We start from the raw sequence: 72,089 nt of genomic DNA on the forward strand, positions 1-72,089 counted from the left end.
AATCTTGTGGACCAGACCCATTGCAAGATGCTGTACTCTGTCGTCGACCCTAAGCCATCCCAGCCTGTGGGCAGGGGTGAGGTGGGTTCGGGGGGTGAGGCCAAGTAGGAGCTTGACCAGTTTGTTTTGGGAGGTCTGGAGTCTTGTTTTAAGGGCCTTTGAGGTGCTGTGGTACCAAGAGGTGCATGCATAGGCGAAGAAACCTTGTACGAGGGCTCCTCACGCTACAGTACATATGGGTTACACTGTGTAAAATGTACAACTGATTATTTTGCCATTCATTGATATTAACAGTGTGTATGTGTACATTACAATACCTTGCTGTACTGTTAAAACGATAATGTTTGCGGTTCCCATCAACGGAGACCGCAAGCATTGCTGGTGTGCATGCAGGACAGCAAAATGGCTCCTCCTTGCAGAGGGAATCAATCTCATGCCGAATATGAGCCCATTCAAAAAAAACTTTTTGAAAGCTGTCGGGTGAAATTTTCCCATCCTAGAAAAACAGCAAAAACAACGGTTTAACTTTAAACCATTAAGACCTGAGGATGCATCTGTGTCACCTTAGCTTTGAACCAATTTAACCATCATTTTATACCTTACCTGTTGAAAAATAGCAGATGTACAAGCTCATAGCACGGCACCAAGTGCCGCTCTATGTCTGAGCTATGTCTGATTTCTTTTTTTTGTTAAAATGTGTGCAAATCTTTGAATATATATTCTTTCACAGCAAACGTTTTTCCCTCCTTTATAAACAGGTTTGTCTAGAAAAACATTAAAAACGCCATTGACAATGGTCAGAGTTTAATGTTTGTTTTGTCACTAACGCAAACATTAAATGCCATTAACAATGAACAGAGTTTAATGTGTGGTCTATCACTGAGCAAATCGGCATATCATGTTATGTTATCGCGATGATGTAAGATGATAAGGGTTGGTAAAGCGCCCCCCCCCCCCCCCCCCCCCCCCCCCCCCCCCCCCCCACATATTTTCAGATGGGGGTCGGCGGCCGAATAAAGACATTTTTGGGGGTCCTTGACAAGAAATAGTTGGAGATGTTTTCAGAAAACTGGATTTAGAAGACATTTTGTAGAATCTGAAATCAGGTCTTAATGGTTTAACAGAAATGTTCATATCCAAACACTAATCATTTTACAATGCTTGAAGAAATTAGTATACTTACACGGCCAAAGCGAAGAGTCCTTCTGTCAAGCCCCCGTAGAAAAGCTTGAAGTGACAGCCCTCGTGATGCCATCTTCATCTCCTCAAAGGTGTAAAACAAGTCTGTTTCATAGACTGTTGAGAAGTTGACGGTGGCTGGCCAGTAGCCATTTTGCACAAGGTCATTCACTCCTGCATCCCACGTAGTCTGGCATCCCTCGCAGGTCAGATGTGGCATGCTGAGATCATACCGACCTACAAATAACATACATTCACTGTAATGTTCCCACTGCCATAGAAATCACAGGGCTGACTTGGTAGGAACTTAGGAAGTCTAGGATGGGCAATGAATAAGTCAAGAGACGGATAAATAAGTGTTACCCCCCCCCCCCCCCCCCCCCCCCCCCCTCCCTATTTCTTGACAGAGCTATACAATAGGGAAACATCTTTTTCAAACAGAGCAGAGGAAATCCTATATGTAATTACCATTAATTGTGACCAAAGCAACGTCCTTCCCTTTGCTGACCTTCAGCATCTCCGGTGGACAACCACAGGCTTGGACAGGCATCTCAATGGGCAAGAAACGCACTAAAAGAGAGTTATGTTAATTAATCATTAGTAAAATCACATAAAGCAGTCTAACGTTCCTTCACCAAGTTATGTCAATTAACTAAACTTTTTAAAGTCACTCATTAACGGGCTGCTCTTCAAACTGCAACATTATTGGGACCGCAGGTCACATTTAGTATGAAATTGAGCGTTTCCCGTCAGTCAGTCAGTATTCGGATTGTGTACTTGGCTAATGGCCGGAAGAAACCATCAGTCATGCCACCCCGGTTGTGGAGAACGAGCGCCTTGTTGTGCCTGCTGATGTCGCATTCAGCACAGAGGAACGGGCACGGGAGGCAGTCTCTGCACCGGACAGCTGCCATGTTGTTCCGACACTGGCTGCAGATGCGTGTTGCGGCTGTTGCCACATTCTCCTGTGCCAAGATGCTGTTAATCAGGGATGGTCTCAATGCTCTCCACCTTTCGAAGAAAAGTGCGTTGCGGGTGCTCCAATCCTCCGAAGCCAGTGGAGCTCTTTGGGGTACATCTTCTGGCTCATCATCAGAGCTACAATGGTACTGAAGCAGATCTTGCAGAAGACATTCTATAGGAATTGCAAAACAAAGACATGGACTAGTACCGGTACTACATATTAGGCCAAATTATTTTGCCTACCATTTGAATTTTTTCATACAAAATAACATTTTTGTTTTTAGATAATTATATTGCAAAAGTGTTAGATAACATTGTGAATGATGCTTGGCAATCGGCCATCCCACAGGTAAAAACACAAGACTAGGGGGCCATTTTGCAGATACAATAAACTGCATTATACACATTGAATGACCTACCATCAGGGACTGTCTCTGAAGCAGTCTCTGGATCAAAGCGTGCCTCTGTACTAGGGTGAGCAGACCTGGAATGGCATGGCTTATCTGTAATGAAGAAAAGACAGATATGTGAACACTATTTTTTACTTTATAACCACATTTGTTTTGAAAATTGCTGTACACAATTTACATTTGTAGATGTTCGGGATCAGACATACAAAAAGTTGAATAATGCTTTTATATAGAACAGTTTTTATTATTTTCCCATTTGTCTTTTTTGGGACCTATGCAGATCCACAAGCTCACAAAATCACACTGAGGTTTTAGTCAAGACCTTATTTTCAAGTGATACCTGAAACCCCTTATTAACCCTAATTCCTCCTCCAATGTAAGCAATCCTACACTTATTAAAAAAAAAAAAAAAAAACAACAACCAAGTCAAACTAATCAATTTAATATTATTTGGATTTAGTAAATTCATAGTGATGCACATATTGGCTGCCAACTTAATACTAACCCTGTCCAGATTGTCCCCGGCTAACTGCTGGCCTCTTGGCTAGAACATGTCCATCATCATCTCTCGTTGTCCACCTCACTTTCAGTGGCCGTGCAGGACGGGGCTTTGTTGTTGCTGGTGGAGGATCTTGCTCTGTCAGAAGCTGGTCCGCATCACCTAGGATGGCCAAATCATCGGCAATCAAACTAAAAACAAACAGGTTGGAAAAATACAGGGTTAATTAGCTTGCTGATTAGCCTCTTGACTATAATGTTCATTCTCGTCTCTCTCTACCGACCTCACTGTCGATGGTTGTGCAGGTAGAGGTGCTTCCTCTGCAATAAGCTCATCCACCTCATTGAGGATCGCCAAATCGTCGGCATCCATACTAGAAACAAACAGATTAGAAAAATATATGTAGAATTAAATTTCTTGCGAAAATGTAAACATACTAGGCTATTTTGAGGATTAAAGGGTTAGTTTGTTAGTTAGTTTTTGGACCTAAAGCTGTAGGATGCTTGCCATTAATATAGTTGTTGCAATGGTGGTATTAATTCATTCCCTGAGTCCCATAGTATAGTGGGACTGGTTTTGGTGAATACCAAGTAGTTCCGAACATTTGCTGGGGGTCATGCATTAAACATAAATGAATCCACAAAACTAGCATAATTTGTATTGTTGACCTATTTCAACTATAGCGCAACTATTGTTCAACTTTGACCTGTAGGCTACTGAAATTGTTTCATTTAGTACCCCATTTCTGTTCAACTGTACATTGCTCTAACTAGGTATGGTTTACACTGAAGGCAAAGGCCTGTCTAGTGTCTAATCAGTAATCAACCATTTTGCACATCAATGGCTTTTGTTCTGACCAAGGTGTCGGTGAGACTGTGGATGTTCCTGCCTCTCAGCTGGATGGCAACACAAACCCAGCAGCCAGAGTGTCTGTATTGTATTCTTTGTTATGGTCATTACCCAACACTGAACCCACTCAACTATTTAGAATAGGCTACCGTTTGTTGTAATGGTGTATGTTGCCTTTTAACCACTTTGTTGAGACTGTCTCTGTACTGTCTAAATAGACTCTATACTAGTGACTTTTCTGTTTTCACTCTACATTAAACCTATTCACTGAAAATCGACACGCTCACAATGTGTTGCATTGAAGACATTCTATAGGACAAGCTCACAATGCGTTGCATTGAAGACATTCTATAGGACAAGCTCACAATGTGTTGCATTGAAGACATTCTATAGGACAAGCTCACAATGCTTGTCGAAGGAGGTGCACAGTGATGGGCAAGCTACTTGGAAAATGTAGTAAGCTACACTACCAGTTACTCTCTATTAAATATAGCTCAACTACATGGAAGCTATATCCCCAGAGAATTGTAGCAAGGTACACTATAAGCTACATCGCAAAAGTAGCTAGCTACATGGACACTACTTTTTTTTATTCATGTTTTTATCAACTTCATGATCAAGTTTCCACCGAACAAAAATGCTGAGTTTGATTGTTTATTAAAAAAACAAAGAAAATCATGCAGGGAGGTAGTTTAGAGACCAGGATTACTGCATGTTTTTTGTGAGGGTACCAATACCTGCCTCGGGAAACACGCTGCCAGCACCGACAGCGTCCCGAGCGGGAATCGAACCCAGGACCTTCTAGCTCACTAGCTGTGAGGCGACAGCAACTGTCCCACCGTGCCCCCGAAACCACAGTAGCAAAATGACAATAACCTTGCCAAAAAAAAAGTGCAAGAAACATTTGTCTCATAAAACAGACATTAACGAAATCCATCTTTACATGAACGGACATCAATAGAACAGAACAAACACATTTTTGTGCCAGGACTTGAATCCTATGTAACATTTATACCTTTTTAAGTACACTCGTGAATGCATCGAGGCAGTTAAGGTGAGAATGGCAGAACGCTATAGTGTTAAAACTGTAATCCACAATTTATTTTAATGAATGAAATGTTATTTTAATGATCTGTATGGCAGAGTATATGTTAACCCATTTTGGGCGGGAACCCCTTTTGGTGTTAGCATCATGTTATGCTTTAGCTATTGAAAAATAGCAGATCTACAAGCTCATAGCGCGCCAAGCTTGTAGGTCTGCTATTTTTGAAAAATCTAATTACGACTGACATAGAAACATAGCTTTTTCAGAAAACTGTCAGGATGTAGAAGACATTTTTAGAATCTGATCTCAGGTCAAAAATACAATATAACAAGTAACAACAAGTACATCTGCAGTGGTTGGATGTGGTGTGTCCCTACTCTTCCATTGAGATTCTGATGATGGGAAGGACACCTACTGATTGACAACTTGACAAGTAATACTGCCTGCCTGAAGTTCATCATATTTGCAATCTCCCCAATTTTCAGCACAGGATAAACTACAGTTTCAACTCAAACCACAGTAGCAAAATGACAATAACCTTGCCAAAGAAAAAGTGCAAGAAACATTTGTCTCATAAAACAGACATTAAAGAAATCCATATTTACATGAACGGACATCAATAGAACAGAACAAACACATTTTTGTGCCAGGACTTGAATCCTATGTAACATTTATACCTTTTTAAGTATGGAAATAAGCAGCATGGGGTAAACGACAATGAAACTTTCACATCGCCTCCCTCCTTCCTGAGTAGTTTGCTCACACAGCTGTGCACTGTCAGGTTAGCCAGAACAAAACATAACTTCTATAAAACCTTCAAAATAATAATTTAAATAAAAGTAAATGGCCTATTGATGCACCCTGGAAGAAACAAAGCTATTTCAACAAAAAAAGCAGCAAACCGTGTATCAAAATACTAAGATTATGGAGTGAAAAACTCAGAATTCTGTCTGAGTTTACGCTCCTTCAGTAAATACTATAAACTTGTCTTATCTCATCCCAGGAGAAACCCTCCCCTCATGTAGTTTCTGCCACGGCAAAGCAAAGTTTCCTCCTCACTAGAGAAGGACCCTTATCTTACACAAGAGAAGCTTTTAAAAGTTTGCATCTGAAAGACGGTTTCTTTTTGGTCGGAAAATGTCTTTTCCTACACTAAAGAGTCGTTCACAAGCTGCACTAGCTGGGAATCCTGTGTTGAACTTGAGGAAGACCTCCTTCATCATCGGCAGGTTTTGGAACACACTGACAAGGTTGGTTTCGGTAGATTTTAAGTAGGTGTCCACTTCATCCACAACTCTTGTTGGTCTCAGTGATGGGAAGTATCCAGTCACTTCATCATCTTCAGTTGGTTCCTCGCCATCTGTCATGCCATCATCTGGGTTTTGAGTTTGACGCTGTTTTACCTCTGCCTTCAGGTTTGACACGACATCAGTCTTCTTTCTGGTGGGGATGTAGGCCAATCTGAACATAGGATGAGCTGCAGAGGCCATGAGCAACCTTGCATCTTCGAAAATGTATCCAAACCTCCGCTGGACCCCATTGATGATGGCATCTACCAGTGGGTTACAGTGAATTAGGGTGCTATGATTCTTCAACTGCTCCATTTTCACGAGTAGAATTGTGATTGTTGGCACCAACACTCCGGAGTAGGCCATTCGATCAGACTGTAGTACATCAAGAGCCTTGGCCAGGGGGGCCATAACCTGAAAAAAAGAAGAAGAAAAGAATGAATACTCAAACATAATAATAATAATAGTAGTGCTGCTGTAGTAGTAGTTTAACCGTCAGTTATTAACCTGGGAGGAAAAAAATAACTACACTAGTAAGCTCACTGAGAGGTATTAAGTCAGACAAATAAATGGATTACAGCACCTGAACACAAGTTAACTTAACTTAACCCATTTAGGCCTGACGTCAAAATAAAAATAACAAAAATCTGAAAAACCTCATGTTTCTATATCAGTGCAGTGGTTCTCAATATTTCAAAATATGTTGTTCCAGGGACACCCCAGAAAGATTTGAGTTAAAAACTGAAACTCTGAAAGATGCATATTCAAAGATTTCAGGCACATTCTCACGATTAAAAAAATAGCAGACCTACAAGCTCGTAGCGTGCCACTCGGTGGCACGCTATGAGCTTGTAGATCTGCTATTTTTCAATAACTAAATTATAACAATGTTTAAAACACCAAAAGGGGTTCCCGCCCAAAATGGATTAAGGTCGGAACACCCCACAGATTTTCAACCAGCTTTGTATAATCAGTTTTAGTCATGCATTTAGTTTGATAGTTATTGAGAGTTTATTTGAGTTAAGGTGTGGGCCAGTGATACCATTGAGAGTTGTTGATTTGAGTTCAGTTGTGGACCAGTGATGTCATGCACAGCACTAATGACATCACTGGTCCACAACAAATCACCTCTCAATAACTGTCATACTAAATGAATGACTTCAAAAGTGTTTACAGTTTTATGATGTACTACTGATGTAATGATACAACACTGGTTGAAAAGCAGTACGTAGTGTTCATTTAAGCACAAAATAAAGGTATTTATACTATTTAATTACCTTTACATACTCCCGTATGAAGGAGAATTATGTCGCTTTGAAGCGTGGCACCTGCAGTTTCTCACAGGTTTCCTGGAGCTCTTGTTCTTTCGCCAGGATACAGGTATGCAGTCGCTCCATGGCATGGTAAGTTGAGTTCCACCTGGTTGCAACAGGAACTACCAGCTGGCATCCTAGCTTGTCTTTGACGATATCTGAACATTGTGTGCTCCTCTGATGCTTATTCCATAGCGCCTGGCATTTGCCAATTGTTGATCTTTAAATCTTTTTAAATGGCTGTGACTCTGTCAAAGCATCTTCGATGTCTCGTGTGGCAACCAGGTTGAGGGTGTGACATGCGCATCGTTGATGAGGTGGGAGACTGTATTCTGCTTCCGTTTGATCCAAAAGTTCTGTGACATCTATGAAGACAGGGGCTTCATCCTCCTCTTCCTCCTCTTCTCTGTCTTGGTCTATGTCTCTCTGAACTTCTGCAAAGACACTGAACGCCTTCACAAAATTCGAACCAGTATCTGTGGTTGTAATGGTCACCTTGTCTTTCAAGTTGAATTCTCTGTGAATGTCTATCAACATCTCAGCCAACACATCATGTGTGTGGCGCCCCACAAGCCTGCGACAAGCTAATGCTCCAGAGCAGATGCTTAAACTGTCTTGGTTAATCCAGTGGACGGTCACCCCGAGGAAGCTTCGGTTATTTGCTGACCATGCATCTGCTGTGGTACACACATGGTTCTGTTTGGACAAAGTCTCAGACAGTGTGCTTTTCATGGATATGTGCACATCATCAAGCATTCTTCCCAATGATCTCCTTGACATCAAATGCCTGGTGGGCAAAATCTGACTGAATAACTCCTTGTACTCTGGTCTCTCCACAGTATGAAGTGGATGCAAACCTTGAATGATGAAGTTAAGGATTAACTTGTCAAATCGAGCTTGGGTCATCATGGGGGTATCATTCCTCTTGAAGTACTGTGCTACACCGACTTGTTTTACAGGAACAGCATCTTCTCTCTCATTCTGAGGAGCACTCCTCTTCCTCACCTGCTCACGTTCATTATCCAGGAGGGGAAGTTTATCTTTGTGCAGCCTCTACAAAATAAATAATACATACATTAAACTCGGTATATAACTTATGAATAATTAAATCAGTATGACAAGTGATAATATTTTTGGCTAACCACCATACCACTTTACTTTGGTTTTGTAGACACTGCTAGTCAATGTTAAAAACGAAAAGTAATACTTTAGATGTCTTTCCTCTGTTCTGGGGCTGGATGATATGGTTTAAATTAATATCATGAGTTCTCTCTATCGACAATATGGTACATGTATGCAAATACATTTAAATAATCAAATTCATGAATTAATGTTCATATGATCATTTAACCAATATAATGGTAATGTTAGGTGTGTGATGTAAAAAAAAAAAAAATATATATATATATATCATGAATTATCAACCCTACTCTAGATCAGTGGTTCTCAACTTTTTCAGGCTGTGACCCTCCAAAATAATCATATTTGAACTGGGGACCCCCCCCCCCCCCCCCACCCTGACAAACACTTGGAATGTAGGAGTTAAGGCATTATTTAGTTTCAGTCGGTTCGACAGAAAACAATTGTGAAAATAGCAGATTTACAATCTCACAGCGCCTGGCAATGAGAGGCGTTGTGAGCTTGTAGATCTGCTATTTTCACAATTTCCCCCCCTTTCTTATATTATATTATTTTATTTTAGTTTGACTTTTCTTTTCCCCACCCCAAAAATATTGTTCATTTTGCCTGCAGTGAAATAGCATGTTAGTTAGCTGTTGACAAAAAAGTGTACTGACTTAATATGTAATGTTTGGGAACAGTTACTTGACAGTCACAATCGTTATGTAAAGCTTTTTATCAGCTCACCTTAATGTGTGTTTTCAAATTTGTGTTTGACGTGTGGGACGTTGAGAGGAGCTTGTTTTTTGGCTGACACAGCAAACATTTGAACACGTAGGATTTCGTGGTTTTTCCTGTCAACAACATGAATTTGTCCATATACGGCCATGGAGACTGATCGTTGTTATTAATGTCTTCCTGGACGTCATCTTCATCCGAAGAAACTCCTTCTGGGAATGCCTCTGCCATTTCTGAATGATGAAATCAAATGTTCCCCCGAGTCCTCAGCCGATTGCTTCATGTGCGCTGTGTTGTGATTTATTTTACTTCCTCGTTTGAAGAGCCTTGGAGTGATGACCCGCCCTTCCCTGCCTCTGATTGGCCTAACTTACCCAATCGTGAGTCGTCAGACTCTTCTTATCTAAACCAACCAATCATCATGGATGTCTTCCGGGGATTTTTTTTCCCACAAATCTTTATTTAACAGTCATGACAATTTGTAACGGTAGCTTTTGTTGGACGCTACGTCACTACTTGGGTCTAAAAATAGCTACACTACAGAAAATGCTACTTGGTTCAAAAGGAGCGAAGCTACCGTCAAGCTACTGATAAATGTAGTTAAGCTATGTAGCTTCGCTACTTGTAGCTAGCTACTGCCCAACTCTGGAGGTGCATGGGGTACAAAGTTTGGGAGTTGTTAACACTTTATGGTAATCAGATCAGTGTAGATGTGGATATTGCAGGGGTGCCCAAAAGGTAGATCACAAAGGCTCTGCAGGTAGACATGCTCCGAAAAATATATAATTTAAAATACAAATGGAATTTGGAAGCGTCTCAGGTCCCCAGCTTCTCTAAAATGCACTATTTTAATCATTAAATAAATGACTGCCCGGTAAATTCAGGGTACATTGCGTTATTAAATTTGCACAAAGTGCATTTTAGAGAGGAGCTGGGGACAATGAGATGCTTCCCAGCTCCGAGAATAGACTTTTACCTTAAGGTCTAGCAGGCTTTGTGTCGGTGAGTAGTTACGTCGTTTTGTTTATTTGTGAATAAGTCAAGAGATACTAGGACATTTTGAGTTTGCTTTAGCTGAAAATGCTTACAATCACTTACCTTAAAAGATGTAGCGATGTTAAAATCCAGTTCAGTGCCGTTGTCCCAGTTTAAGTTGTCAATGTCCACGCTGTTGTTGTTGTGTTGTTGTTGTTTAGTCAAGCCGCAAGCGTCGCCAAACAAAGTGTAAGTGTTGCGTTGTGAGCGATTCCATTTCCGCCATGAAACCCGCCCTCCGTCGCAGCCGCGCTCTGATTGGTCTGTGGAAAGCCGTAATGACATCACGGCTTGTAATACACGCAGAGAGACGGAGCAGCGTGATGCGTGTGTGAGCGTGTGTGTGTGCGCGCGTGTGTGTGTGTGCGTGTGTGTGTGTGTGTGTGTGCGCGCGCTCGCGCGCGCGTGTGTGTGTGTGTGTGAGAGAGATAGGGGAATAAATTACTGTACTGTCTAACAGGCTATAGAATATAATTATAATATTCACGATGCTTTATAGAAATAAAACAATCATATTCTTAAAGCATTTCTAATTACTTATGGTTAAGTGGACTATTCTACTGTATAAGTCTATAGGCCTACTACACTAATGTTAGAATGCTGCTCCAGTTATTTGTTTTCCCTCAAACCCATCCTCAATGTGTTGGGTGAGGTTGAGCTCTGTCCAGCACAGGAGCGGCCGTGACGGAAACCAGCTTGGTCTTTAGTCAGCTTGGTATCTATGAGTGGCAACGAGGCGTTGGAGTAGCAGCCTCTCATAGAGCTTGTAGGTGATGCAGAGGAGGGAAATGGGTCGGTAGCTCTTTGGGGATGATGGGTCTTTGCCAGGTTTGGAGATTGCAACCACTTTGGCCTTTTTCCAGACAGAAGGGATGGTTTTCTGTGCCATGCATGTGTTCAGCATCCCCACAAGCCAGGTCTTTGTGTTAGGTCCCAGGTGCTGTATCATTTCTGCCAGTATGTCATCAATCCCTGCTGCTTTTCCGGGTTCCAACTTTCCCATTGAGTTCTTCTAGGTCGAAGGGTTTGGTTTGAGGGCTGGCAGATTGTGGTGATACCACTGTGCGATGATATTCTCCTGTGGGTCGGCGGCGGTGTTGGTTACGACTGTTGGCCACTAGTTGTGATGCAACAGAGTTTGCTGTGACCGTTTTGATTATGGGTGGCTCCCTGAGGTCCCTGATCCCCATAGGGTCCAACAGTGGTCATTGAAGCGTGCACACACACGCACGCACACATGCACCTACACACGCACAGGCTCACATGCGCATGCACACGCTAACCAAATGTAACTCTGAGAGTGTAACACATGTAACCAAATGGACCCTTACAGGTCTGTCATTCTGAGAGTATAACACATGTAACCAAAATGGACCATCCATTACATGTCTGTAACTCTGAGAGTGTAACACACATGTAACCAAATGGACCATTACAGGTCTGAGAGTATATATGGTGGCCGACGGGCACGTACAGGTCTAGTGTAACCAAATGGACCATTTGGTCCATGTCTGTAAGTCTGAGAGTGTAACACAGTCCAACACTGGTTATCGAAGCGTGCACACACACACACACACACACACACACACACACACACACACACACACACACACACACACACACACGCACGCACGTGTAACCAAATGGATCCTTACAGATCCAACACTGTTTTTTGTTAATCATCGAATGAAATGTGGGAGGTCGGCAAGAGAAAGTTTAAAAAATCAAAGCAAATACCAGTAATTTGAAAATGCGCGATTCTTCAGCATTGTTGAGGATTAAAAAAAAGGTGAAAATCGCAGAAAAGCGAAAGGCCATGGCCACGGACCGCATACTGGTCAAGGTCATTTATACTGCTCAAAGGTCATTTATACTGGTGAAGGTCATTTATACTGGTGAAGGTCATTTATACTGGTCAAGGTAATTTATACTTGTCAAGGTCATTAGCCCATGGTGTCGGAGGGCATACTATAGTATGTCGTTTTTCAGGATTTCGGAGGATTTGAAAAAAAGGTGAAAATGCTAGCTTTCTTCAAATCAGGCCTAAAAATCTCTCAGGGGGCCAAAGGAGGAGCTAAACACAATACATACTTTGTATGTATTGTTGTTCCCTCACTGTATATGTATCTGTATCTTTTCCCGTTTTGCTTCCTTTATGATGAATTCCTGTTCTGTTCTTTTACTATATAGAAGTGTCTATTTGTATGTCTCTAAATGTTTTGATGAATTGAACAATGTGGACCCTGTTGTAAACAAGTGTAATGCTTAATTGGGTCGTCCACTCACAGTTAACAGTCTTTGTATTGAGTTTGTGCTTGAAATGTACTGTAATTTAACTGTTAATAAATATTTCAATCAATCAATCAAAAGTATATTTGTTGATGATATTGTATTTTGTGCTATGTTAATGCATTTAATATAGGACCACAATGGAAACAAGTCCCCAGGACTTTTTGTGTTATCCTTTTAGCTCAAATGTCATGACTGTACCTTGTTCTGTTACATTTATATCTAATAAATAAAGTGTTAAATCAATTAAAAACCAACGAGGAAATCCTGCCCAAAATCTTGTTCTTTGGTTGACTAGCTTTCCTGATTACCTTTGTTGCCATTTTTTCACTAGAAGGATAATCCTCTAAAATACAATCCAGGTAGCTAATGCAATGTCATGTCAATATCAACCAGTATCAAATACAGTAGCAATAGCAATATCACAAGACAGGCCTGATGAGCATTCTGAGTCATCAAGCATCGCATGCATATTTTCACGTCAACTTGGTGCGACAGGTGCACCTGCATGTCAATTGCAATTCCAAATGTTTGTGTAAAACAAAAGGCAGACATGAAAACACATGAAAACCTACAACTGCCAGTGAAATATGAGTCATATCATCCAGCTGCCACTTAACAAAAGTGGGCCGGGCTCGAGGGGAGGAATACTAGATGTGACTGAGTAGAAGGAAGCAACAGGGAAGTCTTGTTTTAACTGAAGATCCTTAGAGGAGGCTGTATCACTCTGCCAGCGGCTGTCACAGAGGCAGAGTAAGGAGAGATTCTCAGGGAGAATAATTGTGTGTGTCGGAGAGAGAGAACCTAACAGGAGAGAGAGTAGAGCAGAAATGATCAGTATGGGTTATTCTGCACTTGTTCTTCTCATTATGCTTTTCCAGATGGAAACTGGACAAGCCACTGCAGGAGCTACAGCTCCTGGTGATGTCATCGTTGGTGGACTCTTTCCCATCCATGCAGCTGTGGAGAAAGTCGGCAGCAATATGTATGAACCTGCTGTTCGGAGATGTGTCAGGTGCGTTCACTGTAGCCAGTATGATTGATAACCCACCCCCCTCACCCCTTCCCTTCCTATACCACCCCCCTCCCTCCCTCACTCTCTCTCCAATTTTTTTTATGCCCATGGTCATTTTATGCACGTTTCCTAATCTTGTGTCATTGTGTGCATTGTTGACATATGATACTGACAGCAGTACTTTGGCCCAACTCAAGCAGGTTCAACGACAACAAGGGACGGCTCACTAAGGCTCTGGCAATGATCAACGCAATAGAGACGATCAACAGATCCCCCAAGCTAACTGACATTGGTATCACTCTGGGATATCGAATACACGACTCCTGCCTTGATGTCAGCACAGCACTGAGGACCGTGGATGACTTCTCGCATCAGGGAGGACAAAACATGTCCTTTGGCGGCGTTGCAGCTGTTGTCGGGGCATCCTCTTCTGAATTGTCCATCTCCATTGCCAGGCAACTAACCCTCCACATGATCCCCCAAGTAGGTTTTATTTATATTATTCTTATTTATTTATTTATTTATTTATTCATTTATGTATTTTATTTTATTTATTTATTTTTAATTTAGGGGGGGGGGGGTACAATCCCGTACCATATCATTGTCAAATAACAACATAAGGCAATATGACGTCATATATTTTTTCATAACTGAATATCTTTTTTTTAAAGATTTATTTATTAATAACACACAATAAGATAACTGAATATCTGACTGTGGTGGTGGTGGGGTGTGGTTTGAAGTGGTGGAAAGTAACTCGTAACTATACAATTAATATTAATAATATACAATTTTAAGATACAGTAGTTATAACCACCACTGGAGGTTTGTTGTTGTCTGTATGGGGAAAGCTAACAGGTGGCATAATGAATGTGTAAATGTGTCTCAGATGTGCCTTTTCAAGGCTCTGTTCACACAGCTGATCGAGACACATTCCATATAGCCAGTCAACCAAAACATACTTTTTATTTGTGTTTTTAATATTCATCATTAATACAGGACCTGTCATTCTGTGGACCTTATTGACCAAGTGAATAGAAAAAACACAAATAACATCACAGGTTATTCTCTATTCCTTGAGTCTATTCCTTGAGGGGCCTGTGGCTCCCCAGCTAATACAAGGCTTGCTGCACCAGACTCCGAACCTTGCCTGTCCTCATCAACAAACCACACCTTGGCCCCAGCCCTCCTCAACACTGATATGCTGCAAAAGTGTTACATGCCCCAGGAGTGATACAGATTACACAGATTACTCTGTTTTTAGTGCTGTTCTCTTTCTTCCTTCCTTCCATCTATTATTAAGACTAATACAGGTGGATTTTGTTCATAAAAGACTGACAAAGACTGACTTGATAAAGCAAAAAAAATCACAAAAGGTTGACACAAACAACTTTTTTCTAGATGACAAAAATACAATAAACAATTACTTAATGAAAACACAACTTCAGCTAAGATATTATATAAAATAAAATAAAAATAAAATATCTGATTCTGCAGATCAGCTATTCCTCCACGGCTGTTGTTCTGAGTGACAAGAACCGCTTTCCCGCCTTCATGAGGACTGTCCCTAATGACAACCATCAGACGGCTGCCATGGTCAAGCTGCTGAGTGACAGCGGCTGGAACTGGGTGGGAATGGTCGCCACAGATGGAGCCTACGGCCGATCGGCCTTGGACAGCTTTGTCACCCAGGCTTCAAAGAAGGGGATCTGCTTGGCCTTTAAAGAGATCCTCCCTGGCTTTTTGACTCCGGAGTCCCAGTCTGCAATATATCGAGCTGCCACGACCATCCACAAGCACCCAAAGGTGCAGGTCATAGTGTCATTTGTCTCGCCTACTCACATGGCGATCCTGTACACAGCGTTGATTGCGTTGCCAAGAACAGGCCTAAAGTCACAGTCTATAAAGAGGATATGGGTGGCTAGTGACAGCTGGTCCTCTTCGAGCTCTGTATTTGACAACGTGACACTGGAGGACATAGGACACATTGTGGGTTTTACCTTCAAGAGTGGAAACCTGTCGTCACTCAATCGCTATCTGACAAGGCTGGAGTCTGACAGCGAGGACCACGTGGAAAACAACTCTTTTCTGCAGGAGTTTTATGCACAGATGAATGTCAGTGGAGGAGCACCTGGGATGAAGTCAAAGGCCTTTGAGATGCTAAGAGGCAATACCATCGCAGGCACTGTCTTCAGCATCGAGATGGCTGTGAATGCCATTGCTCAAGCTGTGGCTCATGTCTGTGCCTCCAGCTCCAAGGACTGTAAAATCCCAGGCTCACTGAAACCCCAAGAGGTACTACAATATTTTGCTTAAAACATTTCGTGCATGTGTGCGCATGCGTGTGTGTGTGTGTGTGTGTATGTGTGTGCGTACGTGCGTGCGTGTGCATATGTGTGTGTATGTATGTGTGTGTGCACGTGCGTGTGTGTGTTTGTGCACAAACCATTGAATCATCTGCATGCATGTTGTAGGTCCTGAAAGCTCTAAGGTCCCTCCAGTTTGAGCAAGAGGAAAGAAAATACAAGTTTGATGTCAACGGAGACATTAGCATAGGCTACGATGTCAACATGTGGAGGTCGGGGAGCGGGAACGTGTGTGTGCACAACGTTGTGGCTGAGTACCACCCAGTCAACAGCAGCTTCTCCTACACCAGCCAGAGCAACAGACGACAACTGATGGACTTGAGGGTAGGCCATCAAACCTTGACACAGACATAAATACTCTTCTGTACTCAAAGCACTGTGATTCTCAACCATAGGATCCCAAGTTTGACATGCATATTAGGCCATAGGTGGCCTGCCATTTGATACAATTTCCTCGTGTTAACTTAATCCGTAAGGGTCCATTTGGACCCCTTAGGGTCCCCAGACCCTATATTGAAAATACAGCGTTGGCCCGGGCCGGCCTAGCGGTCTGGGCACCTAGGCTGGTAATCCGTAAGTCCCGTTCCCGATGACCTTTGCTGCGTGTCTTCCCCCCATCTCTCTCCCCGTTTCCTGTCAAGCTACTGTATCAATAAAGGCTAAAAGCCCCAAAACATATCTTAAAAAAAAGAAGAAATACAATGTTGTCAAAACACAAAATGGCCGCTGCTCATTAAGAGCACCTGCAGACTTTAAAAGGCCACACAAACAGAAACCAGGGAGAGAAGAAGCTCAAGTTCTTTCAGGAGTCGAGTTCAACCCCAAAGACGCCAATGGTCTGTAAAAATGTTTATATACTTGCATGTTTGAAATGCTAATTTATGGTTTAACTGCAGTTCTACCAAATTGGATAAGGAACACATTGCAGCATTACCTGCTATGTGTTACTTTGGGCACACTGCTGTGTTCAAACACACTTGACAGTGTTTGGGGGAAATTAATTCATTTGTGTTATAGTATAAATTACAAAAGAAGACAAAGTTAGAAATGTTAAGTTTATTGAAAATTACTTTAAGAATTTAAAAGACTACTGAGTGTGGACAATTCATGGTTCTCCATGTTAAAGGTTTAAATGCCTACTTGGAAAAGAGCTGATCTACAAACCAAGGATCAGCTATTTATCTATCTTTATTCCAAGTGCTTAGATGTTCACTTGAGTTGAAACATTTATCTATTCCATTTAGAAGGGTTTAAATGGTGAATTTAAAATGTTAACTTAATGTTTACTTATTTGTCTAAAATATTAACTTTAAGTTTAATTAGAGACATTTATCTTTCCATTTAAATGGTTAATTTGAAGTGTTTAATTTAAAATGGTTACTTTAACTTTAACAATATATTGATGAATTGGTGTTTAAAAATAATTTTAATTAGACATTGAATTGCTTAAAATACATTTAATTGTTTAAGACATGTGCTTGTTTAAAATACTGTATTGCTTAAAAACAATTGTTGAAGAAAGCTAATTGTTTAAAGATTATCCTTTGATTGTTTGGCAATGTTGTTAACCTTTTATTTTTCTCTGTTTTAAGGTTTACAACCTGATTCAAGAAGCCAACCAATCACCAGCCAAACCAACAGCATAAAAGAGTTGGATAAATAAAAGTGGATTGAGTTGGGAGTCCTTTGGAGTGAACTAGGAAGGAACTTGACAGTTGTAGAACCCGATAAGCTAATGCATAATTCATGCTACATCGCTACAATCTGGAAATACACGATCTACAAGCTCACTCGGCAGACTTTAGTAACAGCATATTATCATTACTATTATCATAATTGCAGAAGTCGGTGATGATAGATACTTTACCATGTTTTCGAGAAATGTGTTTAACTTCGAAAGGTCTGTTTTAGATGATCTGTACATAAGAATGATATATAGATCTTTATCTTTTACATGTATACATACGTGTTCTACTCTTTCTAATATCCTGATTTCAATTTGAATTATTTCAATGGAAATATCTTCTTTTATAGCAAACATAACTCCCCCACCTATATCATATTCTCTGTCATTCCTGATTGTATTGTAATTCGTGTTCATTGTTTTTAATTTAAAAGTAATATTATTTTTCTTTAAGTGTGTTTCAGTAAAAGCTATTAGATTCAACATTTCGAGTTGGGAATCTGAGTTTATATCTTCTAAATGTGTTAGATAACCTCTGACGTTCAACAATCCAATTTTTAATGAATGGTTTATTGGTAATTAAATTATCTTTTTTGATACTCTCTTTGACAGTATCGTTACTTTTATACACCCCAGAAACATAATGTTGTATTACTTACGTCATCATTGAGAGCAGTTATACATTATACCAGGGGTAGGCAACCTTTGGCACTGGTGCCAACCTTGGCACAAAGGAGGGTGATCACTGGCACACTGGCATAAAAAAACAAACAATTACCGGTAAATAAACAATTAAAAAAATGTAGTCAAATAAATGAATTCACTCATATTTGTATGTAAATTACATCCTGCACATCATTCTACATTCATTAAAACTCTGACTGGGGGAGGGAGATAGGAGGCCTATGCTCTGAGTCTAATGATCATTATAACAATGTGAAAGAATATTTAACAAGGGAAAAGGTTATATTCGTGGACAATCAAAACATGTTGGAATTGTGGTGTGGTGGCATTAAAGTGACACACTGACTATCCAGAAACTAAAAACATGGCACTTTGTTTCAAAAAGGTTGCAGACTGTTGGCAGAGCTGCCATTACAGCGATAGGAGGAGAGATATAGCCTGGGAGCTAGTCGGACATAATAAGAAATAAAGAGACGAGTAGGCAGCAATTACATCCACTCCTTCAGCATGTCAACAACATCTGAAGCCAGCCGTTTATTCAGCAGTTATATACACACATGTTGATAGGTATTTCCTGCTGAGCATCTGGCACTTCAGAATAAGAGCAGGTATATTTAAGACAATAAGATCACATGTTAACACCCCCACTTGATCGTATATTGGTAAACAATAAAATACAACCTTAAAACTTGTATGTTAAACCTTGTATCTTATTTTACACTATCATCTTCACATAAATCACTTTGTTCAAAATAAATACAAATCCTTTTCAATACCAATAAAATGTTTCAATAAATATGTGCAAAATGTAAGCATCTCTTTTACATCTGTCATCACATCAAATTACTGGTTGCAATCATCAACTTCAAATACCCATGTCATTTCTCAAATACATGTTACTTTCAAATACTCATTAATAAATAGCAATACATAAATCACATAATCAGATATAGCCTATCACCCAAACACAAATGAACACTTATTTTTCCTTCTTTTCTTTTGTTTTACTGTGTTGTGACAATAATGCTTCATCACCCTGTTTTTGTTTTCACCCCCCACTGCATTCTTGCCCTCTGGCAGTATAGTCAGGGTAAATTTATCATTTTCTCTCATCACTCCATAACAATAATCAAAGGTTACATTTCCCTGGTAATCAGATTTAGCTCGACACTCGTAATCCTTTAAATATTGAGGTGGTCTCCTCTCTCTTTTTGGATAAGTTGTACTCTGGCCACCTTCACCTGCCTGAATGTCAACCAGATCACTCATCTCTGTACTCTGGCTACATTCACCTGCCTGAATGTCAACCAGATCACTCATCTCTGACTCTGCATCTTGTTTTTGTGTCTCTTTTGGGATTACACTAGTCTTCCCAACTTCAGGCAGATGGTTTACAGCCCTTCTCATACTGCAATCATCCTCCTCCATTTCTTGCTCTGTTTGAGTCTGACTCGCAATGACACTCTTTTGAATGAATTTGACCAATCTGTGTTTAGCTACAAGTACTTTCCCTGTGTCAGGATAAAACACCAAATAAGCTGGGCTGTTTTTGTCATAGCCTACAAAGATACCTTCTTCACATCGTGAATCCAACTTTTTCTTGTCTTGCTTGTATGCATAGCATGGGGACCCAAATGTTCTCATTCTCGAGAGGTTTGGCTTCTTTCCTGTCAACATATAATATGGGGTCTGTCCTACACACTTGTTGAAACACCTGTTTCGAATAACAGCAGCAGTCATTACTGCATATGTCCACAATTCTTTTGGTAAACTGCTTTCAATCAGCATGCATTTGGCCATTTCAAACAGTGTTCTCCTATTTATTTCAGCTGTCCCATTCTGAGCTGAGATCTCATGTCTGATGGCATTTTTGTTTAGTAATGCTTGAAATAGACCAGAAGCATACACGGTACCATTATCTGATCGAATACACTTAATTTTCCCATAAGGTGAAACATCAGCAATGTATTTTTCTGTAGCTTTGACTGCGTCACTCTTAGATTTCAAGAAATAAACAAAAATTGCTCCTGAATAGTCATCAATAAATTCTAGAGTATATTTGAATCCACCTTTAGCTGTTGGATCGATTGGTCCAAATAAATCAGTGTGTACAAGTTCTAGTGCAACTTTAGCTCTCTGGTCTGGCCCTCTGTTTCGGCTCTGAGCAAATTGACCTTTTGTGCACACTTCACATGACAACTTGGAAATATCAACCTTGTCTTTAATTTCCATACCCTCAGTTACATTCTGCAATTTCAACACATCTCCGTAGTTGCAATGTCCTAGGATTTCATGCCACGTTTTGATATCATAACACCCATGACATTCATCAACATTAGTAATCTTATCAACAGTGTTTAAGTAAAACAGCCTGTCATGTACCTTAATGTCGAATGTCGTACCATCTTTTTGGGTGAGCTTATTCTGTCTCTCTTTGAAGAAGACTGTGGCTCCGTTGGATATTGCTGCGTTGACTGAGAAAATGTCTTGGGGAAAGGATGGAACATACAGCGCCCCCTTCAGCATCGTTTCCACCTCTCGACCCTTGTCATCTCTCAGGTAAACTATTGCAGCACCTCTCTTCAGCGCTATGCCAGAGGCCCTCACTCCATCAGCCATCTCCAGAACATGCTTCCGTGGCTCGAAACTCTCGTCGAAGTTTCGGAACTTCTTCACGTCGGTCACAATGTGTGACGTAGCGCCGGTGTCGACCATCAGCCCAATGCTCAGAGCAATGCCCTGACATAGTCTCTGCTTCGGTCTCCCGGTGCTTTCCAAGTCGCAGTTCACCTGGCCCACCTTAAAGGTGAACGTGCGCGCCTCTTCATCCTGCGTCACGTTGACGTTGTCTCTCCGTCTTCTCCGCCTGCAGTTGGCATCGTTGTGCGTGGGATTTTTGCAAAGACTGCACCACTGTCTCTGTTCTCTCTGACCGGCAGCACCTTCACACTCGAAAGCTTTATGCCCCCTCTGGCCGCAGTTGTAACAGCACAGTCTCACGTCTTTGTCCTTGCCTCTTATTATCATCACGCTGTCAGCCCCGGAATTGCTACTGAACTTTTCAGTGATCTCGTAACTCCTCAGTTTGGTTTTAAACTCGGCGAAGGTGATGTTGTCGTCACTTTGTGCAATGTGGATGGAAAATGGCTTATATGATTCTGGGAGCCCCTTCAGAATCATAGCTGTCAGTAAGCCGTCACTCAAAGTCTCTTCCGCATTCCTCAGTGCCGTGATGGAAGCTTCAGCTCGAATAATATAGTCTGTAATTGTTTCATTAGCAGCCTTCTGGAGCGAAGTAAGCTCTGTGTACAGATTCAGATTCAGATTCAGATACCTTTATTAGCCATTTGTGTATACACACATAGGAATTTGTTTTGACATAAACATGAGTGCATTCAATTCTTTTTTCACATATAGAGACAACATAAGACAACACCGTGCAGGGAAATAAATCTAAAGTGCAGGTTTATACAGTAGAACATAGTGCATTAATGTTGCCGGTGATTAAAGTGCCGGTGTCACTAGGAGGCAGGGGTGGAAGGGAAGCCAGAGTCATTGAGCAGCCTGGCAGCTGAGGGGAAAAAACTTTGTCTGTGGCGGGCTTTCGTAGCCTTCGGCAGCCGCAGTCTTCTCCCAGAGGGGAGCATGGTGAGGAGGCCGTGGCCAGGGTGGGAGGGGTCGGCCATAATTTTCCTTGCTCTCTTCAGCGCCCTGGAGTCGTGCAGGGACTTGAGGGAGGGCAGAGGACGGCCAATCACCCTCTCCGCAGAGCGAATCACCCGCTGCAGCTTGGTGAGGTCTTTAGCAGCTGCACCGGGGAACCAGGTGAGGATGGAGAGAGTGAGGATGGACTCCACAATGGCTGTGTAGAACTGAGCCATCATGAGCCTCGGCAGCCTGAATTTTTTCAGCTGACGGAGGAAGTACAGCCTCTGCTGGGCCTTCTTCAGGAGGGCCATGATGTTCAGCTCCCACTTGAGGTCCCGAGAAATTGTCATGCCCAGGAACCGGCATGACTCCACTGAGGTCACCGGGGTGTCTCCCAGCATGATGGGAGGGGGCGGGGCTGCGTTCCTGCGGAAGTCCACCACCATCTCCACTGTCTTAAGAGCATTAAGCTCCAGGTTGTTGTTGCCGCACCAACTCTGCAGCCGCTCGATCTCCCTCCTGTAGGCCGACTCATCCCCCTTAGAGATGAGGCCCACCAGGGTGGTATCGTCAGCAAACTTCAGTAGCTTAACTGACGGATGGAGGGAAATACAGCTGTTGGTGTACAGGGAGAACAAGAGTGGGGACAGGACACAGCCCTGCGGGGAGCCAGTGCTGGTGGACCTGGAGCTGGAAATGTTCTTCCCCAGCTTCACCCGCTGCGACCTGTTGGTGAGGAAGTCCGTTATCCACCTGCGAGTGGAGTCCGGCACTTGCAGCAAGGACAGCTGGTGCTCCAGGATGGATGGCAGGATCGTATTGAAGGCCGAGCTGAAGTCCACGAACAGGATCCTGGCGTAGTTGCCTGCAGTGTCCAGGTGTTGAAGGGTGTAGTGCAGAGCCATGTTCACGGCATCCTCCGTGGATCTGTTGGCCCTGTACGCAAACTGCATCGGGTCCAGCACAAGATCTGTGATGCTCTTCAGGTGAGCCAGGACAAGGCGCTCCAGGACCTTCATGACCACAGAGGTCAGGGCGACGGGTCTGTAATCGTTAAGGCCCGTGACCTTGGCCTTCTTGGGGACGGGGATGATGGTCGAGGCCTTGAAGCACGCTGGGACGTGACACTGCTCCAGCGAGGCATTGAAGATGGTGGTGAACACCGGGGCGAGCTGGTCAGCGCAGTGCTTCAGGACAGAGGGGGAGACAGAATCCGGGCCGGCCGCCTTCCGGGGGTTCTGGCTCCTCAGCAGCAGTTTCACCTCTCTCGCCGTGACAGAGAGGGGGGGATGCGGGGATGGTGGATGTGGCAGGGGGGGGTGATGGGTGGGGGGCAACCTCTCTTTCTCGAATCTGCAGTAGAACTCATTGAGCTCGTTAGCAAGGGGGAGGTTGTCAGACGCCTGTGGAGACTTGGGCTTGTAGTTTGTGATGGTCTTGAGGCCTTTCCAGACGGAGGAGGAATTCCCATCAGAGAGCTGTTGCCGCAGTCTCTCTGAGAAGCGATGTTTCGCCTCCCTCACCTCTTTGGCAAACCTGTATTTGGCTTGCCTGAACAGAGCCACATCACCACTACGCCTGGCCACCTCCTTCTCCGTCCTTAGCCTTCTGAGTTGGGCTGAGAACCAGGGCTTGTCATTGTTATAGATCTTCCTGGAGCGGAGTGGGACACACACCTCCTCGCCTAAACTAATCACTCTTGGTTTCCCATTGCCAGCATAGTGATCCTTCAGAATTTGTAACGCCTTCCTCCCATCGTCTGCTGCATCACGCATAATCAAAGACAAACTTTTATCGTCGAGTACTTGAATTAGCTCAGCGTATGCGTCCTCATTTTTCTCGGCGTCCTCAGCGGCTCTTGCTTCAGCTTCGGCGTCTCTTGTGGCTGCTTCGTCCCCATCGAGCACGTCTTCGTCGTCGATAGCAGGCTCGTTCAGTATAGTGTATTTCAACCCTTTCAGCCGTAGGTGCCCGAGGAATTTTACTAACCATAATTCAAAGTTGCGTTCATCTCCATCAAAGCAAATCCGACTCCACCGGCTTCCATTATCCTCCGTCCTGCTGGGCCCATAACCTGTTGGCAGAGCTGCCATTACAGCGATAGGAGGAGAGATATAGCCTGGGAGCTAGTCGGACATAATAAGAAATAAAGAGACGAGTAGGCAGCAATTACATCCACTCCTTCAGCATGTCAACAACATCTGAAGCCAGCCGTTTATTCAGCAGTTATATACACACATGTTGATAGGTATTTCCTGCTGAGCATCTGGCACTTCAGAATAAGAGCAGGTATATTTAAGACAATAAGATCACATGTTAACACAGACCCCTGCATTATACTATATAGAGTCTATAGTTGTAAGTTGATTAGCGGTATACTGTGGTTACTTTGCGCCAAAAACCGCGACAGCCAACCCGCCATTTAATGCGTATGCAAATAAAACAGCAGATTTGTGCCTGATCTGCTGGGACCAGAGTACGTGGTGTGTATATGTATGACTAGCTCTAAATGATGACGTAAGACATACGTATACATATACTATATAGAGTATGTAGTTGTAAGTTGATTAGCGGTATACTGTGGTTACTTTGCGCCAAAAACCGCGACAGCAACCCGCCATTTTACGCGTATGCCAATAAAACAGCAAATCTGTGCCTGGTTTGCTGGGACCAGATCACATAAATGAGCATATGTCTTACGTCATCATTTAGAGCTAGTCATACATATACACACCACGTACTCTGGTCCCAGCAGATCAGGCACAATTTGCCATTTTATTTGACTGATTATGTATATAGTATACGTATGACTAGCTCTAAATGATGACGTAAGACATACGTATACATATACTATATAGAGTATGTAGTTGTAAGTTGATTAGCGGTATGCTGTGGTTACTTTGAGCCAAAAACCGTGACAGCAACCCGCCATTTTATGCGTATGCCAATAAAACAGCAAATCTGTGCCTGGTTTGCTGGGACCAGATCACATAAATGACCATACAGTGGGGTCGATTTAGGACTTCTATTTTACTTACTTCTATATTACTAATCTAATTACAGTATTATGATCTGGGGGCGTGTAGTATGTCATATTGCAATTTTGGGCATGTTAAGAAGCGCTTTTGACACCCCGCGGAGTGCGCAAAACGGCCTTGAATTAGTCATGGGTGTGTTTAAGGCGTGTTTGAGACGTACCCAATCAACATGTCCGTACTATTCTCTTTACCAGTCAGCTGATGTCACATACGGAATGCGCACTTTGGGGATCGTGGTATGACATTTCTTCAGGCTGGCACCATAGAAGACATGACATGCCTTTGTCACATTTGGGTTAATTATTCCTATTGCACTGCATGCTGTCACCTTTATGCCTCAAAAGAACAGACCCACCTTTCAGATCGGAATGGAATTGCGAGTAGATAGCAGCATATTGGCAAATTGGTAATCCATGCGTAATTAATTAATTCGATAACGATAGAACCATGTACCATACAGCGAATGAAAGCAAGATTCCTAAGGAATATGGAGATTTTTACATTTAATAAAACGGTTGAGAAATGAGAGAACCATGAGTGTTTATAGGCTAATATCAACGTTTTTTTATGAAAGACCAAACGGGCTGTGAACTTGAAGAGCTCAATCACCATCCCGACACGGAAGAAATATAGCCTAGTGCATGCATGTATATGCACTGTTGCACTTGCACACAGTAGCCTACACACGCTCTTTATTTGTTTCTATTGAAAAACACCAGTAAAATAACGTTTATTATATTTTATTTCATTCAAGTCACGACGAAGGAATGAGTTGAATGCGTGCTGCGTAATGCTGTGGCCCCGATGGTATGGTCTTCGCTGAGTTCGCTCGTAGCATTTTATTGAAGAAGACTTGAATCGGGTGTGATACAGCATATGAAAGCACATTTCCCACGGATTATGGATATGTTTTTATTTATTTTTAAGGTTGAGAAATGAAAGAATTATGGCCGTTTCTAATCTCAACATTTTTTTTAAAAAGACGCAAAACTGCCATGTCTCATAGAAACAAGTAAATAGGTCTATAAAAATAAGCGCATATAACAGGGGTCTGTAACCTATTTTAAATGAAGTGCCATGTTTTTATTTTCTAAATAGTGAGTCTGCCATATCCAGATTAATTTGAATGACACCACATTAAAATAAAAAAACATATTTTGATTGTCCACAAATATAAAGTTCTTCCTTCTTTTTAAATATGTTCTTGCACATTGTTATAATGATCATTATATATCCCCCTGCAGTCAGAGTTCATAGTTTTAATGAATGAATGTGATGCATTGTGAGCTGGTATAGATCTGCTATTTTCAAAAGTAATCTTTTTATTTAACTTTTGGATTAGCTGTCCTTAGTTGGGCAAATGCATTCATCTGGGGATCATTGACATCGGAATGTGCTGTGTGAGGATCACTGGTTTAAACAACATTAGGAGAAAAGCCCAAATAACCACTTTAGAAACAAGAAAAACAACCACACAGAAAGCAACTTTACAGAAAAATAAGCCGCTTATAATAAACAGACATGGCAACACTCTACCAGCCTTCCAGAGCCGCTCAAGTGTCAAATCAAACAGTGCTTTTTGCGTTTATGAGGTGGTCAGACCCACGTCTAATCGTTATGCGCTGAGTGTCTTTAGGTCAAGGGGCTTAATAGCAAATTGCGCAAAGCGAAAATAATTAACATATGGACACTCCCACAATGCTAAAATATTCAGGACCGCGGTAAGCCATAATGTGTGTGCGTTCAACACGGGTCAGTGCGTTCAACACGGGCCGATATGCCTTTCATAATACGAATGTGCGCAGAGCGAGGCCAATTTATGTATTTCCATTGGTAAAACGCACCTTCAAAATCTACCCAAGTATGTCTTACATAATTTAGAGCTAGTCTTACATATACACACCACGTAGGGGAGAGCCGCCAAGGTTGTAACGCTTCACGGTTGTAACATGGACGTTATCTCTTGATTGGTCAACGCCACCATGACGCCATCGCGTCAGTATGTGTACAGCAACGTACTCTACGTGCCCAGGAAGTTTGAAGTGTTTACCTTCATCCCACGGGGAGCTATTGGCGAAAAACTGATTTTTCTCAAAAAGCAAAAATTTTACACCTGGAGTATGTGTGCTACAATTTTTTTCTTTGATGTTGGTGAATAAAAATCCACATGGATGTCTTCATGCTTATGTTCTTCATTAGTTTGCATCGTGTTTAGACGGAATGCACGTTCATTCTGGTATGTAAGCAACGGCAAAGAAAACTTGCAAAAGTGGATCAATTGTAACACACGCCGGCTCCATTCAATACCATTATAGGTCATATTTACACAGTTGACATATTGGCCAATATTATATGTTCTAAAATTGTACTGTATTGTGTAGTGTATTCTAAAATTATTGTAGGGTTGTATAACATTGTACAACTCAATAAATCAAACGTTTGTTTAATCAATGTATTTCCCCACTGAACTGACCAAAAAATAAAAAAAGCCCAAACTGGTACACCCGATACTATTTAATATCCCTTATTTTTTATACATTTTCTTATCACATCCATGGTATGAAAACAATGCTAAGGAGTTGCTTCAATGAAATATAATTGCTTTAAGCTGAAAACGATATGTTTAATGATGTTTTTTAGCGTTGTTACATTTATCATGCATGCCGTTACAATTAATCCGACATGCGCAGCAATTATAACACTGGAACAGCGTCCACGCTCGGTTTAATAACTCCCGACCTGTTTTATAAAAAAAAATAACTTGAAGTGGTTTATGGTAGCAGACATGTGTAGGTCCGTTGCCTGAAAATAGATGTGTAGATAAACGGATCTCTGAGTAAAAAAATGAAACGTGCAGAGTGTTACATCCTTGGCGGCTCTCCCCTACTCTGGTCCCAGCAGATCAGGCACAATTTGCTAGTTTATTTTACTGATTATGTATATAGTATACGTATGACTAGCTCTAAATGATGACTTAAGACATAGTCATTTGGCCCAGGCCGTGGCATAACGGTCTGGGCACCGGACTGGTAATCCAGTCGCAGTGTGCCGCGGGTTCGACTCCCGAGCCCGACACGGCCTTTACTGCATGTCATCCCCCCATCTCTCTCCTGTTTCCTGTCAGCCTACTGTCTGTCCCTTCAAAAATCAATAAAAAGGCGTAAGCTGCAAAAAAAAATCTTAAAAAAAAAAAAAAAAAGACATAGTCATTTATGTGATCTGGTCCCAGCAAACCAGGCACAGATTTGCTGTTTTATTGGCATACGCATAAAATGGCGGGTTGCTGTCGCGATGAACGATGACTGGGCGAATGTATTACTTGCGCGCTCTGCTTGCGCAAGTAATAACCAATGGCTCATATTCCTTTTCTTTCTGTCTTCTGAACAAGGCGGTCGTTTTATTTTTCTTTGATGCAAGAAAGATGTATTTGGCGCTGCACTGCGGCAACATGGACATAAGGGCTACGCTTGCATGCGTAAAATGTCTCCCTCGGGAGACTAATAATAAAGAACCTTGAAGCTAATCCAGAATCTCCTGAGGACTCCCGGTCCCATCATCCAAAGCAAAGTACATATCATGTGAAGATTTAGCTAGAACTTTATCAGAACAACAATACCAACATCAGTTAACTCGATCCTCTCACCCGAGATTGGCACTTATTTATTAGACGATTCAGATTCTATTGACAGAATTAACAAACAATTTGAAATATTTTGGAACACAAATAAGAAATCAGACAGCGCTGACATACTATGGGATAATGATATGAATGAAACTGGACCCAAAATCGGACATTATTCAGGCTTGTCAGACACAACCAACTATTTGTTGATAATATCAATGTAAAAAAAAAAAGATGAAAACGTTTAAGGCACTCTTGTGGAAAAGTACAAGAGTGCCTTGGTCTCATTCTTTTTGCATTCATTCTGTCACCCAGGTGTACCAAAGAGCACCTTATTGTACTCCAAACAGATGCGCTCCTTCCATGTGTTTTTTGTTATAGTAAACATTTGCATGGTGCGTTGAATAAAGTGTGAATGTGTGTGCGTGTCATCCTCAGCGTGTGGTGTCTAAATGCTCGGATAGCTGTCTACCTGGAGAGTTCAAGAAAACAGCAGAGGGGCCATACACATGTTGCTACGAGTGCATCAACTGCACCGAGAACCACTATTCTGATCGCACAGGCAAGTCATGACTACACAAACACACATTTTAATTATTTTATTTGGATCTGCACAAGAGGCGCAATACAATAGATACAAACACTGATCAGAAGAAGGTTACATGATTATATGGTCCAACCAAATACGAATTATAAATAAATAAAGATAGCACAATGATTCCTTTATGCCACCTAAGGATAAATGAAACATCGCCTTCTTCAGATAGACAGACTGCCCATAATAGCTGAGACAGAACAGTAGGCTACACACACACTCGCGCACACACTACACATCTAATTGTTTCTCATTGTTCCCTGCCTTCTCCAACCAGACAGTGACCAGTGTCTGAGCTGTGACCCGAAGACAGAGTGGTCCACCCTGGGGAGCAGCGGTTGCAACGCCAAGACTTTGGAATACTTCTGCTGGAGCGATGGCTTTGCCGTGGTCTTGCTGACGTTCTCCGCCCTGGGCATCCTCTTGGTCATGGTGATGGGGGCTCTCTTCCTGCATCGGCGGCACACTCCCGTGGTAAAGGCTGCCGGGGGAGTCCTCTGCCAGGCCATCCTGTTCTCCCTGGTGGGAAGCTTCGTCAGTGTCGTGCTCTTCGTGGGTCAGCCCAACGCCCTGCGATGCAAGGCCCGGCAGGTTCTCTTCGGTCTCAGCTTCACGCTGTGTGTCTCCTGCATCCTGGTCAAGTCCCTGAAGATCCTGCTGGCCTTCCAGTTCAACCCCGGGCTGCAGCATCTCCTGCGGAGGCTCTACCAGCCTTACGTCATCGTTGCCGGCTGCATGACCGCACAGGTGGCCATCTGCACGTGCTGGTTGGTTCTAAAAAGCCCATTTTACAACGTCGTCATTTATCCAAAAACGCAACTAGCAGAGTGTCACGAGGGCTCGTATGTGGCGTTCGGGGCGATGCTGGGCTACATAGCTGTCCTGGCACTCGTGTGCTTCATCTGTGCCTTCAAAGGTCGCAAGCTGCCCGAGAAGTACAACGAGGCCAAGTTCATTACCCTTGGCATGCTGCTGTACCTCATCTCCTGGATGATCTTTGTTCCCGTCCATGTCACCATGTCAGGAATATACCTCCCCGCCGTGGAGATGGTCGTCATTCTCATCTCCAACTATGGCATCCTGGCCTGTCATTTCCTCCCAAAGTGCTACGTGATCCTTTTCAAGAAGAGTCAAAACACCAGCAGTGTTTTCAGGAAGAACTTGTTTGAGTTTTCTTGTAAAGACAGTAATGCAGCCTCTGTCTCTGATATTTCTCTGGGGGAAAAACACACCAGTCAGCCCTATATCGTCAGCGCTCCGTCGCAAATTCTGCCCCACAGAACCACAGAAGTGACTAATTACACAGACTGCTGTAGTGGATACAGGACATCAGCCACCAATCAAAGAAACAGTCTCCGTAGACGCACCAGCATATGAACTCTTTTTTTGTCATCAGATTTATTTTATCAAAATATTGAGGTACATGGTACAGGGAGCTTTCTAGGACCAACATGCGCTTGACTTTACTTATTTTTATAATTTCTGCAAGAATGTGTGAGGAACCTAAACAATAAAAACATACTTGTGTGTATATATAGTCTATACATGTGTACATAGAGACATAACAATACAAATCTTAATTGCAAATGTAAATAATTTAACTTGGGCATTTTATATAAATCTTGTCATGAAATTATTAAAACAGCCTGTGTGAATTTCTTAATATTATGGTAAAAGGTCTTTGGCAAGACATCAGTTAAATTAATATGGGAATTGCATGGATTCCTAGTATGGATATGTTTATACATTTATTTTCTCTAGCATAAGCATCTGTTACGGTTGCGTTAAAACGGCCATGCACAAATATGCTGACATCATCACATTTGTGATGACGGCATTGGCCGTTTTTAGCCCAATGCTACATAAAGCATGATGAAATTTTGAATATTTTGCCTTCTATAGGTTGTTAATGGTATGGTCACATATTATGAAAATTGCTCAACATATGCAAGTTAGCATCCGGCAGTTTCTACATGCTGGGGACCCATACTCAACATTTCTAACATAAAACCTTGCTGTACTCAACATGTCCGGGTTCACAATGGGGCTCTATGGGCTGGCTAGACTATTTGTCCGAGGCTTAAAGGTCTCTAAATAAATACTTTCTGAAATGTCTATGAGAAAAATTAATGGGAAATTCTCTTCCGGGCTGCTCGTCAAGGTGGCTCTATACCCACCGCTCTATACCCACCGCTATTATTAGCAGTTTACCTAACAAAGACACACAAAGGAGTCTTAACTCCCATCATCAGAGTCGAGAACATCAATCACTTTGTTAACCATGAGTCAACAAAGTTGGGAAATAGTAAGCAGTCTCACTCGTCTCAACACACCCCTGCTTCTTTTAACCCCCTTGTGGCCAAGACTATGTCAAGCCCATAGACTGCCATGTTAATTGACGTAGTAAATCAACAAATCCCTCCAAGCCAATGACGTTATCTGCGTAGTAGACGTACTGCCCTGTCAGTACGTCTTTTTATAACAAAATATTGCAATTGTTTGACATTTTTTTTATTATTTTTATGTAATCTACCAAAAACCGGCCGAAACCCGCGCGATCGTGCACTATCGTGCACGCGCGCCGTCTCTATGTGATCCGCGGCAAAAAATGTGATATTTTGGGATGTTCCTGGCCGTTTTTAAGCTTAATCTGACTAAGTTATGACAAAGCTAATGTTAGTTTAGCAATCCGGACGGCCAAGCTATAAGCTAGGGGTCAAATTAGCTTCCTTTGTTTACCTCGTTTGACAGGAAGTGATTTAGCCAGATTTAACACTTTTGTCAAAATCAGAATAATGGAACGTTCCTGCCATCAGGTGGAACTTCTGGGTATTACTTTGAAATCGAAAGTAAAACTTGATGTATTGTATTTAGATCGCTGATCCCTCTTATTGCATTAAAATGACGAATTAAGAAATGGGGCATTGGCCAGCATTGGCCAGATTTGGCGACTTTTTGAATGGCAATCGAAAAATGTGAGATATGACCACAATGTCACGAAATGTCTCATTTTATAGCTCCAAGTCACTACTTTACAATGAAATAATTATTATGATTATAGCTTGTTCCATCGTTTACTTATAAGCTTTTTAGTAGACCTTGGTTTCAGTGATAAGTCAAACCAAGGTGTACTAAAGTGCTTATAAGTAAACGAAGGAACATGCTAGGAACATTTTTTTTTTCGGTGTAAACTAGAGATGTGCAGCTTTAAAATGAGATATTTCGTGACATTGTGGTCATATCGCACATTATTCTATTGTCATTCAAAAAGTCAGCCAAAGCTGGCCTAAGGCACAATAAGATGTTATTAAGGTTGGCAACTTGGCCATTAGAGGGTTAAGTGGGACGCTGTGCTGAAAGTTAGTTTTTATCTTCAGAAATGTGTAGCAGACTCTGGACAAAAGTAACAAACTCACCGTATAGGTGCTTGAAAACATGGGGCCCTATTTCAAAAGTGCATCACTGGACCATATTGCTTTCATTTCACAATGTCATACTCTTATGTGCAATAAGTTGCAAGCTAGATTGACCAAATTTAGACGTGATAGATGTAAACAAGCTCCTGCAGATTCTATACGTAATTATGTTTTTGAAGTGCCCAACACTGGAGAGACAGCGAAATCCATTCACGACGGACGACGTAGGTTGTGACTGAATCATTTTGCGTCGCGACCTATAATTTTTCGTCGCGACGTATATTCGAGTACGTCCTGGCGTAAATATCAATTCGTCCCGGCAGAACGGGACTCGTCGCGGCTATATCTACCCGTTTGCGACATAATAGGTTGACTATTATTTTCCGTCGCGGCAGAACGGGACTCGTCGCGGCTATATCTACCCGTTTGCGACGTAATAGGTAATTCGTTGCAGCGTAAAGAATCCGTTGTGGGCCCAGGCCGTAGCGTAACGGTCTGGGCACCGGACTGGTAATCCAGTCGCAGTGTGCCGCGGGTTCGACTCCCGGACCCGACACGGCCTTTACTGCATGTCATCCCCCCATCTCTCTCCCGTTTCCTGTCAGCCTACTGTCTGTCCCTTCAAAAATCAATAAAAGGCGTAAGCCGCAAAAAAAAAAAAAAAGAATCCGTTGTGGCGTGAGCTGGACTCATCGCGGCAGAACGGGACTCGTCGCGGCTATATCTACCCGTTTGCGACGTAATAGGTTGGCTTTGGTATATTTGCGGTGGTATTGCCACGTGCCCGGGGCCCGGCACGTGCGCCTCGCCGGTCCGATTCCCTGGAGCTCTCCGCCGTCTCCAGGCGAGCCTGAGTGGTTCTCTGGGGTTCCAGCAGGCCTTTTTCCGCGCGCATCGTGCCCGGGGAACGGCCCACGCGCCCGGGCCTGGCACCACCGCGTGCACCTTGCCGGTCCGGTTCCGTGGAGCCCTTCGCCGTCCCCAGGCGACCCTGCGTTCCAGAGCTGTCACCTCTTTTGCCCACCGAAAATAGCAGATCTACCTAGGCCTTCCTACATACGGGATGGCCCGACCCGCGTCTGTGGACCCCTGGGGATCACGGTAGTCCACGGGGGTCCGTCTGTGTGTGTGTGTGTGTGTGTGTGTGTGTGCGCGCAACGCCGTTTCTATATGTCAGAAAGGCCGCAAGGTGTATACTGTATTATATATTATATATATAGTAGGCTAGTATATGTTTTTCGTTAATAATAATACATGCTAATTATTATTGAACCATTTCAAATATTTATATTTCACTATAGAATTTATGCTCCATTTGATCTAGTCTGTCTGTCTGTATGTCTGTCTGTCTGTCTGTCGGCATCTGATCTACAAGCTCACGCATCGCAGCGGACAGCGGTTGATTATCGCTGGGCCGCAGCGGGTCTATATCCCCTAATGTATCATACAGCGAATGAAAGCAAACGTGTGTGTGTGTGTGTGTGTGTGTGTGTGTGTGTGTGTGTGTGTGTGTGTGTGTGTGTGTGTGTGTGTGTGTGCGCGCAACGCCGTTTCTATATGTCAGAAAGGCCGCAAGGCGTTTATAAGAGAGAGAGAGAGAGAGAGAGAGAGAGAGAGAGAGAGAGAGAGAGAGAGAGAGAGAGAGAGAGATTGAGGGGGGGGGGGGGGTGAGTGACCGGCTGCCGCCACCACGCAATCAATCAATCAATCAATCACTCACTCACTCCACACCACACCGATCAGCAACCCCTCTCACTTCCCCCCTCTCTCTCTCTCTACCCCTGTATCTCTCTCTCTCTCTCTCGTTATGTTTAATAGTTAATAGTGCGCATTGTATTATATATTATATATATAGTAGGCTAGTATATGTTTTTCGTTAATACTAATACATGCTAATTATTATTGAACCATTTCAAATATTTATATTTCACTATAGAATTTATGCTCCATTTTACCGATCTAGTCTGTCTGTCTGTCTGTCTGTCTGTCTGTCTGTCTGTCTGTCTGTCGGCATCTGATCTACAAGCTCACGCATCGCAGTGGACAGCGGTTGATTATCGCTGGGCGGCAGCGGGTCTATATCCCCTAATGTATCATACAGCGAATGAAAGCAAACATGTGTGTGTGTGTGTGTGTGTGTGTGTGTGTGTGTGTGTGTGTGTGTGTGTGTGTGTGTATGTGTATGTGTGTGTGTGTGTGTGTGTGTGTGTGTCGCACGCGTGCGTGCGAACTTCATGACAGTGGTGCAGCATTACATTGTATTTTGATTTGAAATAAATAATGATGAATAGATGTCTATACTGTTGCTTGTGTGTGTGTTATGCTATAGGGTTAGCTGGAACACACGCCCTGTATGATCTGTGGTGCGCATCTACAAGCTCCAAGTGTTGCGTCCACATGCAGCGCGTTGTGAGCTTGCAGATCGTCGGTGCCCCACTATAGAGAGATGGTAGGGTAGCGCCCAAGCCTATTCCTATATGATCTGTGGCTATATTAAAGGCCTTTTATATGTGATCTCACATAATGTGCGAGTCAGAGCTAACGTTACTCAATGATCATTTGCCGACTGATTGATATCACAGCACAGCGTGTGCTGAGAGAGAGAGAGAGAGAGAGAGAGAGAGAGAGAGGGGGGGGGGGGAAATGTGCTCCGTTCATTGGCTCTATATATAGGCCGTGCGAGACAGGATTATTTTAAATAAATATGTCTCTGTCTCTGCGTCTCTAGAGCTATAACATATATAGCACACATGTGTGCACACACACACACACACACACACACACACGAGATTCTGACAGAATGCGGCGGCATGCTTAAAATAAACAGATCTACAAGCTTATAGTGTACCATAGCGTACATACCAGCGTACTTACCGTTCAATAATAATTAGCATGTATTATTATTAACGAAAAACATAAATACTAGCCTACTATTTTATTGGTCTAGTTCAGTTGATTGAAACAAAAGTAATGGAATTCAATTGCCTACATTCAGTATAGGCCTGGTTTTGATATAATGATGCAGGGAGATTTTCTGAGCCAGTCCGTGCCATGTCATTTACTGCATTACATGAATAACGTGACACATTTATTTAGCATATTCATTCATTTTCATCATCCTGGCTTGGTTAGGGACGCACAGGGTCGAGGGGTGCCCAGCACCATGCATCCATGGCTTAATGAGGCTCACCATATCCAATCTATACATTCACGCGTCGCGTCCTCAGCGTGTTGTTGTGAGCTTCTGCTATTTTCGGAGCTGCCAGATTAATATTTAAATCTTTAGTTGGAAGAATGCAATAGCATATCATAAGTGTTGACCATAATGGGACGGTTGGAACCAAATGAACCCCCGACGGCCGGCGCTATTCAGCTATAAGGCCTATAAACGATATGGCCATACAAATATGGTTATGTGGTGGAAGCAAACGTTAAACGTTTGACAAGCAATATGCAAAATACAACTATAGTTCAACTCTTAACGAGCTTACACTTAAGACGGAGGGTGGAGGTTGGAGGTGAGATTTATTGCAGATGAATTGATTACAGTATGGAGCTGGGATTGAGTGAATGGACAAAGAAGTGACTGACAGTATGATACAGAATGATAACAGAATGATGACAGTATGAGGAGGAGACAGTGGAGGAGCTTTGGCGTGGGCCCCCTGGGGACGGACCAGAGCCTCGGTTCGGATCCTGCCTGGCGGAGGCAGGGGGCTCTTGAGCCTGCCCCCCTGGGGCCGACCTGGTGGAGCCTGCTGCTGGGCGGTCGTCGGGGAGGTGGCGGGTACCTGAACGGAAGCACAGATGAGCGAAGGGAAGTGAGGACCGTTTATAAAGGGGTGCGGACAAGGTAACGCAGATCTGATTGGAGCAGACGGATGATGGAGCATTACAGCTCTAAGTTGAACTAACGTTAACAACTAAAACTTCAACTCTTAACGAGCTTACACTTAAGACGGAGGGTGGAGGTTGGAGGTGAGATTTATTGCAGATGAATTGATTACAGTATGGAGCTGGGATTGAGTGAATGGACAAAGAAGTGACTGACAGTATGATACAGAATGATAACAGAATGATGACAGTATGAGGAGGAGACAGTGGAGGAGCTTTGGCGTGGGCCCCCTGGGGACGGACCAGAGCCTCGGTTCGGATCCTGCCTGGCGGAGGCAGGGGGCTCTTGAGCCTGCCCCCCAAAAGGAATTAAATAGTGCGCGCCTGGAGGAATGGTGCAAACGTCTGGAGGAAGGAGTAAATTAAGGTTTACCTGGAAGGGACTATACAAACGATGTTGGAGAGATTCCCTCGACGAGCCGGGGCCTTTAGCGAGAAGGGATCCGTGGGAGAGTGAGGAAGGCCCCGCGCCATTGGAGCCTCACGACGGCTGGTGCCGCCGACATGGGAGCCTTCGCGGAAGGGGCTTGTGGGAGAATGGTTAGTAGGTATGGTTGGTAGGCGAACAGCCCGATGGTTAGCGAGCCTCTGGATGGTTGGCCGGAAATCGTTTGCCGGCGGAGTCTGTTTGGGATGAGAGTAAGGTTGGTTAGCATGGCATGAATGAAACGTGAATGGAATGATTGTTTAGCAGGCGTCCTCTCGACAGAGGGCAGTGAGTGAGAATTTGATTAGCAGGCGTCCTCTCGACAGAGGGCAGTGAGTGAGAATTTGATTCGCCTGGCGGTACAGGGAGACTCCCGACGGAGGAGGCCTGCGTGGCCGGAGGACGGGTCGACCGTCGTTTTGGAGGAAGTGAGTGGGCGTCCTGGAGAGGGAGAACATGTTTAGAAGAGGGCAGAGGAGGAGGTACCCGCCACCCGACACATCCACCAGTCAATGTAGGTACCGCGCTGGAAGACACCATGGACTTCTGGGCATCGAGCACGGAGGCGGAGGAAGGTCTGACGTAGGAGGAGAAGGCGGAGGACGACCAGTGGCCCGAGGCTTGCAGGATCAGGACGGAGACGCCGCTGGCAGCAGCGGTGGTGGCGGCTCCGATTCTCAGGGAGTGGCTGGAGTATAGCGGTCAGGAGGGAGACCACATCTTAGGAGCAGCGAGCGGAGATGGGAGGCGAACTCTCTACGACGACCTCAGACGAGCCCTCCAACGACGACTCCGGTCATCTCGGTCCTTCGTACATCTGGCCAGCTCCTTTGTGCTTCCGCACCGGTATCTTTCTTTAGTGCGTCTGCCTAGGAAGGTGTGGGACGTCCTCTCGATCGACGCCCAGCGTTGGTTCCCGCGGTGCGGCCTTGGCCGGGAGTTCTCGATGGCGGTGGCAGTGACCAGCTAGTCTCCTCACTGCTATCTTCTCTGTTATACTTGGTAATGGCCCGTACGGATGCTCGTTGTTGATGTGCTCATCCTGGTTGATGTCAAGTACCACGGAGACATCCTGGTGCAGCACCCGTCCAGGGATTTCCGTGGGGCGGAAGTGTCCGGCATTCACGGCCGAGGAGGAGGACGGTCTCCGCAGTAGCAGGGAAGAAACTGGTCTTAACGTGGAGGGGGAGGAGCACGGAGGAGAGGTACCTGACCACGGTGCCGGACTAGTAGACGCCATGGATCTCTGGGCATCGAGCGAAAACTGGGCGTCGTGGTGTTTGACGAACGCGGCAGACCCGAGGGGAAAGGTTTGACGAACATAGGTTCTTGGGCTATGGCTGACGCAGTGGACGTGGAACCGAAATTATTAATAGTGATATGGCCGCTTGGAATTCCCCCCCAAAACTGAAGTGGGAGCGTAGCACGGTGGCCTGAGCTCTCCGAGCAACGGAGGCTGTGAATAGGTTATGGCTTAATCCATTTGGGCCTAAGGCAGATTCTAAAAACGCCTCTGAATCCTGACCTAAGGTTTCTGAAAAACTTCGAATATTTATAAAGCGGCATCGAAATTTTACATTTGAATACTGTACGTACTGTATGGGTTCCCGCCCGGAAAAGGGTTGAGGTGAGTGGTTTGAGACGTTGAGTGGGTGGTTACCTATGAGTTTAGACATTACGGCGCAGTTGAGACGTTGCGGTGCGTGGCTGTCGAGCTTAGCTGGTGCAGTGCATGGCTGCCAGAGAGTTTAGCTGTTGCAGTGCGTGGCTGCCGACTGAGTTTAGCTGTTGCAGTGCATGGCTGCCGACTGAGTTTAGCTGTCGCGGTGCGTGGCTGCCGGCTGGGTTTAGCTGCTGCAGTGCATGGCTGCTGATGGGATTAGACTGCGGTGGATGGCTGACGAGTTCAGCTCGTTGGGGGTCCGTGTTGAGGCCTAGCCGGGAACCTGGACAGGAGGAGCACAAGCATGGAGTTAGTAAGGTCGGACCGACGTGGCAGTTGGAGTGAGAGTAGAATCTTAAGACTTAATTGACGGGAGAAACAATGCAGTTGACGGGTGAGTAACAGAAAATCTTAATTAGGTACGGGCTCGGTGAGCACGGTCTCGCCATCGAGAAGGTCGACATAGGCGGACCTGAATCCTGAGAGAAGACAGACTATGCGCCCACTGCGCGTGAATGAAGTGGAAAGCGAGCTACGCTTTCTAACCATGTGTCCATTGAACCGAGACGTCAGAGACACGTCCCACGGATTACAACTGGAGATTGAGAACGTGACCCGTGGCGAAAACTCCCATATCTGCTGGGCGAGGTACGACAATGTGCAAACGCGGCAGCAGATTTGAGATTTGCTGTGAAAGGAGAGGAATACCAGATGGAACACGACCGCCCTGAAGACAAGCCATTTGTATGTTCGCACTATACCTGCGTCGAGTTAGCGTGACTGACGCGTTGAAAGCGGAAGCGGTCGGGGAGGGTGAGTGGAGTGATGCGACGGACGAGTGAACGGCAAATCGAATCTCGCGTTTGACTTTCTTTTCCTTTTCTTTCTTTTTCTCTTTTCCTCTTTCTTTCTTTTTCCTCTTTTTCTGTGAAACGTGACGAGTCCTAAATGAACGATTTAGGGGGACAGCGGGAAGCCGCTCCGCGCACTTGAGCCGATTCCTGAGCAAACGCAATGTGATAATCACACCCGTGAGAAATGAGGGGCGCTGGTGAAAAGGGGGCTAGCTCAAGTTAACTAGGTGGTGAAAGGTCAAGTGAACGAGTGGTGCCGGCATGAACATTAAATGCCGTGAATGATAGGAACAGAGTGGCGTAAAGAGGGACAATATGGCAAGCATTTTCCCTTCATTGACCGTTGTCAATGTAATAATGGAGCGTTCTTGAGGGTCTAACGTCGATCAGGGGGTTAGACATAGAATGAAAACCCGGGAATAAACCACAGCAAAATGTGACTTATTGAGCTGATAGTGGGAGCTCCGACCTGTGAAGCTCGCGGCTTGTAGATCAGCTATTTGAACGTGTTCACGCTGACACACGCACGCCTCTCTTTTCTCTCTTCTTCTCCTCTTTTTACTTTGTTTCTTTTCTTGTTTTCCTCTTCCCTTCTCTTTTTTCTCTTTCTCTCTCTTTCTCTCTTCTTTCTTTTTCTTTTTCCTACGATTACGCTCAACATCTCATCACGATCCACATGATTGAAGCATGAATCTGAAGCACTAGTAGACTGCCAGGGCATGAAATGAATGGGGCACCGAGTTGCCATGTTGGAGGAGACAAGCGCCAGGTCCGCGAAAACAAGTCACGAAAACTAACTTGAATCATTATGAAAACGATCCGACAGCGTCAGATAATTTACCAACATGTAACACTGAGGGTGCTTCGAATGAACCGTGGGTTTAAACAACGGCGTTCACCCGGCAAGTGATTAAATAGAACGAGCCTGAGACGCTTATAATGAGCGGACGTGGCAACCTGACGGCACCGGACATGTTTAGAGTAGTCTAGTAGTCTAGTGACGGTGGGGACGCTAGTGTTTACTCCCGTGGCAACAATGGAATGCGGAAGTGCTCGTTCTATCTCGGGGGAAAGTTCCGCCAAAGGAACGAAAAGTTTGGAACTAGACAAGCGTGTCGCCACTCTACACTGTGGACGAACTAAGACGCCGTGTGGATTTTAGACCTGCAGCCTGATCTATGCTACGTTCACAAGATGACCAGTAACTTACTGCCGTGAAGGCAACGTTTAATGCATGATCGCCCAGACGCCACCTGAAGCAGAGCGAGACTGGTGGCATGAGGCATTAGCAGCAGTATACACTATACAGCATGAGCAGCCTGTATACGGCAACGCACGACATACAAAGCACTGAGCAGCAGTAAGCAAGCAGGATAAAAAGTGGCGATTGCATGCGGAGGCAGCATCGGAACGGAATCGAAATGAGGCTGTTAGCAGTTACGTTTGTTTGAAGGTTGAACCATTTAGGTGGATAAATAGCAGTGGCGAGCAATTAGAATGATACTGTATCTGATGGAGGCATGCAGGGCCTGGGACGCTGGCGAAACACCCGTCGGTGTGTCCTGGGATGAAAGCTGCGGCCGTGGAGAAGTTTGTTGACTCTTGAACTTGGATGGAAATGACGGACGATGAAGGCGAGCTCGATCGTGTCTGTGTGCTACCTGTCACCTGAACGGAAGCACAGATGAGCGAAGGGAAGTGAGGACCGTTTATAAAGGGGTGCGGACAAGGTAACGCAGATCTGATTGGAGCAGACGGATGATGGAGCATTACAGCTCTAAGTTGAACTAACGTTAACAACTAAAACTTGTATTTTGTATTTTGAATGAACACACACACACACACACACACACAGACGGACCCCCGTGGACTACCGTGATCCCCAAGGGTCCACGGGGACCCCCCCAGGGGTCCACAGACGCGGGTCGGGCCATCCCGTATGTAGGAAGGCCGCCCGGGGAGCTGGTAGATCTGCTATTTTCGGTGGGCAAAAGAGGTGACAGCTCTGGAACGCAGGGTCGCCTGGGGACGGCGAAGGGCTCCACGGAACCGGACCGGCAAGGTGCACGCGGTGGTGCCAGGCCCGGGCGCGTGGGCCGTTCCCCGGGCACGATGCGCGCCGAAAAAGGCCTGCTGGAACCCCAGAGAACCACTCAGGCTCGCCTGGAGACGGCGGAGAGCTCCACGGAATCGGACCGGCGAGGCGCACGTGCCGGGCCCCGGGCACGATGCGCGGAAAAAGGCAATACCACCGCAAATATACCAAAGTCAACCTATTACGTCGCAAACGGGTAGATATAGCCGCGACGAGTCCCGTTATATGCCGCGACGAGTCCTCACGCCACAACGGATTCTATACCACCGCAAATATACCAAAGTCAACCTATTACGTCGCAAACGGGTAGATATAGCCGCGACGAGTCCTGTTATATGCCGCGACGAGTCCTCACACCACAACGGATTCTTAACGCTGCGACGAATTATTATTAAGTCGTGGCGAATTATTTTATAGCCCCGACGTTGGGGCGAATTAATACAACGTTGGGACGAATTGATATTTACGCCATGACGTACTCGAATATAGCCAACAACGGAAAATAATAGGTCGGGACTTACGTCTCCGCCGCGAAAGTATTTCGCCCCACCTGCTGTTTGCAGTCATTTAGGGGGTGGGTGGCATTTTGTGTTTTGGAAAACCAATAGGCCTAACTGTTTCTCTTTGTAAGATGCTGGTCACAGTATGAGCAGTTGTTTCTTCACCAGAGCTGGTTCTACTTGGTTCTGATGTTGCTGAAATAATGTAGAGCAATCCTCTTTGACTCTGCTGCATTAATTAATATCCACTTATATTATTCAATACTGTTAGACATATATTATCCAGATACTCATTGCATTTACATCATATCCATAGCATATAGTTTGTGAACCTCAGTCTCCAGTAGGAGTCCCAATGGAGAGTGTTTGGTAGGAACTACTCCTTTGATGTTTTTAAGGTTTATTATAAACCAGCAGTTTTATGCACCACATATGTAAAAACATATGGTAAGTAATATGTATTACTTTTAAGTCATTTTTTGATTTTCTATTTTTTCTACTTGATGAGGCATTTCTGTATTTTTTTCCTTATTTGATTTTATATTTGACATCACAAGATGTATTCTATCTCTTTCCTACTCAACATGTTCTCAAATGGCCAGTTCTCTGGTTACCATTTCAATTGAGAGAGAAATTAGCATATGTTTTTGCATATAGGCCCAATGTATTGTATAGTGATATATGTGGTAAGCACATGTGAGCATTTTTTTAATTAAAACCTGTGAACGAAATATTGTGTCATAAATTCTTAAATGTTAGAGCCCATGGGCCTTCTTCTCTTCACAGTACTGGTCAGTTATATTATTGACACATTTCACATTATGAAAGGATAATACTTAGGTTACTGAAATGGTTGTGTAGACGTGGGAAGATCTGTTACTGCACAAACAATATAACAATGATTACTAGAGCTATTTTAACAAAACATATCACCGGTGAAACTGAGATCATGTGTGACCCATGGTGTGTACCATTTGTGATCACTGTACTCTTAGTAGTTATACTGTATATTATTTAAGAACACATGCAATATAACTGACTGTTACTATATGACTATATACTATACATACTGCTGCTGCAGTGCTGCTAAGAGATGCTATCCGGTATGTATACACTTACGTGTGATATTATCTGCTGCTAAGTGTTGTCTCTCACCTGCACAACAGACTGTGATTATGCTGCCATTAATTTCTGCTGCAAATGTTTCTCTACTAGGCATTTCTGTTGTTGAGTTTCACAGCTGTAATAGCGTGTTGTACCAGAAATATAGTAGTGAAGAAATATACTTGACGGAGGAATAACACTGAAGAGTAAAAATAACACAGCAGGAGGCATCAGCTGTAGTGTTGCTGGATCAGTACGACACACGTCAACGTGAGTTGGTTTATTTACATCCGGGTTATATACACATAGATAATAGGCACTTCCGGTCTGGGTACTTCACAATAAGAGTTATCAATAATAAAATATATATACAATACAGATCATATTCCAACACCCACACTTGATCGCACATTGGATATATTTTCTTTTTCATACATCTCTTATATACCAGGGGGGCAGTCAGCCAGATATTTCGTGAAGCCTCATTTGAAATCGGTAGTTCATATAATGGCCTGTTGTGGCGCTGGACCGGACCCAAAAAGCCCCATAGCTCCATAGAGGCCCATGTATTTTGGCCCAACTTCACCTAGACTGTATTACCTTAATAAACATGGTCATGAATACTTTCTTCTTCCAGTCACTAGTTTAAAGTCTCATTTCTAATGTCATAATATTCTTTTAGGAAAATTATGGTCCCATTAATTAAAAAAATGACCATAAAGAAAAAAAAACATCGCGTATGTTCTGAGGGGCGTGGCTACCATTACAGTCTATGATCGGGATTCCCCTCCCACTCGAGTCAAAATAAAAACCAACGGAGAAGAAGGGGGGAAGTCCCGCCTCGTTGTCTGGGCAGCCAATGACCAGCTGGTATACAAAACGGTGCCAGCCAATGGCCAGCTGGTACCAAAGATGGCGACTTACATCAGGAATTAGCATATTATTACAGGCTTCATTTTACGTTCATGTTAGACCCGGGGAACGCTTTGTCCATATTTTTTACAGTCTATGTTATATACACATGTTTCTCCCCTCTCTTCTTTTCACAATAGAATACAAAATGCATATGTCTCTTCAAACAAATCTTTAACACTTCTGTAACACACTCAAGTTAAACCTTTGACATCCGTCATCATGTTGTCATTACTGGTTTCAATCATCAAGTTAAATACACATATTACTCTTCTTCAAATGCATATTTTCTTTCCATATACTCAATAATAAATAGCAATAAAGAATTCACATAATCAGATATCACTCTAACACAAATGAACATTTATTTCTCTTTGGTTTCTTTTGTGTTCTCATTTTCTTCTGCATAGCTGGGTTTTGAGTACTAGTGTGATTTTTAGTCCAATAATCATGCACCATCCCGTTTCTGTCCCCCACTGCTTTGCTTGCTTCCCCCACTGTTTTCTTGCCCTCTGGCTGTCTGACTCGTAACCTCGTGTACCAAATAATACATTCTGTTGTACAAATATATTTTGAACCTCGTATCTCTGCACTTCAGAACATTTTTACCTTTCTGGAAAATGACAGTGGCACCTCTGGTGGTTGCTGCTTTCACCGAAAACATGTCCTGTGGATATGTAGGAATGTACAACGCATGTCTCAGGGTAGTTGTGTGGCGCTTCCCCCTGCTGTCGATCAGAATCACTTTTGCATCTCCTCTGCGCTCCGCCACTCCATGACATCTCGTACCGTCAGCCAACTCCATACAGTGTTCTTTAGGCTGGAAACTGCCGTCGAAACTTGTGAACTTTGTGATGTCTGTGATGATATGGGAAGTCGCTCCTGTGTCGACCATCAGACCCGTCTGTCTCACACGATCACGATGTCCTCGTTCTGCTCTCACTTGTTGAACTTCGGCACAGTCGCTCACCCCGAATGAGTACTCGTGCTCGCTGTTGTTCTTCTTCTCAGACACTCTCCGTGCCTCATCTCGCCGCTGTTGTCTCCTCCTTCTGCAGATGGCATCGTTGTGCGTGGGACTTTTGCAAAGACTGCACCACTGTCTCTGTTTTCTCTGACCGGCAGCACCTTCACACTCGAAAGCTCTATGCCCCTTCTGGCCGCAATTGTAACAGTACAGTTTAATGTCTTTGCCTTTCATCACGCTGTCTTCACCGACAGAGTTGCACTTGCCACTGAACTTATCAGTGTGCTCATAACTCCTCAGCTTGGATTTGCACTTGCCATGTAGCATAGACGGCTGCTGCACTCGGATATGGGTACTCTTGACACCGTAATTTCCTGATGCTGCTGCAGACGGCTCTTTGACTGCATAAAAGGCTCTTAGGATCTGCAGTGCCTTGCGTCCATCATCCGTCGCTGCTCGTGTAATGAGCGACAGGCTCTTGCTGTCCAAAAACTGGACCAACTCTCCATATGCCAAAGCATTCTTGTCCTCGTAGGTCACATCAACTTCTTCACCCTCGACGGGTGGCTCGAGATCTTTTAGGATGATATCCTTCAACCCCTGTAGTCTCAGATGTCCCAACATCCTCGTCTCCCACAGTATATATATCTCCGCATCTCCGTCGAAACACAATCTTGACCAATGACCACTCGAAGCAGCCCGCATGGTTCCGTTCTTCTGTTGTTAGCCTAACTCGAGACTAGCTTGGCAAAGCACGCCGACAACAAACTTTTCACCTCGTAAATAAATCCGGTCTCTCTGGGCCCATAACCTGTTGAGTTTCACAGATGTAACCCGCTCGGAGCCATGGATGAATTCGGACATACTGACTGCAATGAAAGCCAGAGACAACAAATGCTCTGAACTTCTTAAATGCAAGTCCATGCTAGCCAAGCGCTTCGACAGTAATCTCCAAACCAAACTGTGCAACCTAAAAACCCAGTGTAACAAGCTAAGAAACGGTGTAATTGCCATGACCAAATCTGCCAAATGTAACTTTATCAATGATAAAGCCGAGGAAATCAAAAACAATCCTCGGGAACTCTGGAAGTTACTAAACAACCAACTAGGCTGTGGTCAGAAACTAAAAACCAGGTTTACTAACATAAACATCAAATCGAATAACACCCTCATCACTGACAAGCTTGATGTAGCCAACCACCTGAACATCTTCTTTACAAACATTGCAACAAAGCTGGTTAGCAAACTGCCCTCCCACTCTGGGCGTTTTGGTGTAGAGCACATCAAAGCCTTCTACAAAAACCTTGGTGTTTGTAAAGATGATTTCAAAATGGCAATGGTAACAACCGAGGAGGTACTTAAAAAACTGAGTGCCCTCCAACCCCACAAGGCCACTGGCCATGACAATATCCCCTCCAAATTTCTCAGAGACTCAGCCTTTTCCATAGCTCCAGTCATCACCCACATAGTTAACCTCTCCATCAAACAGGGACAGGTCCCCCAAGATTTTAAACTGGCCAAAGTAACCCCCTTGTACAAAAAAGGGAGTAAATTAGAACCCGGCAACTACCGACCTATTTCTATTCTAAGCTCCATCTCGAAAGTGATGGAAAAAATAGTCTATGAACAGGTTGAAAAGTATCTTGCCACTAATAAATTGCTGTACGAGTTCCAATCTGGTTTCAGAACATCCCACTCCACTGACACATGCCTCCTCTATTTGAGCGACCACATCAAACACGAGGTGGACGCTGGAAAATACTGCGGCATGGTCATGCTGGACCTCCAAAAGGCTTTTGACACCGTGAACCACTCCATACTGGTTAACAAGCTTAAAGCTATTGGTTTTGATAGCACATCAGTGAGCTGGATGCAATCCTACCTGGAGGGGAGAGAACAGATGGTGGAGGTGAACGGAACACTGTCCCCTCCCCTCCCAGTGAGCTGTGGCGTCCCACAAGGAAGCATACTAGGGCCTTTACTGTTCCTAATATATGTTAATGACATGACTTCAGCTTGTGACTGCAACTTGTTCCTGTTCGCAGATGACTCAGCACTGCTGGTCTCGGACAGGAACAAACTGCAGGTTGAAAAGACCCTCAGCTCTGAACTCGGTAGAATCTGCACCTGGCTCGCTGATAACAAACTATCCTTACACCTGGGAAAAACTGAATCCATCCTCTTCGGATCAAATAGTAATCTCAGCAAGGCAGATGGCTTCTTGGTTAGAGTGGGTGACAATATTATCACACGAAAAGATCAAATTACCTACCTAGGTTCCATCCTGGAGGCCAATCTTTCCGGTGATAAGATGGCCACCAACGTAATCAAAAAAGTCAATCAAAGAACAAGATTCCTTTACAGGATCTCCTCACTGGTCAGCAAAAACACCTTGAAGACCTTAACAGGAGCCCTCGTACAAGGTTTCTTTGACTATGCATCCACCTCTTGGTACCACAGCACCTCAAAGGCCCTTAAAACAAGGCTCCAGACCTCCCAAAACAAACTGGTCAGGCTCCTACTTGGCCTCACCCCCCGAACCCACCTCACCCCTGCCCACTTTGACAGGCTGGGATGGCTTAGGGTCGTCGACAGAGTACAGCATCTTGCAATGGGTCTGGTCCACAAGATTCGATACACCACCAAGATACCCATGTACCTGTCTAAATACTTCCTTAATGTAAACGAAGTCCACACCCACAACACCAGAGGGAGTGCAACAAACCATGTACAACCCAGATTCGGCACAAACAAGGGACTAAATTCTTTTCGCTCCTATGCCACCAAAATGTGGAACGCCCTACCAACAGTCATTAAGACATGTGAATCCCTTGACTCCTTCAAAACCGCTCTCAAAGGGCACCTACGGATGGCTGCAATTCGAAACTGGCCTCTGTAAAATCTGAATCCCCCCCCACCCCACTTTCCCTCACTGTATATTGTATCTTTTCCCTTTTTTGCTTCCCATATGATGAATTTAGCTACATAGAAATGTCTATTTGTATGTCTCTAAATGTTTGTATGTCTTTAAATGTTTTGATGAATTGAACAATGTGGACCCTGTTGTAAACAAGTGTAATGCTTAATTGGGTCGTCCACTCACAGTTGACAGTCTTTGTATTGAGTTTGTGCTTAAAATGTACTGTAAATTCTACAAACTGTTAATAAATATTTCAATCAATCAAATCAAAGTGTTGTACCAGAAATATAGTAGTGAAGAAATATACTTGACGGAGGAATAACACTGAAGAGTAAAAATAACACATCAGGAGGCATCAGCTGTAGTGTTGCTGGATCAGTACGACACACGTCAACGTGAGTTGGTTTATTTACATCCGGGTTATATACACATAGATAATAGGCACTTCCGGTCTGGGTACTTCACAATAAGAGTTATCAATAATAAAATATATATACAATACAGATCATATTCCAACATCTGTCTCCTTTTATTTACATTATTATTGTTTTACATTTTGTATTTGACATTGCACTTTGACATCGCAAGATGTATGCACTCTCTTTCTTACTCCGATCATGTTCTCAAATGGCCAATTCTCACTTAATTAGCACACGTTTTTGTATATAGGCCTAATGTATTTTATAGTGATATATGTGGTAAGCACATGTGAGCAGTTTTTAAATGAAAAACCAGTGAAAGACATATTGTGTTATAAGTTCTTATACTGTAGAGCCCATGGGCCTTCTTCTCTTCATATTACTGGTCAATTATATTATGAACAAATTTCACATTATGAAAGAGTAATAATTATGTTGGTGAAATGGGAATGGAGAAGATCTCTGTTACTGAACAAAGAATATAACAATGATTACTAGAGCTCTTTTAACAGAACATATCCCAAGTTACAAGTTACAGCACCTTGAACACAAAGGATAATAATAATAAGTTCTGTGTGATGGACCTATTTCTGCAGTTCTGTTGAAACTCAGCGTCACAAACTCAGCTTCAAAAAGGTGTAAAATGGTCTCAGGTCATCCATAATGTGATCATTAACAGGTGATCTGTCCAATGACAGACAACCAGTGACCATTAGCACGTTTAATCTCTGCATTTGAATGCATTGTCTACAGTGAATGAAGCATCAGCCATCATCATTTAGCCTGTTTACATTTTAACCGGTGGGAAGAAATGTGGGTTTTGTTCATTATTTAGCATTTGAACATGGGCGGAGCTTGAGGGGGTTCAGGGGGTGCACTGCACCCCCTGGCAAAAAAAAAAAGAAAGAAAAAAAGAAATTATCTTATCATGATATGATGACTCGCTGTATGGCTGTAGTGCATGTGTGTATGTGTGTGAGCTGCTGTACTACCTAAATAACTCATTTTTAGGGGTTAGGGCAGGGTTCCCCAATTGGCGGCCCACGGGCCATTTGCGGCCCACAGAGCGCCCCCTTGTTAACCTGACGCTGCCAGATGAGGGCGGTATTGGGTAACCATGTTTCCCAACACAGCATTCATCTGGGATCTCTCAGACAGTTGAGCTGACAAAAATCCGTTCCGTACCGGACCAATCAGCGTGAGCTAAGGGCGGGACATGGGCGAAACCGGATGTGAAGCTATATAGACACGTCAATATGATTGGTTGTGTTTGCACGCCCACACGGTGATAGACAGACGGTCCCATCCAATCATGTACCAAGTATCTTGAAAAAAAGGAACAGCCCCGTCATCGAATTTGCTTCCGTGATCCCAGATCCCAATAAGCTGTGAAACAAATTTGTGTAGCAAGCTTCTTGGATCTGGCAGCGTCAGGTTACCCCCTTGTGGCCCATGAAAGAATTTCCAAAAAAAAATAAAAATGTTTTTTTTTAGGGTCCCAGATAGTCAGTAGCCTATGCATGTCAAACTGGGCATCCTTTTCAAATGGGGTCTTGCCCTGAAAATGAAATTTCAGGGCAAGACCTCGACCTCGCGCGTGCAGACTCGGCCCCCAGCCTGGTACGCTAGTCAAAATATGGCCCTTGAGGAAAATTAATTGGGGAACCCTGGGTTAGGGCATTGTAAAAACGCTAAAATAATAAAATAAAGGTAAAAAAAATCAGTCGCACCCCCAGGCGTCAAGTTCAAGCTCCGCCTATGCATTTGAACAAACATTGAATAAAAGTGCAGTCATCACAACCCTATTGAAACTAATTCAGTGCCCCTCATTCCCTCAGAGCAACACAACCTGAACAATGACTTAAAGTTGTCCAGGTTTACACAAATTTACAGTTGTTGCTGTTATTGTGTCTCTGTTGTTACAAACATTATTATTATTATACGGATGATGACTTATCCTGATCATGAATTAATAATGCCTTAAACTATGGACCCATGGTGTACAAATTACACAATGGGATTTCACTGTAAATGTAGATAAGCGATTAAATGAGAACAATAGAGCGCAATTTGCTATGAAACTTTGAGGATTTGACAATATACTAATTTGCTGTTAGAATTTAGAATTTACAATGTAGGCATTTAGCAGACGCTCTTAATCCAGAGCGACTTACATTAAGCAAGAATGTTATCTAAGGGGGTAGGGTAAGTGCTATGGGCCATGAAAAGGGTCTGAAAAGGTGGGTTTTCAGACAACGGCGGAAGATTGGGAGTGATGCTGCAGTTCTGACTGCAATGTGAAGTGCATTCCACGGTTTAGGAGCCAGAAGGCCAGAAAGCCAGTTAGGCCTTGACCAGTCCTGTACAGAAACCCGACCACTGTCTTCTAATTGAAACAAATTGAACTTACATTGCAACTTAATAAAATAAAAAATATAAAGGGTACAGGGTGTGCAGTAGTATACTTGTAAAAGACAAGATGTGAAGGCTTGTGTACTATTCATGAAGACTGTTTGCAACACTATAGTGTACACTATAGTTTTTTGTGTTGTTTCTTCACCAGACATACCACACATCCATGTTACTGAAATAATGTAAAGAAATCCTCTTAATGGCTCTGCTGCAGTAACAGTAACACTCCATTAATATACACTTATTCAATATTTTTAGACTGTACATATATTATCCAGATAGTCAGATACTCTATATTTGATATATATATTAATATATTAAATATTAAGCGTACAAAGCAATCTCCAGCATGTCCAGCTCTGAACCAGAGTGGGACACATACGAGCCGGGCCTGTTCATCTCTGAAGATGTCTACATTGACATCCAGACCACCAGCTCCCCCGTGCACTTTGACACAGAGTGGGGCACCGTTGAGCAGGACCTGTTCAAGTTTGTCATCGTCCCTTCCCCGGCGGTTTACGTTGAGATCCTGACCACCACGTACGCCCCCCAACAACACGCCAGAGAGAGTTTGAAGCAGAGGATGAAGACGAGGATGAGGATGATGAGAGCTCACTGGAAGAGATGTTCGACTTCCTGCATGACGATGCCGACGAAACGTCTTGTGCCGTCTTCATGGACCTGTTGAATTGGATGCTTCACCTGGATCCAGAGGAGGTGTTGGACCATCCCTTCATCACCACCAAGCCAAGTCCCACCTAGTCTCTCTCTCTCTCTCTCTCTCTCTCTCTCTCTCTTGAGACAGACGGTTGAATTCAACGGAATTCAAACCACCTCGTATCAAGTCCACAAATAGTATGGATCTTGAGGTGGTGTTTTTTTTTTGTGTGAAACAATTTGAACGCACAACAGACTCAATGGATAGATTACACTCCACTGCTGTTGCACTGCATGGTACTGTGTCTGTTAAGAGACTGAATCTGTATTAAGGATGTGACGGTTTCCGGTTCAACCGGAACGATCCGGTTTCATCTAGTAAACCGGATTAATTTATTTAAACCGACCGAACCGTATTTTTATGTTTGCCGACGGAAGCGGTCGCAACGCTCGCCGCGGTGCTCAGGCTCACTGCTGGCTGCCTGCTGTAGCCTGCAGAGCGGCCAGCAGCCCAGCACACACACACCAGGTGTCAGGTTTCAAGTGAATGGGGGCAGGGGGGTGGAGCTGGGTGGACCACGCAGTGTTGTTTGTTTACAATAAAGTTTCAATAGTCACTGTACAATAATTTAAAACAGTTGTCATGTTGCACACAATCAATTTGGTCATAGCAGCCGCCTGTAGAAACCCCTCATCTCCCGAAGCAGCAGCCCACAGTTCCTGCACCATGAGACCGCACAGCGAGAATGCTATAGCATTGCAAGAAGCTAAGGCTTAGCTGCTAAGCTAACACAACACCAGCCATGGTGGTGGTGATGTTAGCTAACTTAACTAATAGCTTAGCGTAGCTTGCTGCTGCTTGGCAGTTCCTTCATTTCTGCCTGTAATTTCTTATTTTGTTACCCCGACACTGGCGCTGCAAAAACAGACGGATCTACAAGCTCTACAATCTCAACTACAATCTCAACTCTTAAACTCCTGCTAGTCCCACTCCGCTTAACTCCAGGCTGCATGAACAGTGCTCGAGCGCTCAGTTTTCTGTCCCCTCAATGTCGCAAATCTGGGAGTCTTCAATGGCTCTTCTGCACAGCGCAGCAGTAGCTTTGCGTTAGTCAAAACTAAACAGACAGCGAGACGAGCATGTCGACCGTAGCAATGAATGGAGAGACTTATTTGGAATGATTAAATCCATTATTGGCCTGGAGAAAGTTACAGCCGCGCTGCCTCCTCCTCCCTGGCACATTAGCCATGTGCTATATGACGTTTTGTTTACCCTGCGACAGGGGCGAGGGGTTTCTCGTCAGCGAAAAGTCAAGCGGCCAGTGGCTTTAAACAGTAGGTACAGTTGCTCACATTTGGACTGGACACTGGACACGACAGCGATATGTTTTGGACTCTCATGGACCCTATATAGCTGGCCTGGTGCAGATGCATCACGATGCGTTGCCGTTAATTGTTTAATACAAATACAATGCTTAAATAATTGATCCCAAGTAGGCAAGAAAACACTATGGCTTGTTTCCATTTGTGTGAGCATTGAGAAATAAAGACAAATGTGTTAAATCTGTCACTTTGTTGTTCAAATTATGGTCTTTACACCGCTATGGAGAAAAACGAAAATGACTCAAGTGCGCCCTCCAGTGGCCAAAGTCGGTTTTACCGTTTCGGTCGGTTTTTTATTCAATATCGACCCGGTTTTGTAATTTTCAAACCGTCACATCCTTAATCTGTATCTGCTGCTGCAAATGTCCGACTCCTTGCAAAAGAAACATTTCCAATTGTATTTATTATTCCCATGCACATTATGTATATTAGACATGTTATATTAGACATTGTGTTACGTCATGTTCACATCATTGGCTGCATTCCAACTGAGAGAAGAAATTAGCACAATACATTTTGTAAATAATTGTTCTATTGATATGTGTTTTAAGTTGTAAACATGGTTGAAATAAAACGTGTTACATTGAAATAAATGCTGTGTACGTTCTTAAATATCCAGGTTTTAAAACATTTTTATATTTTCCTGAACTGACTAATGACCACATAATGTGGTAATTAGTGTGGTAATTAGAAGGTGATCTATTCTATTTGATGATCAGTATCATCTTCTTCTATTCTATCCAAAGCCAGACAACCAAATATGTGATTAAACCTTTAATCTCCTCATTTTAATGCATTGTCTATGATGAAAGCATCAGCCATCATCATTTAGACAATTCACATTTGAACCCGGTGAAAGAATGCAGGTTTTCTTCATTGTTTTGCATTAAAATTACTTTGAATGAAAGCTCAATCACAACCCATTGATACTAATGTCACACTCCTGAGAGACCCACATTCCTTCAGACTAACTCTGCTGTTCACTGTGGACACATTACCATTCTGCACAGAATACTATTTCACAGTGAACCTGCTAATGACCACATTATGCCTGAACTGACTGAGACCATTTTAATGTTCCTTAAGGAGTTTCAGCAGAGCTACAAATCACATGATTACCCCCCACATCGGAATGATGTGTATACAGATCTGTTGCACTAGCAACTGAGCTGTGAAGTCCAAAACCACAAAAATAAAAGTAACAATTAAACAATTATCCATAATGTATAAATGATGTGATGAGTAAGGGGTCTTTTTCGTGGAGGGCTCAGAGTAGAATTTGGACTTAAACAGTTCATTATAAACACAGGGGTGACCAGGGGTTTGTTTCACACTGAAAACTGCTGCGTTGCTTTTTAATATTTTAGTATTCTGTAGGCTCATAGCAGAAAGAATAATAATAATTCATATAATTTCTAAATAATAATAGGCCTAATGAAATTGTTGATGTATTTGTGATTAGTGCCTCTATTTAGCTAATAAAAAACTGCTTCAGTTGTTAGTTTTCTTGTAATTATTGTTCTCATGTCATCAGTAAAATCACATAGGCTACAGTAGTTAAAACTCTTTCTTAGGCAGATTGAAAACTCAATAATTGGATCAAACCAGCATTCACTTTAAAATATAAATTGCAATACTGTGTCACTCAGGGCAGTTATAGTGTATAACGTGTGTAAGATGCAGAAAAACCAACAGACAGGATATTCACAACAATTCAGTCTTAAGTAAACTCCCAGATCTAAGGAGAACATGTACAGTAACTACAGTGTTTGTTCAGAGTAGAGTCTGAAAGCATTCTGTTTTAAATGTGCAGTTTAATAGATTACTCACCACATGGTATTTGGTGTCCCCACTGATTAAATCCTGGCTCAGCATCACGTTAGCCACGACACAGCCCAGTGACCACATGTCAAGGGCCTCTGTTAGTGGAAGGCACAGGAATACTTCTGGTGCTGTGTGGGTTGTAAAATAAAATGAAGTTTTATAGCAATGCAATAACTATCTCTTCAAATGCAGTCATTAAATGTTCTTTCACATGCTTTCAGTGAAACACAATAATTTAATGTATTTAGGATACATTACCATTCTGCACAGAATACAGTTTAAATTTACTTAAAGTGTGCTTACAGTAAGCAGAGTTTCACTGGATAAAATTAGTCAGTTGAGAGAGCAAATCTATTAAATATAACAAACTACCTATTTATTAAGCTTACAATTACAAAAGTGTAAATCTGAACACTTTATTGTCAGACCATAAAAGTAAAATAAAGGTGAAACTCAGAGGTGAAAGAAGACCAAATAATGTGGGAGAATAGGCTAGAGACATGACTTTATGAATATATAACTTGTGCCGTCTTCATGGACCTGTTGAATTGGATGCTTCACCTGGATCCAGAGGAGAGGATAACACCTGAGCAGGTGTTGGACCATCCCTTCATCACCACCAAGCCTAGTCTCTCTCTCTCTCTCTCTCTCTCTCTCTCTCTCTCTCGACAGACGGTTGAATTAAACGGAAAAGAGGACGCTGTTTTTATTTTTTTTACGATGGGTTCTCAGATTGAGTCCCACCAAACCACCTCGTATCAAGTCCACAAATAGTGTGGATCTTGAGGTGGTGTTTTTTTTTGTGTGAAACAATTTGAACGCACAACAGACTCAATGGATAGATTACACTCCACTGCTGTTGCACTGCATGGTACTGTATCTGTATCTGCTGCTGCAAATGTTCGACTCCTTGCAAAAGAAGCATTTCCAATTGTATTTATTATTCCCATGCACATTATGTATATTAGACATTTTATATTAGACATTGTGTTACGTCATGTTCACATCATTGGCTGCATTCCAACTGAGAGAAGGGATTAGCACAATACATGCATTATGTAAATAATTGTTCTATTGATATGTGTTTTAAGTTGTAAACATGGTTGAAATAAAATGTGTTACCTTGAAATAAATGCTGTGTACGTTCTTAAATATCCAGGTTTTAAAACATTTTCATATTTTCCTGAACTGACTAATGACCACATAATGTGGTCATTAGCAGGTGATCTATTCTATTTGATGATCATGTAACCCATATGGAATATAAGGTGTCACTAATTCATAATATTCTGTCTGTGTTTTATGGTGTCTCAAATGCATGTTCCACTAGAGGGTTAGCCTGTATGTAATTATTCAACACCAATTCACATGTTGACCACTAGAGGGAATTCCCGTTTTTTACTCCATTCATTCTTCACTGATCCACCCTAGAGTGAAGTTGACAGAGAGAGAGAGCTCCTGCTCATTTTGAGAAGCAAAGAAATAAGCTAAAAAACTTCTCAATTCTTAAGCAGAGTTGCAGAAAAGTACTTGTACAAGCAGCTAGCCAAGTGCTGCTTGTGAGAGCCCGGTTCCTGTGGAGTTTTTCCATGTTCTTATATTGCTGAGAACTCCAGTAAGTTTGTGTGTTTGTTAGCTACATGGAGGAAGCCATTTTGCTAATGTGTGCTAGTAGATTTTGGTTAGACAACAACACAAGGTGTTTAGATACAATACAAAAAACCAATTGGAGTAATGTGATGATGTTGTGAAAAGTCTTTTGGATAACTTTATATTTATTTATTTTTGTCAAACAGAGGTTTTGTTTTAAGTTACTGTTAGCCTAATGCAGAAAAAACTGCATTCATGTCATGATGCTAATAGGGAAACAGTACTTTATTCTACAGTATTTCATTTGTTCAGTTGATGCTATAAATAATTCATTTTATTTAATGTTGCTTTAAAAAGTGACAATAGTTCATAAGTTAGGGTAAAAAGATAAGTATTTTAATGGATACATGTGCTTTATTTATTTCATTCATTTAAATAATGTTTGGAAAAGGTGAGGATGTTTTATTTGGTTTTGCCAATTAATACTGCTGCTTAAAGTCTGCTAGACTTGAGACATATATGGAGCACAAAGTGTGAACAGTATTCATATTTCATATTCATGAGTAATGGGTTTAAAATGATTAACTGATTTGATTTAATTGATAAAAAATAAGTTAATATGGTACCATATGCAAGAGAAATAACAGAGGAAAAGAGTGTTATAAATTAATTGATTCTATCTATTCTGTACTGCTATGTGCAGATTGGTTTTTGTGATCCTGATGAACGTCTGGTTTCAAACCATGCTGAGAGTATGATGGCGAGCTTGTCCCAGTGAGCGACAGTCTGCAGAGGGAGCGTTTGGATGCAGCGTGGCCAGCTGCATTGGTTCTGATTCTGCAGTGTCTGAACTGATTCACGAACACATCAGAGTCGCAAGTATTGAACTGAAATAGAAACGATTCAAGGATTCTCATTCAAGGATTCTCACAGAACACTCAACTCAACAAACAAGTGTTGAGATTCACTACCCGGGTAGAACTAAATTGAAGGACAATTCAAAGGTCAATTCTTCCATTTTTTAGTTTAGTCCATTTTTTCCAACCAAAGAGCTCTATTTTGTTTTATTTTTGGGGGGTATTTTCAATGTACTAGTACTGTTCATGTATGTTTTTGTTTATGTATGTTTGTGTAATAAATTAGCCTGAAGCTGTTCTATGTCACAGGTACAGAAGTCTCATTGTGAGTCTTTCACCCATACTGCCCAGAACCTAGTAATATAAGTGAGCCAACCTCTACTATCCCTGAGTAGGGGTGCTACAATCAGTATCATCTTCTTCTATTCTATACAAAGCCAGACAACCAAATATGTGATTAACACGTTTAATCTCCTCATTTTAATGTATTGTCTATGATGAAAGCATCAGCCATCATCATTTAGCCAATTCACATTTGAACCCGGTGAAAGAATGCAGGTTTTCTTCATTCTTTTGCATTCAAATTACTTTGAATGAAAGCTCAATCACAACCCATTGAAACTAATGTCACACTTGTGAGAGACCCACATTCCTTCAGAGTAACTCTGCTGTTCACTGTGGACACATTACCATTCTGCACAGAATACTATTTCACAGTGAACCTGCTAATGACCACATTATGCCTGAACTGACTGAGACCTTTTTAATGTTCCTTGAGGAGTTTCAGCAGAGCTACAAATCACATGATTATCCCCCACATCGGAATGATGTGTATACAGATCTGTTGCACTAGACTGAGTTGTGAAATCCAACTTACAAAACCACAAGAATAAAAGTACTACAGACGGGAAAACAATTAAACAATTATCCATAATGTATAAATTATGTGGTGAGTAAGGGGTCTTTTTCGTGGGGGGAATAGAATTTGGACTTAAACTGTTTTTCAGCCTACTTGTGCATTTGCTGTCAGAAAATGTCATATATATTGACATAGGCCTATATACATTTTAGCTTGGGACAAGCTTTTGCAATACTTTTTGGATAATTGCTATAGTATAGTATTTCTACACATTTTCAACGAATCTCATCATAATATAAGCTTTTTTATGTCAATAAAGTAATTATAAACACAGGGGTGACCAGGGGTTTGTTTCACACTGATATAGCAGAAATAATAATAATAATTCATATAATTTCTAAATATGAATAGGCCTAATGAAATTGTTGATGTATTTGTGATTAGTGCCTCTATTTAGCTAATAAAAACTGCTTCAGTTGTTAGTTTTCTTGTAATTATTGTCATACCAGTAAAATCACATACAGTAGTTCAAACTCTTTCTTAGGCAGATTGATAACTCAATAATAGGATCAAACCAGCATTCACTTTAAAATATAAATTGCAATAGGCTACGGTGTCACTCAGGGCAGTTATAGTGTATATACGTGTGTAAGATGCAGAAAAACCAACAGACAGAGGATATTCACAACAATTCAGTCTTAAGTAAACTCCCAGATCTAAGGAGAACATGTAACTACAGTGTTTGTTCAGAGTAGAGTCTGAAAGCATTCTGTTATAAATGTGCAGTTTAATAGATTACTCACCACATGGTATTTGGTGTCCCCACTGATTAAATCCTGGCTCAGCATCACGTTAGCCACGACACAGCCCAGTGACCACATGTCAAGGGCCTCTGTGAGTGGAAGGCCCAGGAATACTTCTGGTGCTCTGTGGGTTGTAAAAGAAAATGAAGTTTTACAATAACTACCATAATAACAATAAATACAATACAATAACTATCTCGTCAAATGCAGTCATTACATGTTCTTTCACATGCTTTCAGTAAAACACATTCATTTAATGTATTTAGGATACATTACCATTCTGCACAGAATACAGTTTCAATTTACTTAAAGTGTGCTTACAGTAAGCAGAGTTTCACTGGATAAAATTAGTCAGTTGAGAGAGCAAATCTATTAAATATAACGAACTACCTATTTATTAAGCTTACAATTACAAAAGTGTGAATCTGAACACTTTATTGTCAGACCATAAAAGTAAAATAAAGGTGAAACTCAGAGGTGAAAGAAGACAAAATAATGTGGGAGAATAGGCTACAGACATGACTTTAAGGAATGCCTCTAAACAACATTTCCTTTGTCTTTGTTTCCAAATCCAGTGTTGCATCATCAGTCTGGCTTCCCTGTTCTACCAGAGGTGAATGAACAAAGAAGCTTGGCTAAGCAAAAATGCCACTGCTGTGATCAGTGTGGTAAACGCTTCCCTACAATGACCAGACTTAAAATACACCAGAGAATTCACACTGGAGAGAAACCCTATGGATGTGATCAGTGTGGTAAACGCTTCCCTACAATGTCCAGCCTTAAAAGCCACCAGAGAATTCACACTGGAGAGAAACCCTATGGATGTGATCAGTGTGGACAACACTTCTCTCAAATGTCAAACCTTAAAAGCCACCAGATAATTCACACTGGAGAGAAACCCTATGGATGTGATCAGTGTGGACAACACTTCTCCCAAATGGTAAGCCTTAAAACACACCAGAGAATACACACTGGAGAGAAACCCTATGGATGTGATCAGTGTGGACAACACTTCTCCCAAATGGTAAGCCTTAAAACACACCAGAGAATACACACTGGAGAGAAACCCTATGGATGTGTTCAGTGTGGACAACACTTCTCTCGAATGGACAGTCTTAAAATACACCAGAGAATTCATAATGGAGAGAAACCCTATGGATGTGATCAGTATGGACAACACTTCTCTACAATATCCAACCTTAAAACACACCAAAGGATTCACACTGGAGAGAAACCCTATGGATGTGATCACTGTGGACAACATTTCTCTAGAATAGACAACCTTAAAACCCACCAGAGAGTTCACACTGGAGAGAAACCCAAATAATTGTGGAAAAGCCTTTTAGTAATTCAAATAAGTTAGACTTTCACAAGGTTGTACACATTGGATTTAAACTGTTTACTCTTGTTTAGAATTTTACTAATTTGAGCCACTGAAAATGTCCTGACTGCAAACATATGAATCCACATCCTCCATATTTTTAAACAATTGTTTAAGGCTAAACTGTTTAAACGCATTACATGTATGCTGATACTAGATTAATTGGATGGCGATTTGTAGTACTACTCCTCATTCACTGAGTCAATAGTTTCCAGATAAATGACTAGGAAAGAACAGTATAGGTGTAGCCAGTTAGACCAAATGTAGGCTACTGTCTTCTGCCATGTTACAGATTCCCCAGATTAGTTGTAGTTTATATTTAGACGATTTTTGTGACGTCATTAAATGTGCGGATGAATTGAAAATGGATGACCCTGATGTAAACATTTGTTTTTGTTTATTTTTCAGGTTTTTTGTATTGACCTGTACTTTTGTTGAACTGTACCCATTCTACAAACTGAATAAAATTTTGAATCAATCGTTTGTTTGTGCTTCATAAAAATATAGAATACAATTATTGTTTGTTACTCAACACTAAAACAAACTGCCTATATGTTTAGTTATATGATGGATATTCAAAATGCTATTACGTTATGAAAGGTTGTTTTTTCTTCCTGTTTTGTTTCTCTTGGTATATAATTAAAATGTACAAGCTTGATCTATAGTCTATATTGACACATTATGTTAAACAAATCAACTTAAAAAATGGGGTCCTCACAAAAGTCTGAGTAGATGTTAAAATCCTCCAACATGTTTGAAAGTGAAACATCCCTTTAAACATGCAGTCTTTGTAGTAGGCTAATATGTTCTTAAATACAGTAGAGTCCAGGCCTTATGTTCTTAATTATCCAGGTTTTAAAACATTTTTATATTTTCCTGAACTGACTAATGACCACATAATGTGGTCATTGGCAGGTGATCTATTCTATTTGATGATCAGCGTAATCTTCTTCTATTCTATCCAAAGCCAGACAACCATGTGATTAACACCTTTAATCTCCTCATTTTTATGCATTGTCTATGATGAAAGCATCAGCCATCATCATTTAGACAATTCACATTTGAACCCGGTGAAAGAATGCAGGTTTTCTTCATTCTTTTGCATTCAAATTACTTTGAATTGTACATTGCTCAATCACAACCCATTGAAACTAATTTCACACTCCTGAGAGACCACATTCCTTCAGACTAACTCTGCTGTTCACTGTGGACACATTACCATTCTGCACAGAATACTATTTCACAGTGAACCTGCTAATGACCACATTATGCACGACTGAACTGACTGAGACCATTTTAATGTTCCTTGAGGAGTTTCAGCAGAGCTACAAATCACATGACTATCCCCCACATCGGAATGATGTGTATACAGATCTGTTGCACTAGCAACTGAGTTGTGAAATCCAACTTACAAAACCACAAGAATAAAAGTACTACAGACGGAAAAGCAATGAAACAATTATCCATAATGTATAAATGATGTGATGAGTAAGGGGTCTTTTTCGTGGAAGGCTCAGAATAGAATTTGGACTTAAACAGTTTATTATAAACACAGCCTAGGGGTGACCAGGGGTTTGTTTCACACTGCAAACTGCTGCGTTGCTTTTTAATATTTTAGTATTCTGTAGGCTCATAGCAGAAAGAATAATAATAATTCATATCATTTCTAAATGATATGAATAATTAAATTGTTGATGTATTTGTGATTAGTGCCTCTATTTAGCTAATAAAAAACTGATTCAGTTGTTAGTTTTCTTGTAATTATTGTTCTCATGTCATACCAGTAAAATCACACAAAAAAACTCAATAATTGGATCAAACCAGCATTCACTTTAAAATATAAATTGCAATACTGTGTCACTCAGGGCAGTTATAGTGTATATACGTGTGTAAGCTGCAGAAAAACCAACAGACAGAGGATATTCACAACAATTCAGTCTTAAGTAAACTCCCAGATCTAAGAAGAACATGTATAACTACAGTGTTTGTTCAGAGTAGAGTCTGAAAGCATTCTGTTTTAAACGTGCAGTTTAATAGATTACTCACCACGTGGTATTTGGTGTCCCCACTGATTAAATCCTGGCTCAGCATCACGTTAGCCACGACACAGCCCAGTGACCACATGTCAAGGGCCTCTGTTAGTGGGAGGCCCAGGAATACTTCTGGTGCTCTGTGGGTTGTAAAAGAAAATGAAGTTTTATAGCAATGCAATAACTATCTCTTCAAAAGCAGTCATTAAATGTTCTTTCACATGCTTTTTAATTTAATGTATTTAGGATACATTACCATTCTGCACAGAATACAGTTTCAATTTACTTAAAGTGTGCTTACAGTAAGCAGAGTTTCACTGGATAAAATTAGTCAGTTGAGAGAGCAAATCTATTAAATATAACGAACTACCTATTTATTAAGCTTACAATTACAAAAGTGTGAATCTGAACACTGTATTGTCAGACCACAAAAGTAAAATAAAGGTGAAACTCAGAGGTGAAAGAAGACAAAAACAAAATGATGTGGGAGAATAGGCTACAGACATGACTTTATGAATATTTCATTTGTATCTCACTTGAAGATATAAACTGACTCACACATTACTGTTCACACTGCAATACACAACAAGCATCATGTGATACTATAGGCTACTATACTACAATTTTTTTTATCATTATTAGTTCCATTCATTTGCTGTACATATTCTTATAAGCATTCATATTTTGTCTTCTATGTGAGAGCATCTTCCTTTTATATAAAGTAAATCTGACTGTGATCATACAGTTGAGTCAAATGAACGGTCATATTTCACAATGTATCATATTTCACAATGTATCATATTTCACAATGTATTATTTAGAAACAGCTAAGTTAATTTAGTTTCCAGATCCAGAGCAGATCATCTGAATCTAGAGGTGGAAGCAGCAGCATCTTCACTAAGTACCCTGACTAGACTGCATATAGGCTATAGTGTGGGGTCAGTGTTTTCTTCAGAGCAGATCATCTGAATCTACAGAAAGCAACAGGAGAAAGATCGAGGACTCAACAAACACACCATGACTACATTAATGACCAGGAGACAACAGGAGAGCAAAGGATTAAAACTCAAAGTAGGAGGTCTGAAAAAGCATCGCTTTGAACCATACCAGCGCTCTTCAAGGACACGTACAGGTGAGGTTCAATGACCAAAGCAGAAAAAAAAACTTTTACTACTGCAAACATTTCCATGCTCAACTGTGAGCATAACCATTTAGTATGGTCTCTGAGTCATCTATAGTAAATATATATACTATCAATGTCTCTATTCTGTAAGTCAAAATGCTAATGATATGATGATATTTATACATTTTATTAGGTTCCAAGTGAGGATACATTGCTAAATGCTAAATGTGGATTCAAAATGTCTCTTTTGTCAACTTCAGTTAAATTAGCAGTGATAACAGATAGCCTATAAATATTTCTGAAGCAACTGCTAGTTAAACTAAAAGTGGAGATATATCTCAAAGATGCCATTGAGGATTGAGGAGAACTCTGGTTGATTGTTCTATTTTGTATCATAATCCAATTGAGTCTAAATTATCCGTCTGTCTCCTCTCTCTTTAGGTGGTTCCGTGGACAAACCCATCTGACACTCCAGCATGTCCAGCTCTGAACCAGAGTGGGACACGTACGAGCCGGGCCTGTTCATCTCTGAAGATGTCCCGTCGCCAGCGGTCTACATTGACATCCTGACCACCAGCTCCCCCGTGCACTTTGACACAGAGTGGGGCACCGTCGAGCAGGACCTGTTCAAGTTTGTCATCGTCCCTTCCCCGGCGGTTTACGTCGAGATCCTGACCACCACGTACGTCCCCCAACAACACGCCATCGTGTCCTGCTCAGCCGTCCCTGATTCCCCAACGGCGAGGTTGGGGAAAGTCACCAAAGTGACCACCAGCTCCTCCTCCCAACAATCTGATGGTCCGGGGTTGGATTCAGAGAGCTGCATAGCCGAGCAGGACATGCTGGATGGAGGCCAGTACATCGTCATAAGCTTCATGGAGGAAGGGAGCTACGGGATGGTGGCCAAAGCCGTCAACACGCGTACATGTGACATGGTGGCCATCAAGATAATAAAGAAACGCAAGAATTACGACGAAGTGGCAGAACACGAGGTAAGGCATTGCTTTGGGGACTTTTCCAAAAAATGTGCATCATTTGTTATATGACGCCGTGTCTAAATCTGTCTTCTTGTATTCCCAGATGGCCATGTTGCAGAAGCTGAGAGTCCTGGACCCTGACACGTGTGGAATAGTGAGATTTCACGACAGCTTCGTCCACAACGGATTGAGATGCATGGTGTTTGAGTCTCTGGATGTCGACCTCCTGGAATTCGTGAATGGGAGAGATACTCGTCTGTCCATGACGGAGATGAGACCCATCGTACAGCAGGTATGAGTTTGAAATGAGAAGTGATGACAACAATATTGAGTTAAATGTCACAACTCCTTTGCTGCAGTGCACCTATTAATCATGCTCTTTATTCTCGTCTTGCAGCTTGCTGTTACACTCCAGGCCCTGAAGGGAATCGGTCTGATCCATGCAGACATCAAACTGGAGAACATCATGCTGGTGAACCAACGAGAACAACCCCTCAGAGTCAAAGTCATTGACTTTGGTCTGGCCGTTCCCGTCTCTGAGACCAAGCGACGGGCGATCAAGCCCATTCTGGAGTACAGAGCACCAGAAGTATTCCTGGGCCTCCCACTCACAGAGGCCCTTGACATGTGGTCACTGGGCTGTGTCGTGGCTAACGTGATGCTGAGCAAGGATTTAATCAGTGGGGACACCAAATACCATGTGGTGAGTAATCTATTAAACTGCACATTTAAAACAGAATGCTTTAAGACTCTACTCTGAACAAACACTGTAGTTACATGTTCTCCTTAGATCTGGGAGTTTACTTAAGACTGAATTGTTGTAAATATCCTCTGTTTGTTTGTTTGTTTTTCTGCAGCTTCAATCCATCTTCTCGATGCTTGGTATTCCAGCACAATCTCTCCTGGATGCTGGACTAAAAACCTGCAGCTATTTCATCACAGACAACAATATGTGGAGATTTAAGGTATGACTGCCCACACACACACTTGGTGTAATAACTTCCTCTCTTATATTCAAATATCCTTTCTCATATTCATTCAAATCACTGAAACTAACTTTGGCTTTTGTTTTGTTTTTATATAGAAACCAGAGGAGTATTTCGTAGGGGAAGAGGTTGAAGCAGAGGATGAAGACGAGGATGATGAGAGCTCACTGGAAGAGGTGTTCGACTTCCTGCACGACGATGCTGACGAAACGTCTTGTGCCGTCTTCATGGACCTGTTGAATTGGATGCTTCACCTGGATCCAGAGGAGAGGATAACACCTGAGCAGGTGTTGGACCATCCCTTCATCACCACCAAGCCAAGTCCCACCTAGTCTCTCTCTCTCTCTCTCTCTCTCTCTCTCTCGATAGACGGTTGAATTCAACGGAAAAGAGGACACTGTTATAATTTTTGACGATGGGTTCTCAGATTGAGTCCCACCAAACCACCTCGTATCAAGTCCACAAATAGTGTGGATCTTGAGGTGGTGTTTTTTTTTGTGAAACAATTTGAACGCACAACAGACTCAATGGATAGATTACACTCCACTGCTGTTGCACTGCATGGTACTGTGTCTGTTAAGAGACTGAATCTGTATCTGCTGCTGCAAATGTTCGGCTCCTTGCAAAATAAGCATTTCCAATTGTATTTATTATTCCCATGCACATTATGTATATTAGACATTTTATATTAGACATTGTGTTACGTCATGTTCACATCATTGGCTGCATTCCAACTGAGAGAAGAGATTAGCACATTTGTAAATAATTGTTCTATTGATATGTGTTTTAAGTTGTAAACATGGTTGAAATAAAACGTGTTACCTTGAAATAAATGCTAAATATCCAGGTTTTAAAACATTTTTATATTTTCCTGAACCTGCTAATGACCACATAATGTGGTCATTAGCAGGTGATCCATTCTATTTGATGATCAGTATCATCTTCTTCTATTCTATCCAAAGCCAGACAACCATGTGATTAACACCTTTAATCTCCTCATTTTAATGCATTGTCTATGATGAAAGCATCAGCCATCATCATTTAGCCAATTCACATTTGAACCCGGTGAAAGAATGCAGGTTTTCTTCATTCTTTTGCATTCAAATTACTTTGAATGAAAGCTCAATCACAACCCATTTATACTAATTTTACACTCCTGAGAGACCACATTCCTTCAGACTAACTCTGCTGTTCTAACCATTCTGCACAGAATACTGATACTATTTGCAATGTAATCCATGAACATTAATGGTTTCATCATTAATAAAGGCGTGATTTTGTCACTATTTGTGATCAGTGTGGACAACACTTCTCTAGAATGTAGAGCCTTAAAATCCACCAGAGATGTCATACTGGAGAGAAACCCTATAGATCTGATCAGTGTGGACAACACTACTCTCAAATGTCCAACCTTAAAAGCCAACAGAAATCTCACACTGGAGAGAAACCCTATGGTTGTGATCATTGTGGACAACACTTCTCTCACATGTCAAGCCTTAAAACACCAGCAAATTAAACCATATGGATGTGATCAATGTGGACAACACTTCTCTAGAATGTCCAGCCTTAAAATTAACCAGAGTTCACATTTGGAGAGAAACCCTATGGATGTGATCAGTGTGGGAAACACTTCTCTCAGTCGTCAGGCCTTAAAAGTCAACAGAAATCTCACACTGGAGAGAAACCTTATGGATGTGATCAGTGTGGATACCACTTCTCTACAATGGCACACCTTAAAAGCCACAAGAAAATTCACACTGGAGAGAAACCCTACTGATGTGATCAGTGTGGATACCACTTCTTCACCAGAGCTGGTTCTATGTTACTGAAATAATGTAAATAAATCCTCTTAATGTAAGTTGGATTTCCCAACTCAGTTGCTAGTGCAACAGATCTGTATACACATCATTCCGATGTGGGGGATAATCATGTGATTTGTAGCTCTGCTGAAACTCCTCAAGGAACATTAAAATGGTCTCAGTCAGTTCAGTCGTGCATAATGTGGTAGCAGGTGATCTATTCTATTTAATGATCAGCATCATCATCTTCTATTCTATAAAAAGCTGAGTCAAATGAAAAGTCATATTTATTATATCAATCTATCATATTTCACAATGTATTATTTAGAAACAGCTAAGTTAAGTTAATTTTGTTAATGAATAATGAGCTCTTTCATGGAACATGGGGCCAAATACCCCCCCATCAACAACTCACACCTTGGTAAAGGGGTTATCTGATTGGTCAGAGAGGGCCCTAACTAGATAGTACCCTGACTAGACTGCATATATAGTCAGTGTTTTCTCCAGAGCAGATCATCTGAATCTAGAGGTGGAAGCAGCAGCATCTTCACTAAGTACCCTGACTAGACTGCATATAGGCTATAGTGTGGGGTCAGTGTTTTCTTCAGAGCAGATCATCTGAATCTACAAAAAGCAGCAGGAGAAAGATCGAGGACTCAACAAACACACCATGACTACATTAATGACCAGGAGACAACAGGAGAGCAAAGGATTAAAACTCAAAGTAGGTCTGAAAAAGCATCGCTTTGAACCGTACCAGCGCTCTTCAAGGACATGTACAGGTAAGGATAAATGACCACACAATACACATCTCGTCTTATCTTGAATTGTGAAACTATTAGCCTGCTAGTCAAACTTGTACATAATATCATCGTAGCTTGATTAATTCCTTGTTATGAACTGTGTTAGTGATACAATTAATGTGTAACTAGGCTCATGTATTTGTTGAGCTGAGCGTATCAATCACAGATTTAATAGTTCCCAGCTTTAATTGATCATGTTTGGGGAGTATTATTCTGTGTATGATATTCCATGAGTCACTCACAAGGGTCTAAAATTATCTCTCTTCTCTCTCTCTGTAGGTGCTCAGAAGAAGCAGTTGCCTTTTCAAAAACCTTCCGTGGGCAAATCCACCCCAATGGCCGACGTCCTGACTACGATCGTCCCCCAACACTCCATCATGTCCTTCCCCACTAGCTCTGATCCAGAGTGGGACACGAGCATTACAGTATTACACAGTGCAGGAGTTCAAGGCAGAAGATGAAAACCTCTTCTTCGGCGGGAAGACTGAATATGATGTGGTGAGTACTGTGCTGATGCACTGCACATTACTACATGCATTCTGACTGTACTCTCTTTAATCCATAGTTATAGCCTAACACTGTTAATGATATATTCTCAATAGGTGAAATATCCTGTGTTTTTTCTACAGGTTCAATCCATACTCTTGACGCTAGGTATGCCAGAGCAATCCCTCTTGGACGTCCAGTCCCCGACACCACTGGTCATTGTGAGCTCCTCCCAACACTCGGACGGTCCAGAGAGTTACATGGTGTCTGAGATGGACCTGCTGGACAGAGGCCAGTACCTGGTCCAGAGCATCATTGGGGAAGGAAGCTTTGGGACGGTGGCCAAAGCCATCAGCACGTTCACCGGTGACACCGTGGCCATCAAGATATTGAAGAATCACCACGATCACGATGAATTGGCAGCACGTGAGGTGAGCAAATAAGCAATATCATTGTTCTTGAAGATTTTAATATTTGGCTCTGATTTATCATTAAGTTATCTAATCTAAATCTTTCTTGTGTTCCTAGATGGACGTGTTGCAAATGATGAAAGTCCTGGACCCTGACACGTGTGGAACAGTGAGATTTTACGACAGCTTTGTGCATAAAGGATTGAGATGCATGGTGTTTGAGTCTCTGGATGTTAATCTCCTGGAATTCTTGAACGAGAGACATGTCCCTATGTCCATGATGGAGACGAGATGCATCATACAGCAGGTATAGGCTTTGACAATTACATTTCAAAGTGATGGCAACATTTTTTTATACAAAGATACTGAGTTAAATTTCTGAATTTCTGATCATGCTCTTTATTCTCGTCTTGCAGCTTGCCGTTACACTCCAGGCCCTGAAGGGAATCGGCCTGATCCATACAGACATCAAACTAGACAACATCATGCTGGTGAACCAACGAGAACAACCCCTCAGAGTCAAAGTCATTGACTTTGGTCTGGCCGTTCCTGTCTCTGAGACCAAGCAACGGAGCATCAGACCGCCTCTTGAGTATAGGTGAGTTATATTGAGCTGTTATTTCATTCATCATTGCCTTATTATCTGCTTCACTGAAAGCTCAATGCAAGCAAATAATAAAATGGTGCCATTGAGAACTTGAAAAACGTGAAAGTTGCTAACGTTATCCTTTTCTTTTACAACCCACAGATCACCAGAACTCTTCCTGGGCCTCCCGATCACAGAGGCACTTGACATGTGGTCACTGGGCTGTGTGGTGGTTAATGGGATGATGTTCCGTGATCTCTTCGGCGGGAGGACTGAATATGATGTGGTGAGTACTGTGCTGATGCACTGCACATTACTACATGCATTCTGACTGTATACTCTCTTTAATCCATAGTTGAAATATTCTCAATATGTGAAATATCCCGTGTTTTTTCTACAGGTTCAATCCATACTCTTGACGCTTGGTATGCCAGAGCAATCCCTCTTGGATGCTGGACAAACAACCTGCAGGTTTTTCATTCAGGACGACGATACATGGAGACTTAAGGTATGACTGCAACTAATACTGGAGTAATAACACCATCTCTGAAATGTTAAAGTACAGGCTATCTTTGCACGTCATTCAATCAGGTCACTAAAAATGTTTAGTTTTGTGTTTTCCAGGAACCAGAGGAGTATTACACAGTGCAGGAGTTCAAGGCAGAAGATGAAAACCTCTTCTTCGGCGGGAAGACTGAATATGATGTGGTGAGTACTGTGCTGATGCACTGCACATTACTACATGCATTCTGACTGTACTCTCTTTAATCCATAGTTGAAATATTCTCAATATGTGAAATATCCTGTGTTTTTTCTACAGGTTCAGGAGTGCAGGAGTTCAAGGCAGAAGATGAAAACCTCTTCTTGGATGAGACCTGCTCACTGGCAGAAGTGCTCTCCTCCCTACGCTACGATGCTGATGAAACATGTTGTGACGTCTTCATGGACCTGTTGAAACGAATGCTTCATCTGGATCCAGAGGAGAGGATAACACCTGAGCAGGTGTTGGACCATCCCTTCATCAACATGTCTCACCTATGACCGTCTCAAGGTGTTTGTGGGGTCAACCATTACAAATGTTGGATTTGGTGTACAGTACATGTTTGACGAGGCCAACACTGATCCAGACAGGACACTATGCTACCTAAAACACTTCAACTGAAACTGAGATCATGTGTGACCCATGGTGTGTACCATTTGTGATCACTGTACTCTTAGTAGTTATACTGTATATTATTTAAGAACACATGCAATATAACTGACTGTTACTAAATTACTATATACTATACACACTGCTGCTGCAGTGCTGCTAAGAGATGCTATCCGTTATGTATACACTTACATGTGTGATATTATCTGCTGCTAAGTGTTGTCTCTCACCTACACAACAGACTGTGATTCTATATTATGCTGCTATTAATTTCTGCTGCAAATGTTTCTCTGGTTGGAGATGAGGCATTTCTGTCTCCTTTTATTTACATTATTATTGTTTTACATTTTATATTTGACATTGCACTTTGACATTGCAAGATGTATTCACTCTCACACATTTTTGTACTGGTCAATTATATTATGAACAAATTTCACATTATGATGTAATCATTATGTTGGTGAAATGGGTATGGAGACGTGGGAAGATCTCTGTTACTGAACAAACAATCTAACAATGATTACTAGAGCTATTTTAACAAAACATATCCCAAGTTACAAGTTACAGCCCCTTTAACATTTCACAAAGGATAATAATAATAAGTTCTGTGTGATAGACCTATTTCTGTTCAGGTGTAAAATGGTCTCAGTTCATCCATAATAAGATCATTAACAGGTGATCTGTCCAATGACAGACAACCAGTGACCATTAACACGTTTAATCTCTGCATTTGAATGCATTGTCTAGTGAATGAAGCATCAGCCATCATCATTTAGCCTGTTTACATTTTAACCGGTGGGAAGAAATGTGGGTTTTGTTCATTATTTAGCATTTGAAAAAACATTGAATAAAATTGCAATGTAATGATGGATATAGGATATAATTATTATACGGATGATGACTTATCCTGATGAATTAATAATGCCTTACACTATGGACACATGGCCTACACATTACACAATGCGATTTCACTGTAAATATAGATAAGCGATTAAATTATAACAATAGAGCCCAATTTGCTATGAAACTTTGAGGATTTGACAATATACTAATTTGCTGTTAGGCCTTGACCAGTCCTGTACAGAAACCACCACTGTCTTCTAAAGTCTAATTGAAACTAATTTTACTTACATTGCAACTTAATAAAATAAATATATAAAAGGTACAGGGTGTGCAGTACTACTTATAAAAGATGTGAAGGCCTGTGTACTATTTATGAAGACTGTTTGCAACACTATAGGGGGTGGGTGGCAGTTTATGTTTTGAAAACAATAGTTTTCTTCACCAGACATACCACACATCTATGATACTGAAATAATATAAATAAATCCTCTTAATGGCTCTGCTGCAGTAACACTCCATTAATATCCACTTATTCAATATTTTTAGACTGTACATATATTATCCAGATACAGATACTCT

The 72,089-nt window shown here is 42.2% G+C and overlaps 1 protein-coding gene across 1 annotated transcript; it reads left to right on the forward strand.

Moving 5' to 3' along the window:
• Positions 1 to 5,647: 5,647 nt before the first annotated feature.
• LOC310874099 (G-protein coupled receptor family C group 6 member A-like) lies at positions 5,648 to 30,757 on the forward strand (the record flags this gene model as incomplete). Its single annotated transcript, XM_083786774.1, has 7 exons — positions 5,648 to 5,652; positions 13,610 to 13,743; positions 13,919 to 14,226; positions 15,241 to 16,038; positions 16,218 to 16,433; positions 29,224 to 29,351; positions 29,662 to 30,757. The coding sequence occupies 7 exons, from the start codon at positions 5,648 to 5,650 to the stop codon at positions 30,755 to 30,757; spliced, it is 2,685 nt and encodes an 894-aa protein (XP_083642900.1).
• Between the last annotated feature and the right edge of the window lie 41,332 nt (positions 30,758 to 72,089).

This window comes from Protomyctophum parallelum (assembly GCF_964188405.1).
Source record: "Protomyctophum parallelum genome assembly, chromosome: 17".
In the NCBI taxonomy this organism is placed as follows: Eukaryota; Metazoa; Chordata; class Actinopteri; order Myctophiformes; family Myctophidae; genus Protomyctophum; species Protomyctophum parallelum.